Source organism: Gymnoscopelus braueri (assembly GCF_963280865.1).
Source record: "Gymnoscopelus braueri genome assembly, chromosome: 13".
In the NCBI taxonomy this organism is placed as follows: domain Eukaryota; kingdom Metazoa; phylum Chordata; class Actinopteri; order Myctophiformes; family Myctophidae; genus Gymnoscopelus; species Gymnoscopelus braueri.
The window spans coordinates 7,443,900-7,504,847 of NC_137615.1; the positions used below are offsets into that span (position 1 = coordinate 7,443,900).

Here is a 60,948-nt window from a genome sequence, read left to right on the forward strand (position 1 = left end):
TCTCAAAAATAGCAGATCTACAAGCTCATAGCGCGGCACTCGGTGCCGTGCTATGAGCTTGTAGATCTGCTATTTTTGAATAGCCAAAGAAATCTTAAGAATGACACAGAGATGCGTTCCCGGTCTTAAAGGGTTAAGAGTTTAGGCATAAGGGGTAAGGCAATACATATTACACGTGTATATATTTCTTGATTTGGTGAGTAAAGTAAAAAATGGTTGAAAATGACCGGTCTGGAGGCGCTTATGAATAACAGTAATAAAAGCTAAGCCTATTAGTTTAGTAACATGGCAGTCACTTAAACCTGGGGGTTTCAATGAAATATCTTATGACTAATCAGCCTAAACATTAAGACCTTATGATTATTACAGCTGCTTTCAGTCGCCGAACGCTGGGGATTTTCGGCATAAAAACACACGTACGGTTACAGTCCTGCAGTTCCTCAATCAGTTGTGCATACGTATCCTAACTGTACCCTCCGGTAAGTCACGTTGTGTGTGTGTGTGTGTGTGTGTGTGTGTGTGTGTGTGTGTGTGTGTGTGTGTGTGTGGACTTTGTCATGTGGGAGGGATTTCGGCGCCGTCGGGTGGAAACCTCATACATATGTCCAAAACTGTTTACTTTCCACCATTCACATTCAAAAGTAGCAAAACTAGCCGATCTACATGCTCAACACACGTTACGTTTTGAGCTTGTAGATCTGCTATTTTTGTTACTTGTGTGTGACACTGTAGTATGATGGAGTAGGATATTCATTTAAAAAAAAAAAAAAAGTTAAAAAGTTAAACTATGGAGATAACAGGTGTCTGACCGACAACGATTTGCAAGTTGCACCACATGGCTTATTTGCAGTCCTGGCAAGTCCTGAAAGAGTACATTTACTCAAGTACTGTACTCAAGTACAATTTAGAGCAGGGGTCTTCAACGTTTTCAGGCCAAGGACCCCCTAGTTGAGAGAGAGAGATGAGGCAGGGACCCCCTCCTCTATATTGTATGAAATTGTGTTTCAGATTAAACTTTTTTGTTCACTTGGTCTGCTCTTGTTTCCCCTCTTTGCCAAAAATAGCAGATCTATAGCAGATCTCACAACGCCTCGCGCTGCGAGGCGTTGTGAGCTTGTAGATCTGCTATTTTTGGCTCAAGTTCTCCTCAGAAAAGGGGATATTAGGGTTCAAGTGGTTAAGGTAAAAAAAAAAAAAATCATAACAAAGATTTGGCAGACCCCCTGTAGTAACTCTGAGGACCCCCTAGGGGTCCCGGACCCCCTGTTGAAGACCCCTGATTTAGAGCTTTTTTTTTTACTTTACTTGAGTATTATTAAAATGTTTCACTACTTTATATTTCACACATACATCTCAGAGGCACATATTTGACTTTTTACTCCGCTACAATTATTCCACAGCTTTAGTTACTTTGCAGAATTAGATACATTTACAAGCGGTTAAATACATTAACCGCTTGAGCCCTATTTTACACTGTGGCTACTGAAAAATGCCCGATCTACAAGCTCACAACGTGTCACATCGCGAGTACCTTTTAGAGTTCTCAAATTATGCCCGAACCGACGTCTTCGGGCCCAAAATCTATGCATAGATTTTTTTGTTTGTTATCCTTTTAGCCTAAATAAAATGTCTTACTGTAGCCCTGTGCCGTTTACATTTCTGACTAATAAAGTATTCAATCAATCAATCAGAGTTCTCTCTCACGGCAGGATCAACGCGTTTAAAAGTGCACGTGGACAACGATGTGGAAATAACGATGGAAATATGACAAATTCTGTCAATTTCATCCTGCTGTTTTTGTTCAGAAGAATGGCCATGACCATGCAAAAATAACTGATCAGGCGATTATGTAATAATCTTGACGTGTTTGCCTGACAGTGAACCTTGACCTGTGCTGACCTCTCCCCCCCCCCCCCCAGCCTAAGTCCAGTCAGATGTTTAGAGTGAGGTCATGTGACACACAGGACGTTGACTCAGACCAACAGCATGGAAAACCCTCATTCCTTTGAACCAGTGGTTCTCAACCAGTGGTCCGGGGACCCACCAGTGGTCCTTGAGGGGGTACCACCAGGGGGTCCCCAGCAAAAGCAGTTAACATAGCGTCACAATCATTTTAACCACTTAGCTTTGGCTATTCAAAAAATAGCAGATCTACAAGCTCATAGCGCGGCACTATGAGCTTGTAGATCTGCTATTTTTGAAAAATCTTGAAAATGTGTGCAAATCTTTGAATATATTTACATTACATTACATCAATTTTTAACTCAAATCTTTGCTTCTGGGGGGTCCCTGGCACAAAACATTTTCAGGTGGGGGTCCGCGGTCAAATGTATATCAATTTAGGGGTCCTTGGCATGAAAAAGGTTGAAAACCACTGCTTTAAACCATGGATTGAACTGACACTCTGACTTTATCCCATTCAATCAAGGAACGCATACTGTGTCATTTTAGATCTGTTTTGCTATGATCATTTTATACTTTGGGCTATTCAAAAATAGCAGATCTACAAGCTCGTAGCGCGTGCTATGAGCTTTGCATTATGTAATAATTGTGGACAGGCCATACACACACACACACACAGTGTGCGTATATACAGTGCATGTGTGTCCATACATGGTAGATATGAGCCTCTATTAGTCACACAGTGATCATGAGAGAGACGTACAAATCACATGCTAATCAAATGACCTTTATCACGATGTGACGTGTCGAGAACTGAAACATGGAAGTGAAATTGGAAGTGATTGTGTTGGCAGTGTGTGTGTGTGTGTGTGTGGGGGGGTGTGCGTGTGTGTGTGTGTGTGTGTGTCTACTGCGTAGTAGTATAGTAGAATTTAAGAAACAGAAAAATGGTCCTCGCAATGAAATTGTAGTTTTTATGCTTAACCCATTAAGACCTGAGGCGATTCTTTAAAAATGTTTGTTTTCTAAATCCAGTTTCTAAAACAGTTTTTTGAAAGAAAAAACAAAAATCTAAAAAAAAAATGTTTCAAGATTTTTCAAAAATAGCAGATCTACAAGCTCATAGCGCGGCACCCGGTGCCGCGCTATGAGCTTGTAGATCTGCTATTTTTGAATAGCCCAAAGAAATCTAAAGTGACACAGATGCGTTCCAGGTCTTAATGGGTTTTAAAAAAAAACAGATTTTTAAAGATACGTTTACAATTAGAAAAAGATTCAGGTTGGGATTAGGATCAGGATTTAGGCATTTAGAGGTTAGGGTTCAAGGGATTGGAATTAAAGAGTTAAACATGATTTATATTTAGTTGCGTGCCAGTGTCATGCCACCAGAAAATGTGAGCTTATAGATCTGCTATTTTTCGGCTTTAGGATTACGTTTAAAAACACTCAAATATTATAAAGATTGTATTAATAAAAATGAAGTGATTTTTTATTTATGTCCTGTCCTCACATATAGTACTACAAACAGTGTGTGTGTGTGTGTGTGTGTGTGTGTGTGTGTGTGTGTGTGTGTGTGTGTGTGTGTGTGTGTGTGTGTGTGTGTGTGTGTGTGTGTGTGTGTGTGTGTGTGTTCTCACCTGCATGCGGGACAGCCTCCCACCACCACCACAGAGGGCTGTATGATGGTGTAGGTCTGTTGGTGGGGGGTGTAGGGCTGCTGGGATATGGCCTGGGTGGGGTACCCTGGATGTGTGGAAGACAACATAATGAACGAACGTTAGGATACGGTACGGTATTGTAGGGCTGCAACTATCGACAACCTTCAGGTTTTTTCCTGCAGATTATTCTATCGATTACTTGTTCACTTAAAGCTGCGCTATGTGTAACTTTCCTCTTCTGCCCCGGATTTGAACACGATTTCCAGAGCAATTGCTGAATTTTTACCATTGAGCCGGCCTGCTTGCTCAGGGGATAAATTGAATCTTGACCATCAGGTTAACCCTTTAAGACCGGGGGACGCATCTGTGTAACCACTTTATCCATATTTTATACTTTTGGCTATTCAAAAATAGCAGATATACAAGCTCATAGCGCGGCACCGAGTGCCGCGCTATGAGCTTGTAGATCTGCTATTTTTTTTTAAATCGTGGTTTTTTTTGTGCAAATCTTTGAATATATATCTATAAAGCAATTGTTTTTTTACTCAAATCTTTGCTTCTGGGGGTCCCTGGAAAAAAAAAAATTGAGATGGGGGTCCGCAGCCAAATACATATCGTTGTGGGGCTCCTTGACACTGACATTAATATTATAGCAACATAAGTGTTTCAGAAAACTGTTTTAAACTGATTTAGAAGACATTTGTAGAATCCCCAGAAGCAATAACATTTTAGCTAGAAATGCTCGCTTTAAATATATTCAAAGATTTGCACAACATTTTTCACAATTTTTCAAAAATAGCAGATCTACAAGCTCATAGCGCGGCACTCGGTGCCGCGCTATGAGCTTGTATATCTGCTATTTTTGAATAGCCCAACGAAATCTAAAAATGACACACAGATGCGTTCTCAGGTCTTAAAGAGTTAAAATTCATGTCAGATCCTGTGTCTATGGTGAGACATGACCTTTGACACCATCTACAGTAAATGTCGCAAAATACAAACCAACCCAATGGTATGAGTTCCCACGGGTTCCCAACCTTTTCAGGCAAAACAATCATATTTGAACCGGGGACCCCCCACCCTGACAAGCACTTGGAATTGTAGGCATTGCATTTAGTTTGACTCAGTTCCACAGATACATATTGTGAAAATAGCCGATCTACAAGCTCACAACGCCTCGTGTAAGCTTGTAGTTTGGCTATTTTCACAATGTTTGCCTCTTTTCTTAAGTGATATTTGACAATGTGTTCATAAAGAAGGTACTAAAAGTCATTACATTTAAACTTTAGAAATGTGCAGATGCAGTGGTGGAAAAAGTACTCAAATTATTTACTTAAGTAAAAGTATCAATACTGCAATATAAAAATACTCTGTTACAAGTAAAAGTCCAGATTTTTTTTTTTACTTGAGTAAAAGTACAAAAGTATTGGCATCAAAATGTACTTAAAGTACCAAAAGTAAAAGTACTAAATATTTGAAAATAGCAGATCTACAAGCTCACAACGCGTCGCATCGGTGTCATTTCTGTCTACACGCTCTGAGTGTGTTTGACTGTGGATGGTTACAAAATGTGCAAACTGATGACATCAGTGGTCATTTCAAACAAGATTTCAAAATGTAATTTGCATTGATGCAACAACCGTGGCTTCCATTTCAGCATTATGCCAACTTTCCAGGAAGAGAAAGGTTGTAGTTTTAATTAGCTTGGAAATCCCCATCAATGATGTCATTGGTATGCAGGTTTCTGCACTGTCTGTCCACACAGCCCTCTGATGAGACACAGAGTGAGTAGACAGAAATGGTGCCACCTTATAAAACGCAATAATGAGGACCAATTATATGAAGATAAGGTTGAAAATGGGTAAAGTGGCCCTTTTTATGTGATAGTGGAGTTATAAATAGTGGCATTTTAAAAACCAATGATAAAGCCATTGTCCTGGTCAATAACATTACATCAGGCAGTGATCCAGTATGTTTCTCAACGCTAGGTGTAAACCTGAGAATGACACCATGCACTGTCAATGATGACTTGTCATCAAAAGAATACGGTTATGAAATAATGCTTTATGGAGGTTATGTTGAGGTTAAACAGCTTCCTTATTCCACTTCTCTTTGGCTGATCGATTCTGATCGTTCAGTTGATACAAACTTCATAATTTAACACCTGTTGTTTTATGACATTGAGTGAAATCCTGGCACCAGGCAGCCTAAAGCAGTGGTCCTCAAACTTGTTCATGTCAAGGACCCCCAAATTGATAATGTATTTGGCCGCGGACCCCCCATTTGAAAATGTTTTGGTGTCAGGGACCTCCAGAAGAGAAGATTTGTGTTAAAAGAAATGTGTCAATAAAATGTGTCAAAATTATTAACCTTTTTTTAAACACTTTTTTTCCCCTAAAGAATGCTCAAAAATAGCAGATCTACAAGCTCGCACCCCGGCACGAAGTGACGCGCTGTGAGCTTGTATATCTGCTATTTTTAAATAGCCAACATATAGAATATGGATAAAGGGTTTAAAACTGTATTAAAACATTTTGCTGGGGACCCCACTTTAGAGAACCACCGGCCCTAAAAGAACTGGTTCATCTTCAAAATTACACTTTCTTGGGAAAAGCTAAAAGCACAAAAAGCTCAGATGTTATTGTTCCTTCCACAAACAAGCAACAATGAGCTCTTCTTTTTTTTTTTTGCGAGCATGAAGTCCAAGCGGAAGTGGTGTCAACAGCGAGCAGCATTGTGGCTTCATCATGTCTGCTGCCAACATTCTGTCTGATGCAAATGAAACAAACCACAATGTCCCCATCCTGCCCCGTTGTGTCCTCCCCGACTCCTCTATCCTCACTTCAACCGGAAGTACAAGTCTGCTCGGTGCCCACCGTTTTGACCGACCGTGCCAAGTCTCTTATTCCTTCCTGCGCCTAGGAGTGAGGATTAGGAGGGAATGTTTCTCAACCAGTGGGTTGGGACCCATTTGTGGGTCGCGGACACACCATTTTATGGGTAAATAAAGTAAATAAATATCCATTTATTAATTTTTTGTTTCCTATACATTTAGTTTATTATTATTATTATTATTATTATTATTCAAAACATTTTCCAAAAAAATCAAGAAAAACTAAACAAAAAAGCAAAGAATTTATGAATTAGAAACAAATTCAATGTTTTAAAAAAAAGAATCATACAAGAAAATGTTTTTTTAATTAGAAAACAAAATGAAAATAGCTTGTAGATCTGCTATTTTCACTAGCATGGGTCCTGGGGAGAAATTTCTCTTTTGGGTCTTGAGCTAAACGGTTTGGGAACCACTGGGAGGCATCACTGAGGAGCTAGGATTGAGGAAACATATCGTTGCTGCGGGGCAGAAACCTCTTATCTCTATATTTTTTACTTTTTGTGTTGTTTTTCCCGTAAATTAACACCCTACTTGATTATACTATAGCGTCACACAAACGCATCAAAAGTAGCAGATCCGCAATCTTGAAACGCGGCGCGCGTGTTGAGCTTGTAGATCTGCTACTTTTGCAATTTTTTTATTTGAATGCTGGAAAGTAACGTTTTGGACATACGAGGTATATACACCCGACAACCTTAATAAGACGTTCCAAGCTGGACACACATTGCCCCCCTTCGCTGTATTGGTGTTTTCACCGTTTGTTTTTTCGGTAGCCTGAAAAACATCCCTGTCTGTCTACCGAAAAGAAAAAAAAACAGTGAAGACTTTTCACCGTTTGTTTTGGTAGGCACTGACAGGGATGTGTTTGGAGCAAGCAAACGTTGAAAACAAACACAGCAAAGAGGGCAATGTGGTAAACACCAGATCCCCCAAAAAATACTTGATTTTTCTTGCCCTGAACTGGGAACCAAAGTGGGCGTGTCACTATTCTACGTTGGAAGACGCAGATGCGATATAAACAATGGCAAAAGCAAGCCAAAAAAATCATTTAAAAAGAAGGAAAGAAAAATTCAACTGTAACTGCCACTGACTATTGAATTTCTTATTTCCCCTGTAAAATAGACACTTCAACCGGTCATATTCGACACATTGCTAGTGGCCAGGCCTGGAATCGAACCAACTGGGGACTCCTGCTCCCCAGACCGGCCCTGTAACCATTCAGCTATGCCTCCCCCAAATACAATGGTTCTGCTTAAAGGTCCTTACACACCGGGGCGAATTCTTCATGCGAATAAATACGTTTTTTTTTAAAAACCTTATAAAGTCAATGCAAGCGTCCACATCAGTTTCGCGAAGCGAAAAAGCGTCTTTTAATTATTCGGAACGAGTCCGAATTTTGCGTATATTCGCACATTCGCCGGTGTGTAACCGCCTTAAGACTGGAGGAAACGCAAGCCGGTTCTGTGAAAGCACCAAGGTTTCCAAGTATCTAGAACGGAACCAGTTCTAGAACCAAAGTTATTTTGGTGGGAAATAACTTTGGTTCACAGTTACATGAATTAAACACTGAAGGGGTTTATTGGACCGTGCTGATGGACACAGTCAGTGTTGCCAAGTCTGCTTATTATAAGCGACTTTGGGCTTGTTGTTTTCCTGTAAAGTCGCTTTTAAATATTGGAAGTTGTGTTGCGACGCGTTGCAGGCTTGTAGATCTGTGATTTTCGAAAAATCTTGGAAAAAAAATTACAAATCTGGATTTATTTTTAACATTATACAACACAAATATTGTATGGGGTCCAGGTCACTTGTCTGGTACAAAATATTTTCAGATGGTGGTCCATGGCACCAAGACAACATTTAGACAATAAAGTTTGACTGTAGTGTACATGCCCTAGTAGTCGCTTATTTTGGCCTTGTTTTTCATAGACCTTGTTTTTGTTCTCTCACAAAATCTGGCAACACTGGACAGGACCCAGAGCTGCAGACCTGGCGGCTGCGAAATGTCAGCTACAGTTCAAAGAGCTTAAAATAAAAGTTATGTTACAACAGTTACTGCTTTGCACCAGCAGCAGTTTGTTAGGTAATGGACTGACTGACTGCTGGTCAATATCCCATTCCTCGGGGGGATAGTCGCGCTGTGATTGGCTAAAACTTGGTTGTCTGGCAACTGCTGACTGGCAACATAGGCTAACGGGAGACTATTTTCACGATGTTTCGCCCAGGTCAACGTGGTTTTGAGGTTAGGTTTAGGGCAGGCATAGTGTTTGTGAGGTTAGAGTTAAGGTTAGGATTAGGCATAATGTTTGTGAGGTTAGGTTTAAGGCAGGCATAGTTTCTGTGAGTTTAGGGTTAAGGTTAGAATTAGGCATAGTGTTTGTGAGGTTAGGATTAGGCATAGTTTCTGTGAGGTAAGGGTTAAGGTTAGGATTAGGCATAATGTTGGTGAGGTTAGGTTTAAGGCAGGCATAGTTTCTGTGAGTTTAGGGTTAAGGTTAGGATTAGGCATAGTGTTTGTGAGGTTTGGGTTAGGATTAGGCATAGTTTCTGTGAGGTAAGGGTTAAGGTTAGGATTAGGCATAGTGTTTGTGAGGTTAGGGTTAGGATTAGGCATAGTGTTTGTGAGGTTAGGATTAGGCATAGGCATAGTTTATGTGAGGTTAGGATTAGGCATAGTGTTTGTGAGGTTAGGATTAGGCATAGGCATAGTTTATGTGAGGTTAGGGTTAAGGTTAGGATTAGGCATAGTGTTTGTGAGGTTAGGGTTAGGATTAGGCATAGTTTCTGTGAGGTAAGGGTTAAGGTTAGGATTAGGCATAGTGTTTGTGAAGTTAGGATTAGGCATAGGCATAGTTTATGTGAGGTTAGGGTTAAGGTTAGGATTAGGCATAACCAGTGAAAGATGGAATCCCATGGGCTAACTGTATCGCAAACGTGACAGATCATCAACAATGAAAGAAGTAGCCCGTATTAAGACAATATTAAAATGTTGTTGTTTTTTACCTGGTTGGTTTGAGGTATAAATATAGATAGGATAAGGATACATTAACTCAAAACATATGGCTATAAAACAATATTGCTTATTTTTGTTATTAAAAAAATTATTATTTTTACATTACAATAAGCAAAACAATGGTTGGTATGACAACCAAGCAAGTAGCCAATCATAGAGCCTCTGTCCCACTGGTGGGATCCAGCAGAGAGTAGTAGACTACCTTGTCGTGTGTGTGTGTGTCACTGTGTGTGTGTGTGTGTGTGTGTGTGTGTGTGTGTGTGTGTGTGTGTGTGTGTGTGTGTGTGTGTGTGTGTTTACCTGGGCCGGCGGTGGGGTACTGGTAGGGCGGTGGGAGCGGCTGGAAGCCCGCAGCGGGGGGGATGGCTCCGTAGTTGCCCTGCTGGGGTCCCACCAGGGACGCCTGGGGCCCCGGTGGGGGTCCCCCGCCGCCGTAGTCATAGGTCCCGGGGACCGTGTGGTAGGCTGGGGGTCTGTCCTGGAGAAGAGGCTTACTGTCCACCATCATGTCACACTGCTGGCTGCTTCCTGCCTGGACGTGTTGCGTTTTTACACACTTTACCTTGAAAAACTATAAAGAAAGAAAAGGTGTGGGGGGGGGGGGGGGGGATCCCCTCCACCGACAACAACACAGAGGAAATGGATACTTAGTTTGTGGATACTTTGTTTGTCTCTCTCTGGATACTTAGTTTCAAAAGGCCACCCGCCCCGCCGGAGAGCGACCAAAGATCAAAGCAAACACGCTGCGGCGAAATGAAACTTCGTCCCTCTGTTGTTCTGTCTCTGTCTGTCCTCCATGCGACAACTTTTGTCTCCCCTCCTCCTCCTCCTCCTCCTCCTCCTTCACCTCCTTCTCCTCCTCCTCCTCCACCAGACACAACACAACTAAAGGAAGGACTGGTCAATGTTTAATTCATGTCCCTCTCTCTCTCTCTTCTGGTGGATAAAGCTCGTCTTTGTGTCATCCCTTCAGATATGGAAGTGTTTCTGTTCCTTTCGGATACATTGTGTCACAAGAGAGGAATCATGTGATGTTGCTGCTGCTGGAACGCCTCTCCGCGCTGCGCACAGGAAGCAAGACACGGGCGTCTTAAAGGGACAGTACCCTCACCCACCGGGCTTCTTAAAGGGGCAGTACCGTCAAAATAAAAGCAGTGGTTCTGAAAAAAAATGTTGTCAAAGGAATGGATCCACACATATTATTATTAAGCAGGCATGTTTTGTTTTTTTAAGAAAAAGATGACAATCCTGGCTTTTAGAAAATGTTGCAGAATAGCACGGTCACTTATTTTTTTAAAGGCATAGTTTGTAACTTTGGCCTGTGTTCAATAAAATACATGTTTTACCCGGCATCATTTCCCTCTAAACCAGAAGCCAGAGTAGTGTGGTGGTGTTTAGAGCAGAAACATACCAACATAGAAAACATAGACCTTGATGTTTTTGGGTCTACCAAAACACAACAGTGGAAAAAACACCTAATAACAGCAAGAGGGCAATGTGTTTCTGCAGGTAAACAACACCACACTACTCCAGTGGCTGATGACTGCTACTGGTGTAGAGGGAAATTATGGGTAAAAAAATGTATTAATTGTTTTGTTATGTAAACAAAGGGCAAAGTTACATATTATGCCTTTAGGCCTTTAATTAGGCTAATTGTATTTATGCTGTAAACGGTTTTTAGTTTTAAAAGTGTTATGTAATTTCATGTACCAATGCCTGTGGGTTAGGACCCAGACCCAGGACCATGATAGAAATAAGTCTCTGGCTCTGTGTTTTCTTATCCTTTGACGTTTCTTTCTTTCTGAGAAGCATGTTTGTCATGCATCTTTCTTATAAACCATATAGCATCAAATAAATCAAATCAAAAGGCTGTGGACCCTAGCCTGGTAAACCCTCCCTCCGGAAATCTCAATTCCATTTCATTTCAGGAGTGAGTCTGGCCTGATCCGCCTGTCTGCAATATTGGCTGTGCTGGAGTTGGGCGGGAGTAATACCGTTGACTGACAACCCCTTCAGCCAATGATAATTTTTCCCCTTCAGCCAATCAGCAGTTCACCAGTCTTAATGTGACGCGACGGGACTTTTGAGACAGCCATACCCAAAATGGGTTGCCTTTTTCGGGTACAATGGTGTCACTGCCCGCCCCTACCGGTTCTCTAATTATTTATTTTTTAAATAGGCTTTGTCATGATTAATTGACCACATATATGAAGTTAAACAACTAAATTCTATCCAAACGATATCTTATAAGTAAATTCCGTGCCTCAAAATAGAAGTTAGAGAGCTTTTTGAAGTAAAAAAATAGCGGAGAATTGGCCGCACAAGAAAAAGATGGCTGCCGTTCGTGTTTTGGGCTCACTCGAACTCGCCACCTGATTGGCCAACATAAGCTGTCAATCACAGAACAATGAGCGACGACGCTGATAGGCCCGGCCGTTTGGCATACAGAGCCAATATTGCAGAAAGGCGGATCATGCCAGACTCACTCCTGAAATGAAATGGAATTGAGATTTCCGGAGGGAGGGTTTACCAGGCTATGTGGACCCCCCATGTAAAAATATGTGGGACCGCCCCATAAGAGAAGATTTTAGTACAGATTTCTATACTGAAGCTTGCATCCCTTTTCACGCTTAGCCTACCCCCCACGGTGCTAAAATAAAGTTTTATCTTTAATATCTCATCTTATCTTAAAGTGTAACAGGTGAAACCAACCTTCACTTACAGTCTTCAATAATTCATCTGACTGAGACTGGAATCAATTATTGAAACATGCACTTCAGTCTGCGTGTGTGTGTGTGTGTGTGTGTGTGTGTGTGTGTGTGTGTGTGTGTGTGTGTGTGTGTGTGTGTGTGTGTGTGTGTGTGTGTGTGTGTGTGTGTGTGTGTGTGTGTGTGTGTGTGTGTGTGTGTGTGTGTGCGCGCGCATGCGTGTGCGTCTGCCTGCACTGCCTGCGAACCAGCCCCACCGCTCCGCCAATCAGAGCGGCGGATCCACAACCACCTGCCAGAGTCTCGACCAATCAAACTCCTCGGCTGGTTCCATTTCCTGTTGTGTGTGTCGGGACGGAGCAGCGTATCAGCTCTCTGCTTTATTCTAAAGAGAATTAAAAAAAAAACCTCAAGGAATGTTTACAAATGACGATGTTTCACGCGCACGTTCCGGTGCGTCCTAAACGGCCGTTAATTCGTAAGTATAGAGACTCGTTTTAATGGCGTTTATCTTAACTTGTGTGTAAAATGCATTTAGATGGCTTCTATCCGTCCCATATGGACAGGACTAGTAAACAGATTATAGCCGACTTTACTGCTCTGTGTCTGTGGGACAATCCTCACTCAGCTGCGACGCTACGTGTTTAATATAGAGTGTGTAGTGATCATTTAATATCATGTATTGTGTGTTGACATTGGATCCCTCTCTCTCTCTCTGTGTGTGTGTGTGTGTGTGTGTGTGTGTGTGTGTGTGTGTGTGTGTGTGTGTGTGTGTGTGTGTGTGTGTGTGTGTGTGTGTGTGTGTGTGTGTGTGTGTGTGTGTGTGTGTGTGTGTGTGTGTGTGTGTGTGTGTGTGTGTGTGTGTGTGCGTGCGTGCGTGCGTGCGTGCGTGTGTGTGTGCGTGCGTGCGTGCGCATGGTGGCCATGCAGGCTGGAATGGAGATGAAGAGAAGGTATCACCTGATGTCATGATATTCCACTGACTGCCCTACTAGGATCGGATAGCAGCAAATATTCAGGTATAATGTTACTTTGTTGTTATTATATAACGATCATATAATGGCTCCCTGGCCGTGTGCACCTGAATGGACGTGTCAATTAAACAATTAACTCCAGAACTCATCGTGGAACTTTGCAGACCGTGGAAATATGTTGAAACCCGAGTATAGTGCTACAGTATGCTGCTAGAGCTGGCTGCAGCCTGCAGCCACCTTCCAGACTGTCTAGACTCTAGAGTCTCTAGACCATATGCAGTCTAGACGTAAAATATTATATTTAGTCTTCTAAATAGTGTCCATGCATTTGCCTCTCACCGAATTATTCATCATACAACCGAGCCCTACTGTGGGGCAGGACGTAGCCACGGATCACACGACGGTCGTCTGTCACGACCGTCATGGATGAACTTCAATCTGGTCTTTGCATTTTTTCCATTTATGGCCCCACATCTACGTAAACGTTCACATTTCAAATTTAAAGTAATTAACTTATGTCCACAAATGTTACAATTATGTACGGGCCCTTAGAAGTGTCCGTATCTTCCGTATTCTTCAATAAAAATCATTTTTAATTTAATTGGTGGCCATTTGCTTATAGTTATAATGTGTCAGAGTGCAGTACACCTCCCAACCGATAGGGTCACGTAGTTGAAAGTCTATTGGAGAAAATGCAGAGAAAATGGCCACCAATCAGATTAAAATGTTTTTTTATTGAACAATACAGAATATACGGGTACTTATGAGGGCCCGTACACAATTAAAACATCCGTGGCCATGGGGTAAGCACTTTATATTTGAAAAGTTAACATTTTATGTAGATGTATGGGCCGTAAATAGAGAAAGTGCAAACACCAGGTTCAGGGCTAGGACAGGACGGTAATAAATATGGCCGTGTGGATGTGAGACAGCTAGCCTGGGTAGACTTTAGGCCACAGCGGATTAGAAGCAGACTGGATGATCTGTCACTGTCACTAGACTCAGTGGTGTAAAGTAACTAAGTACATACTCAAGTAGTGTACTCAAGCACAATTCTGAGGTATTTTCAAGTTTCCAATTTCAGTACTTTTACTTACTCCACTATATCTCAGAGGCAAATATTATACTTTTTACTCCACTACAATTATTCGAAAACTTTAGTTACTACTTTGTTGATTTGGATTATTATTACAAAACATACATTAGCCAGTTTAGCCCTATATTCCTTTCGGCCATTTGAAAATAGCAGATCTACAAGCGATGTGACGCATTGTGAGCTTGTAGATCTGCTATTTTCAAAATATTTTTAAACATTTGAAAAATTGTGAAATGGGACCTCCTGCATAATGAGTACTTTCTACGTTTGGTACTTTAAGTAGGCCTACATTTTGATGCCAATACTTTTGTACTGTCAATTTTGAATTCCTGACTTTTACTTGTAACCGAGTATTTCTACATTGCAGTATTTATACTACTTAAAGGGGAATTTCGCTCATTTTCAACATTGAACTGTCATGTATATACCTTAGAACTGTTGTGTGGAAATGTGTTTACTTCTACTCCACTACATCTCAGAGGCAAATATTATACTTTTACTCCACTACAATTATTTGACAACTTTAGTTACTAATTACTTTGTAGTTTTTGATTATTATTACAAAACCACTTCAGCCCTATGTACATTTTGGCCATTTGAAAATAGCCGATCTACAAGCTCACAATGCATCGTGATGCGACGCATTGTGAGCTTGTAGATCTGATATTTTCAAAAGAGTTTTTATACATTTTATACATTTGAAAACTTGTGAAATGGATAATGAGTACTTTCTACTTTTGGTACTTTAAGTACATTTTGATACCAATACTTTTGTACTGGTGCTGACTTTTGAATACTGGTACTTTTACTTGTAACAGAGTACTTCTACACTGCAGTATTGATACTTTTATTTAAGTTAAAAAAAAAATACTTTTTTTCCACCACTGATTATTACTGTATGTCTGTCTAGGCGTGCCAGCAGCCGGCATCATGCCCATCACGTTGCTGTGGGCGGTGGATGTGTACGGGCGGGTGTACAGCCTGTCCACCGCCAGCGGGCGCTGGCAGCGCACCGACGACCTGCTGCTGGAGCTGAAGCGCGTGACGGCGGGGAAGGGGCGGAGCTGGGGCGTGGGCTGCGACCACCGCATCTACCTGAACCTGCTGCCCAGCGAGACCCCCATACGCTACCGAGAGGAGACCTACGAGAACCAGGTGAAACTAACACACAGACATCAATCCTAGCACAAAACACCTTTACAATGCAATAATGGTTTAGTTTTTGGGCGGTGAAACCGCCCCTATATGTGAGGTTTGGACATCGACACCCATTGCACCCCCCCAACCCTGTGCTGTGATTGGCCACCATTGTACCCCCCTAACCCTGCACCGTGATTGGCCAATCACAGTCTAGTGAAACATGACACATGTGCATAGCCCTAAAAATAGGACTATGCACTTAAAAAAAAACACATTTATGGGGTTTTTTAAGTTAGGGGTGTACAATGGTTGGTCCACAATATTACTTTTCTTCCATCACTGTGATGACCACTGTGACCACACCGCCCACTTCACACTGGGTGTGATTTTTTGTATTTTAACCGCTTTAATTAAATAATTAGATCTATTTGATTTTTGACTTGAGCGCAGGGCTTGGCAGCTATAGGGGTTAAAGGGATAGTTCACCCAAAAAGAAATATTTTCTTTCTATCGATTAGTCACCCCATGGAGACTTGAATTCATGGATACTTTTTTTTGTTTTTGTCGCATTCCTAAGCCAATAATTTGTTGACTAATCGATAGAAAATAGAGTCATTTTGGGGGTGAACTATCTCTTTAAGCCTTTACTTGACAGTGACAGACACATGGACAGATTATAGACTGGGCTAATGGGGGGGCCAGTGACCCACAATAATCTTTTACAAGCAAGTGAATGTTGTATAGGTTGTAGACTGTAAATCTTATAATATGATAAAATTTCTACCGGCGCTTTCTTGACCCACACATGCCTTACAACTTGAGTAGTGCGTGTTGGAGTCGGGTGGGCACCCTGGACTACCTGTCCTGGACATGGGGTCGTGGTGGTGGTCAAGTCAAGTCAAGTCAAGTCAAGTCAAGTCAAGTCAAGTCAAGTCAAGTCAAATATATTTACAAAGCAGTGGTCTATTTTGAAATAAAATCTTGCGGGGAAATTATAATAAGCAGATCTGGCAACCCTGGTGGTGGGGGGGCCTAAAAGATTAACCCCTGATCCATCCCTGATGTGTGTCCATCCATGTGTTCCCCCGCACGGTGTCCTCGTAGAGATGGAACCCGGTGGAGGGCTTCACAGACGTGCTGCTGCCCACCGACCGCTGGCCGTGGAGCGACGTGACCGGCATGAACGCCCAGCCTCTGTCCAGCTTCAAGCTGCCCTCGATCAGCTGGGAGTGGGAGGGAGACTGGTACGTAGACCACACCTGTGGAGACCCCAGCCAGACAGGGGTAAGAACCGTGTTACACACACACGCACGCACACACACACGCAGACAGACAGACAGACAGACAGACAAACAGACAGACAGACACAGTCATGCACACACACACACACACACACACACACACACACACACACACACACACACACACACACACGCACACACGCACACACGCACACACGCACACACGCACACACACACACACGGCAAAATCTGCACTTCACCCATGTTCAACCGTATCTTCTATATAATAGACCATATTCACACGGCGGCCATGTTGCTATTAAGTCAATGAAGTGCCACCCCGGTTGCCACGGCAACGGGGTGGCACTTTCAATGTTAAATTCCAAAATGGCCGCCGTCTGAATATGGTCCATTGGTCCTCACTAATGCTCCTTATAAGCCAGTGGTTCTCAAAGTGAGAACCCCTGCCTTATAAGATGGCACCATTTCTGTCTACTTGCTCTGTATCTCAGAGGTGGGCTGTGTGTGTGGACAGTTCAGAAACCTGTCTATAGAACACAGAAGTCTGACTCCTACCGCGGTCTATTTCCCCATTCTGAATTCCCATAGACTTGCTTAATAAACAAATGATCCCGGCGGTTTGACTCTTATGGATATGAAGCATCAACTCACGGTGAGAAAACGCTAGCGTTACATCCGCCGAATTAGTTAAGTTTTCACCAGAAATACTGTATCAAATATAAGTGACTGACTATCATAAACGATACAGAACCACCCCCATGACAATATCGCCGGGACAGTTTGTTTATTTCTGGACCACAATTCCTATATGAGACGATTTTAAGATGACCCAATGTTACTCTCCATAGAGAAATTACTTCCACGACCCAGGGGATGAACGAGTGACGTCAGGACTTCTGTACTCTATATACCAGTGACACCCAACAGCAATGGCCAGTGTCAAACATGTCATTGAGACGGACGGTGTCCCTGTGGTGTCAGGGTCTCAGGCGGTGTCAATAGGGGTCCCAGGGGATGGCGGCCGTTCGTTAACCACCAGCTAGTCTCTCCAGACAGACTGTATTATAGGCTCATACAATTTGCTAATGTTTCCGTCCAGTGTTGATTTCGTCGACTAAAACCATGATGAAAAATTTTCATCGACTACGTTAGAAAACTAATACTAAGTATATTGACAATTTCGTCAACAAATGAAAACTAGACTAAAATGTTAGGGAGGGATCTAGTGGAGAAGAGATCCTATAGAACTAAAAGACAAGTCATTTTATGTTTGCTTGCGGTCGGGTGTTGCGCTCTGAATATAGCAGATCTACAAGCTCACAACGCGTCGCGCTGCGACGCGTTGTGAGCTTGTAGATCGGCTATGTTCAGCATGCAACCAAGTGTAAAATCATCCATTAAGACGCCATCAAGGCACCGCCACAATACATTTTAGTGGACTAAATCAACTGTAGATTTAGTCGACTAAAACTAGACTAACTGTAAAACATTTTAGATGACTAAAACTAAATGGAAATTGATTCCAAAGACTATGACTAAAACTGAATCCAAATTTTCTGTCAAAATCAACACTACTTCCGTCAAACGGTCTGTACATCAGAAGTGTTGAAAATGTAAAGAAACTACAGCCTCCACCCTCACTTCCATTTTGTTGCATTTGTCGGGCAGAAACCTCTTATCTCTAATTATTCTCCGTAAATTAACGCCCTACTTGATCATATAACTACAGCATCACACAAGAGTATCAAAAGTATAGCAGATCCACAAGTTCGAAAGCCGGTGCCGGCGCTTGTAGATCTGCTGCTTTTGAACAGTTTTGCACATATGAGGTTTTGCTGTCACATGGTCTCTCTCTCTCTTATGTGGTGGCTCTAATAACACGGTTTCGGTGGTGGTCTGTCTCTCTCTTGACATAAAATGTTATTTAGGTAGCATTAGCATGTTGTTTAGACAGATGCTAGGTTCATTGTTTACATGTTATGCTATAGTTTCAAATGTACAGATTGTTATTTAGCATTGTTTTAGACAGATGCTATAGGTTTGATGTTTTTTTTACCTGGTATCCTAGTTTAGGCACTACATTGTTATCTCTGCACTCTACTTATGTGACTATTTACCTTGTCGTTTATTGACTAGAATTCATGTTAACATATTTTGATCTCACACATTTAAGACGCTGCGGATAAGAGTGTCTACTAAATGCCTAAACTGTGAATTGGTCTCTCTCTCTCTCTCTCTCCAGGGGTGGGAGTACGCGGTGGATTTCCCAGCCAGCTTCTCCCTGGAGAAGACGTGGAAGTCGTGTGTTCGTCGCAGGCGATGGATCCGATACAGGAGATACACGGCACAAGGCACATGGGCCAAGGTCAGGCATATGAGTGAATGTGTGTGTGTGTGTGTGTGTGTGTGTGTGAATGGGTGAATGGTCAGATACTGGAGATGCAGAGCTAGGGCAGTCATGATTTTTTGTTTTAGTTGACGATGAATTCATTGTCATACGAATAATTGCATTTAAGGATTTAATTGTGTATTTGGCGTTGAACATATTCATTAAAATGTATTTTATGTTTGCCTTTTAGCTTTTTTCTTTGGTTTCGTAATCAAAATTTGCACGATCATGATGATTATCTTAAATAATTGCGATTATCGCAAATAATTGTCATTAGATGATAAGTAATAATTGTGACAGGTCTATAATACACAGCACATGGCACACGGGCCAAGGTCAGGCAGGAATCAATGAAAGAGGTTACACAACACATCCTACAGGACAAGGACACGGTGTGATGAGATGCTGTGGCCTTCAATCACTGCTGTGTCTACCTCCCAGTGTCAATTTAACTCTGGGAGAGTAAAAATGGACTTTCATAGTTAAATTAACCACTTAAAAGGTGCTGCGAGTAATATTCTTTTGGGTAAAATAAGCGTTAAATAGCTCTATGTTCTGATAGTAACCATTGTTTTGAGTGTTTGTTCGGTAACAGGGGTCTCCCCGCCTCTCGGTAAAGAGCTGCTTTTGTGAACAGAAAAAGCATTTTCAGGTCAGGATACCCATTTGATCCAATCAGGAGAGACAACTCATACAGGATGCAGGATATACAAGTGAAATCGAAACAAAATACACAAAAAAAAGATATTGAAACTGGAACACTAACATTGAAGCTGATAAAAATACATGTGTGTGTAAATGGGTGCATGTAATGCACATTGTAACACGCGTTGGATAAAAGACGCTATAGAAATGCAGTCCATTCCCTTCTGTTTACTGTGTTGTGTAGGTTGGCTGTATATGAATTAACCCATTACCCCACCCCCACCCACCCAGATCCCCCTGGACCACCCTAAGAAAGCCCCCCTCCCCCTGTGCGACATCAGCTGTGGAGGCTGGGAGATGAGCGACCAGTCTGGAAGATACCCCTACCTGTGGGCTGTGTCCCAGCAAGGACAGGTACACACACACACAGACACACAGACACACACACAGACACAGACACAGGCACACGCACACGCACACGCACACGCACACGCACGCACACACACACACACACACACACACACACACACACACACACACACACACACAGTCAAAGTGGAGTTTAAGGAGGTTTTTGAGTTTTGACCATTAATGTGGAGAACTGGAGATAGTTGTTTTGTCTATCATTGATTAGAATGACAAAGTCAGACGGTAAACAAACATAAATTGGAGTCAGGTGGTTTTGACCGACAGTTTGAGGATCCAATGGAGTACAGACGTTGTTTTCACACAAAGATATACAATATCACTGAACCTAATTGGTAACAACCTAATAGCATTGTGTAAACCCTCCCTGTGGTTACATTATACTCAGACCACTTAGCTTATTCACTGTACTCGTAGTTAGTGGTGAGGTTAGATGTCATACATACATATTTCATGTTGTAGCCATCATGTTTCAAGCTCATGTGTTTTAGCACACAGCTATACGGTGCCATCTGCAGAGTGCTTATCTTTGACCATTATTATTATTATCATTTACCAAATCAAACAACTGCAGTGTAATTTAATGTCCCATAATATGGATGATGACAAGTAGACAACACAGCAGCCTGCAGTCCAGCGTCTGATTCACTTCACGTATTTACCACAGGAGGGCAGCACAACCCCATGTATTTTACCTGAGATAATTATGTGGAACCTGTTCTGCTTCTGTCTACGTACTCTGCTCTGTATGCCTGGCTTTTACAGACCCCATCGACCCCCCCCCCCCCTCCCTCCCAACATTTTTTCATCATATTTGAACTGGGGACCCCACAAAATAATCATATTTGAACTGGGGGGCCCCCAAATTAATCATATTTGAACTGGGGACCCCACAAAATAATCATATTTGAACTGGGGACCCCACAAAATAATCATATTTGAACTGGGGACCCCACCCTGACAAGCACTTGGAATTGTAGGAGTTAAGTTTGACTCGATAGTCGGTTCCACAGATAAATTGCAGATCTACAAGCTCACGTGTGTAGATCAGCTATTTTCACATGTTTTGCTTCTTTCTTATATTATTTGTCAATTTGGCCAATGTTTGACCAGTATTTATACTAGTTTGTTGATTACTTTTGATGCAGTAATGGTCTTTTTTAATTCATTTTCTTAATGTATTAAAGAATTACCCACAGGTTGAGAACTACTGGTTTACTGCTATCTATCTATCTATCTATCTATCTATCTATCTATCTATCTATCTATCTATATATCTATCTATCTATCTATCTATCTATCTATCTGTCTGTCTGTAGGTGTATTTTAGGGAGGGCATCCACCCGCGGGTTCCAGAGGGGAGCAGCTGGGAGGAGGTGGAGGTACCCAGGGAGGTGGGCCAGATCTCCGCCGGACCCGGGGACCTGATGTGGGCTCTGCTGTGGGACGGCAACATGCTGGTCCGCACCGGACTCAGCCTGGACAGTCCTACAGGTAAAACCCTGGACAGTCCTACAGGTAAAACCCTGTTCAGCCCTACAGGTAAAAACCCTGTTCAGTCCTACAGGTAAAACCCTGTTCAGTCCTACAGGTAAAACCCTGTTCAGTCCTACAGGTAAAAACCTGTTCAGTCCTACAGGTAAAACCCTGTTCAGTCCTACAGGTAAAACCCTGTTCAGTCCTACAGGTAAAAACCTGTTCAGTCCTACAGGTAAAACCCTGTTCAGTCCTACAGGTAAAACCCTGTCTATACACCATGCAGACCACTGGTTCTCGATGCCGGGTCCGGGGACCAATCACATTGGTCCAATGTGATTGTGACATAACTTAACCCATTAAAGGAATAGTTCACCCAAAAAAAAATGACTTATTTTCTATCAATTACACACCGCATGAAGCATTGAATTCATGGATTCGTTTTTGTTTTCGTCGCATTCCTAAGCCAATAATTTGATTAGCGGCGGAAAACTGCTAATGTATCCGGTGCATACACATTTTCACGACTTTGTTCTTCTGTGTCATCATCAGGTACATCGTGGGCCGAGGTGTCTTCTCCAGTGAAGGAAGTGGAGGCGCTGCATGTGTCCGTGGGGGTCAGTGTGGTCTGGGTCGTCACCAAGGACTTCAAGGTGAGTCGGAGCCAGTGGTGTAAAGTAACTAAGTACATTTACTTAAGTACTGTACTTAAGTACAATTTTGACTGGAGTATTTCCAAATTTCAATACTTTTACTTCTACTCCACTACATCTCAGAGGCAAATATTGTACTTTTACTCCACTACAATTATTTGAAAACTTTAGTTACTAGTTACTTTGCAGATATACATTATTACACTATAAAACATACATTTACCACTTTAGCCCTATTTCATACCTAGGCTATTTGAAAATAGCCGATCTAAAAGCTCACAACGCGTCGCGATGCTGCATCATCATTATGGCCAAAAATGATCCATATTGAGATCCCGATGATTATTTATCATGATTATTCATTGAGTTTTCGTGACAGAGACCATAACGCTGCTTTCCACATTCATGTTGTACTACTTTTACATTCCCCCGAATGTACACAGTTTTGAATCAAAAAATATAATTGCTTCTCCTTTATTTTCACGTACTGTAAATCCTGTGCATCTCAGAATGAATATCAAAACTTAACACCAAATTAAATCAACATAGCAATGCTTTCATTTTCCCTGCTCACAAATATTGTATATAAAATACAAGCTTAATCAAGTAAGACCGGGGACGCATCTGTGTCATTTTAGATTTATTTGGCTATTCAATAATAGCAGATATACTTGTAGATCTGCTATTTTTGAAAAATTGTGAAAAATCTTTGAACACATATTTTTTAATGCAAACATTTGTAAAATATTTTGGGACCTCCCCAGAAGCAAAGATTTGAGTTACAAATGTTCCCTTTTCAAAATATATATATTAAAAGATTTGCTGTTCAAAAAAACATCTAAATTAGCAGATCTACAAGCTCATAGAGCTGCTATTTTTGAATAGCCAAATACATCTAAAATGACAGAGATGCGTTCCTGGTCTTAATGGGTTAATTAATTTTGGAAAATAATTTGGTAGGTGCAGCCATGAGTGATAGTTTGGGCTGACACTGCGTGCGTGCGTGCGTGTGTGTGTCTGTACGTGTGCGTGTGTGTGTGTGTGTGTGTGTGTGTGTGTGTGTGTGCGTGTACTCACCGTGTGTGTCCAGGTGTGGTTCAGGCGTGGTGTGAACTCTCACAACCCGTGTGGCTCCGGGTGGATCAGCATCGGAGGGGAGATGATGATGGTTGACGTAGGACTCAACGACCAGGTAGAAACCAGGACTGGAGCATCATGGGAAATGCAGTTCACAGTGTATGCAGTTTAATAGACGCATATATCCAGAGTGACTTACAAGTGTGAGACCAGAATAAGCGGAGTAAACATGAACTCTAGTCGATAAACAATGGTAAACAATCACATACTGTAAGAAGAGGCGAGGCAAGGCAATTTTATTTGTACGGCACATTTCAACAGCAAGGCAATTCAATGTGCTTTACACAGAACATCAAGCAAAGGAAACACAATTGTACAATGACATTAGAGAACAAATGTAGTTTACAATTAGGGATACCAGGTAAACAATGAACCTAGCATCTGTCTAAGCAACATGCTATCTAAATAACATTCTGTACATTTGAAACTATAGGATACCGGGTACAAAATGAGCCTATAGCATGTGACTAAACAATAACATGCTATTGAATTGACATTCTGTGCATTTGTGGTCAAGACAAAAAATTATCTAAATATCGTGAACAAATAACCAAATCGAAAGAGGTTTAAGGGATAGTGAATTCAAGTCTCCATGGGGTGACTAATCGATAGGAAAAAAAATCATTTTGGGGGGTGAACTATCACTTTAAATTGACATCCCCTCGTGCATGAAGCCAGTGTGTTTGTGATGGCTCGAAACAGGCAGCTTCCCGGGGAATTACTGTGCATACAATGGAAGTCTATTAGACACGTCCCGCCTTAGCTCTCTACCAGGCTTTTCTGCTCTGAGATCAGAAAAGGCTGCATATGGGAACGAGGCTATCACTTCAGGTCAGGCCGGGGCTGCTCAGGGCTGCATCAGGTCAGGGCCGGGGTTAGGTGAGGTGGGGTGGATAGTGGGCCGGGGTTAGGTGAGGTGGGGTGGATAGTGGGCCGGGGTTAGGTGAGGTGGAGTGGATAGTGGGCCGGGGTTAGGTGAGGTGGGGTGGATAGTGGGCCGGGGTTAGGTGAGGTGGAGTGGATAGTGGGCCGGGGTTAGGTGAGGTGGAGTGGATAGTGGGCCGGGGTTAGGTGAGGTGGGGTGGATAGTGGGCCGGGGTTAGGTGAGGTGGGGTGGATAGTGGGCCGGGGTTAGGTGAGGTGGGGTGGATAGTGGGCCGGGGTTAGGTGAGGTGGGGTGGATAGTGGGCCGGGGTTAGGTGAGGTGGGGTGGATAGTGGGCCGGGGTTAGGTGAGGTGGGGTGGATAGTGGGCCGGGGTTAGGTGAGGTGGGGTGGAAAGTCTTGGCTCCAATCCCCGGTGCTGACTGTGTCTCAAACAGTGTGGACTTTTGCATGCATTGCAAAACCCTCCGATCCCACCCCCCATAGATACCCTCCCCCCTCCTCCTTGCCCCCCCCCCTCGAGCTTCCTTGTAACGTGAGCAGAGCTGAGCGTTCCTGCCTTATAATAAACCCCATGCAGAGTGTACACTGAGTGCCCCGCTACGAGCTTGTAGATCTGCTATTTTTGAAAATTCTTGAACATTTTTGCAAAAATGTAATACTTTTTTTATATTTTTATATTTATATCTACAAGCTCATACCGCGGCAATGAGCTTGTATATCTGCTATTTTTGAATAGCCAAAGACATCTAAAATGACAGAGATGCGTCCCCGGATTGAATGGGTTAATACCCCCTAAACATCGGCCCCTAACAACTATCGTTGTTAGGGGCCACCCAACAGTATAGGGTGATTTCACGTTATACTGTATATGGGACATGAAAATGGGACTTACTTTGTAATAATTTTAATTTAATATCTGCAAAATCAGTCAATTTCCAATTTGTACCTTACATACCTGTGTTCTGTCTGTCTGTCTGTCTGTCTGTGTGTTAGGTGTGGGGTGTAGGTGAGGACCGTGGGCTGTACTTCAGAATGGGCGTGACCACATTAGAACCCAGTGGGAGTGGCTGGATCCCTGTCTCCGCCCACTGGGTTTACAGGCTGCAGGAGATCGCTCCGCCCAGGTGAGTCATCACAACTCTAGTTGAACCCTAGTAGAAATCATTGTTTAAAAATAAAAAAAAAGATTATAACAATAAAAACAGTCATAGACGTTGGTTAGAAATTGATGATCCAAAATAGTCGCCTTATTGACTTACCGGTACATTACTTACGTGTGTGTGTGTGTGTGTGTGTGTGTGTGTGTGTGTGTGTGTGTGTGTGTGTGTGTGTGTGTGTGTGTGTGTGTGTGTGTGTGTGTGTGTGTGTGTGTGTGTGTGTGTGTGTGTGTATGTGTGCGTTACAGGGATGACAGTGAGTTCGGCGGCGGGCTCACAGAAGCCTTCCAAGGCTCGGTTCTGAGCTGCACCGACTCAGACTCCACCGATCTGGGCCCTCCCGACTCACCAAACAACTCCACATCGCCCCCCGCTGTCCTGGAGGCCCCCTCCTCCCCGGACCCCTCCGTTGTCCTGCTAGGGGCCACACCCACCACCACCACCACCACCGGTACCCCCCTCCCCCCCACCACCACCCCCCCCTCACGTGGCCTCGCCCCCCCCTTCATCCGTCCAATCGGAACCCCCCAAAACGTTCATCCCCACCAGCGACAGCTTCATCACCAGCCTGGTGTCCGACCGCGAGAAGACCTCGTCGTCGGCGAGCCTCCCTCGGGATGCCCCGCCCGCCCCGGATGATGCCCCTCTCCTCCAGGGGGAGGAGATAGATCTAGGTTACAATTCATTTTTTTTTAAATGTATTCATTTTTAAATATCCGCAATATGCAGTGGTGGAAAGTAACTAGGTACATGTACTCAAGTACTGTACTTCTACTCCACTACATCTCAGAGGCAAATATTGTACTTCTACTCCACTACATCTCAGAGGCAAATATTGTACTTCTACTCCACTACAATTATTTGAAACTTTAGTTACTAGTTACTTTGCAGATATAAATGATTACATTATACAACATACATTAACAACTTCAGCCCTATTTTATGCCTAGGCTATTTGAAAATAGCCGATCTACAAGCTCACAACGAGTCGCATCGCGACGCGTTGTGAGCTTGTAGATCTGCTATTTTCAAACATTTTAGTACTTTTACTTTTGGTACTTTAAGTACATTTTGATACCAACACTTTTGTACTTTTACTTAAGTAAAATTTTGAATTCCGGACGTTTACTTGTAACAGAGTACTTCTACATCGCAGTATTGATACTTTTACTTAACCCATTGAGACCTGAAGCCGATTCTACATGTCTCCTAAATCTCAACAGTATTCTGAAAAACCTATGTTTCTATATCAGTGGTGCTCAATCTTTTTCATGTCAAGGACCCCCAAAATGATATGTATTTGGCCGCGGACCCCCATCAAAATATCTTGTTCCAGGGACCCCCAGAAGCAAAGATTTGAGTTAAAAATGTTCGCTTTAAAAATATATATATTCAAAGATTTGCACACATTTTCACGATTTTTCAAAAATAGCAGATATACAAGCTCATAGCGTGGCACAGTGCCGCGCTATGAGCTTGTATATCTGCTATTTTTGAATAGCCAAAGTGTAAAATAATGCTTTTTAGCTCAAATCTAAAAATGACACAGTTCCAGGTATTAATGGGTTAAGTAAAACATTCGATCCTAATAAATGAATTTCAATTATCATCTAGACACCGCCCCCCTGCTCCCGGTGGGGCTGCTGCCTTCTTCTACGGAGGAGGAGGAGGAGGAGGAGGAGGAGGCGGGGGCGGGGGCCGGACCGGACGTCCCGTGGAGCACCGTGGATCTGGAGGGGGCGGAGGCGGCCAGGATGAGCGCCCGGCAGGCGGCGCAGCGCGGCGGCGGTGATGACATCAGAGGCGGCGGCGGCGGCGGCGCGGCGGCCCTGCTCCCCTCCTCTCATCCTGGCGTGGGAGAGGAGGACGCGCCCGTGTGGGCCTGGATCTCTGGAGGAAGCTGTGACATAGACGCCAACTCACAGATCAGCTGGCTCAGTCCCTCAGGTAGGCCTACCGTATATATATATATCAGGGTTAGGGCCGTCAAACGAATATTTGATATTCGAATATTATTCGAATATTGGGAAAATATGTATATTCGAATATGAAAATTAATATTCGAATATAAAACAAATTAACCCATTAAGACCTAAGGCTGCGTCTAAAAAAATCTAAATCCTAACAATTTTTCGGAAAAAAATATAAAAAAATAATGTTCACGATTTTTCAAAAATAGCATATATACAAGCTCGTAGCGCGGCACTCGGTGCCGCGCTATGAGCTTGTATATCTGCTATTTTTGAATAGCCAAAGACATCTAAAGTGACACAGATGCGTTCCAGGTATCAATGGGTTAAAATTAAAAATAAATGTTTATTTGACAGGGACAATACAAAAAACAATGTATCAAGTTATAAAAACAAACAAAAAATATGTTTTATTGGATCCGAGCACTCGCTACGTTTTTTTGTACTGTTTCTGTCAACACAAAAAAATTGAAAAAAAAAAATGTTTTTGAAAGAAAGAAATTATATATATTTTTTATAATAATAATAATGATATTCGAATATATTCGAATATCTGCCAATTTTTAAGACCAATATTCGAATATCATTTCTGAGGAAAGTTGACAGCCCTAATCAGGGGTGATGCAACTTTGATGATGGAGAGAGGGCCCTTATATTTCCACACTCACCCCAGAGGGGCCACATTTGCACATACTGTCGGGCCGTTCTGTCACACAAAAGTAGCAAAAGTAGCCGATCTACAAGCTTGTAGATCTGCTATTTTTGCTATTTTTGAATTGGAATTCAGATTTCTTTTTTTGCTCTTTTTCAATTGGAATCCTGAAAAATAATTTTTTTATTAAATTTCAAATGCATTTAGTTATACTTATTTTAACGTTATGAACTTAAATACAAATACATTGGACATAAAAAAGACAATAGCATTTTAATACTAGTCATTAGTCAAAGCCCAACAACACTTAACTCATTCAGTGCCAATGAAATAAAAAATTTATTGCGAACTGTGCCAGCAATTGTTCAAATTTCTTATACCTTTTTCAAGTAGTCACAGAATATTTATCTCCAGTATAATCGATCCCCTGATGGGTGCTAATCACTGAGGGTTGCACTGTGTGGTTTCACAAATGTCAATGAGGTCATTGGACCTTGTTGACATTAATTGTCTGCATTTTGAAAATAACATAATGACATTGAAAAAAAAAAAAGTGCTCAGGAGCCGAGATACAGCCTTTTTCAGTAATAAGTTAAACAAGAAGTAAATGGAGCAGCAAATCTTCAAATGATGATATCTTGGGTTCTGAATGTTTCTTATGAAAAAAAAAAAAAAAAAAAAAAAAAAAATCTATCGATTAGTCACCACATGGAGATTTTTTGGGTTGTGTTGTATTCCTAAGCCAATAATTTGATGACCAGCGGACCGGTAGGCAGCGGTTCCGTTAGGAGACACAAAGGAGACTCTTTGTGTCTCCTACCGGAACCGCTGCCGGTCATCAAATGATCGGCTTAGGAATGCAACATACACCCCTCATTTTTGGGGTGTACTATCCCTTTAACCCATTTACTCCGGGAAATAATCTGTGTAATTTGTTTTCTATTCAAAAATTGCAGATCTACAAGCTCGAGTGCGGCGCTACGAGCTTGTAGATCTGCTATTTTTGAAAAATCTTGAAAATTTATGTGCAAATATTTGAATATATATATATTTTTTTTAAAGCAAACATTTGTAACTCAAGTCTTTGCTTTTGGGGTATTCTACAAATGTCTTCTAAATCAGTTTAAAACAGTTTTCTGAAACACTTATGTTGCTATAATATCAGTGGTTCTCAAACTTTTTCATGTCAAGGACCCCCCAAAATGATATGTATTTGGCTGCGGACCCCCCATCTCAAAATGTTTTGTTCCACGGACCCCCCAGAAGCAAAGATTTGAGTAAAAAAAAAATTGCTTTAAAAAAAAAAGATATTCAAAGATTTGCGAGATTTTTCAGATCTACAAGCTCATAGTGCGGCACTCGGTGTGGGACGCATGTGATTGGTCTATCTCTCTGTCCGTCAGGTCACATGACCAGTTCCTTGTCACTGACTCCAGTTCAGTGGAGCCAGCAGCAGCAGCAGCAGCAGGAGGTGAACAGGGACCAGGAGGAGATCACAAATAAACCGCTGGAGAGGAGCAGTGTAAGTCTGTCTGTCTGTCTGTCTGTCTGTCTGTCTGTCTGTCTGTCTGTCTGTCTGTCTGTCTGTCTGTCTGTCTGTCTGTCTGTCTGTCTGTCTGTCGGTCGGATCATTTACATTCACAATTATGGCCCGATGAAAATGTCACATGGTTTCCAACTGGAAAATGAGTGTGAACACACTGTTGTCAGCAAGCGACAGGATCGTGTGATGGAAGTATAAATTAAAGGAAAAAAAAACGTTTTACCTTTGTTTTTTCGTAACTTAACGCCCTACTTGATCACTCTACAGCGTCACTCAAAAGCATCAGATCCGCAAACTCGCGAAACGACTCCTTTTTAGCTTGTAGATCTGCCACTTTTATACTTTTGAATTTGAATCCTGAAAAGTAACAGTTTTGGACATAATGAGGTTAATTTACCTTTTTGTCGTACTTCGAAACATCAATATTTCATCACATTTAGAGGCCCTCAGTTGTGGAGCTCTCTTGATGCATCACTCAAGTCTTCACTATCCTTCCCAATATTTAAGAAACATTTAAAACAATATCTCATTTCTTCCTTACCGTAGTCCATTTATTTAGTAATCTTTACAAAATAGATGTCTTTTTCAGTTTTTGTGTTTTTATTTCTTTATTGGCACCACTGCTCCCCTTGGAAACTTGTATTATTTGGTATTGTTCTTATTGAACTTTTAATCCTGTTGTTTAATGACTTCTCCCATGAAGGAAAGGATTCCAAATAAGCCAGCCGGCTTCTTCCTTTCCTTGCACAGCAATTTGTCATTTATTATGTATTGTTTTTATATTTGTTATAATAATGTGCTAATAAACTAAACTAAACTAAACTAAGGTTTCCACCCGACAGCAACAATCTCCTTTTCCCCATTTCCTCCTCCTCCTCTCTCTCAGTCTAACCTGCTCCTCCTCTGTGTGTGTGTGTGTGTGTGTGTGTGTCTCCCCTGCAGTCTGTGTGGGTCCGCCAGGGGGCGCTACGCTGGTGGCGGGACTGGAGCCCCCGGCGCTGGGTGGACGTGGGCGTGGCCCTGGAGCAGTCCACCAGCTGCGAGGGGAGGAAGGACAGCATCCTCTTCATCTACTACACCCAGTACGACGAAAAGAAGGTAGGTTCATCTACCACGGGGGTCTTCAACGTTTTCAGGACAAGGACCCCCTGGCTGAGAGAGAGAGATGAAGCAGGGACCCCTTCTATATTGTGTAAAATTGTGTTTCAGATTAAACTTTTTTTGTTTACTTGGTCTGCTCTTTTTTCCCTCTACACATATACCTCTTTGCCAAAAATAGCCGATCTACAAGCTCACAACGCCTCGCGCTGCGAGGCGTTGTGAGCTTGTAGATCGGCTATTTTTTGGCTAAAGTTCTCCTCAGAAAAAGGGATGCTAGGGTTCAAGTGGTTAAGGTAAAAAAATAAATAATCATATCACACAAAGATTTGGCGGACCCCCTGTATTAACTCTGAGGACCCCCTAGGGGTCCCGGACCCCCTGTTGAAGACCCCTGATCTACTACACCCAATACGACGGAAAGAAAGAAGGTTCCTTGACTTACATCACAGGGGACTACTGGGACAACGTTCTTTATGCATTATTTGATGTCGACACCCACGGATGGTTAAAGCCCAAGATTTCTGGGTTTGTTCCTGCAACGAGGGCCGGCCACTCAGCCTGTGTCTTGTGAATCCTCCCCACCTAATCCTAATAATGGTTAAATGGAAAAATTACTAATTTAACCAAAGAGTAAGAAAATAAAAGGCAGTCTACAAATCAACTACAATTCCCAGGCTTAGAAATAACCTAACGACTCCCATTACACACGCGGTCTCCCCCTCCCCCCTCTCCACATAATCAGCATCACATCGTATTGCATGTTACAAACCGGGGCCTCCTGCTCTCTAACCATTGAACTATGGCCCCCTGACTGATGTCATCAACATGATGTCAGTACTTTGAAGGCCTCTGTATAAAGGTAGTAGCGTGCAACCATGTTCTTTTACGGATCAAGACTTTGAGACATCCAACTTTGTTGCCCCTTCTCTTTGCATGTGGAATGTTGAGGTGGATCGTGCGTCTGAAAGGAGGACCAAAAGGTCTCCCTGCTTCCTCCACGGTGGGACACAAAGTTTACTTCATCGGCGGGGAGGACCGTTACGAGGATGACCGTGATCAGATTGTCGTGAACGTATTCAACACAGTGTCTTTGACCTGGCTGAAGTTGCCCCCAGTGACAGCTGTAAGAGGGGAACGTCCCACTGAGGTTCCCTCCATCCGCCAGTTCCACACAGCTGTGCTGATAGAAGGTGCCATATACATCTTTGGGGGCTGCTGGAATGGAGAGTACTACAGCAAACTTTATGCATTTGATGTCGACACCCACAGATGGTTTAAGCCCCAGGTTTCTGGGACTGTTCCAGAGGCGAGGTGCCACCACTCAGCCTGTGTCTTGGGGAAGGTCATGTACATCTATGGAGGAACCAACCGGACAGTGCACTGTAATGAAATGTACACGTTGGACATCAACGCAATGGTCTGGTCTTTAATTAACGCCGGAGGCACTCTAACACCGGCCTCGTTCTATCACTCTGCCACTGTCATCGGGACAAATATGTTTGTATTTGGGGGCTGGGGGAAACAGGGCTGGTACAACAACATCAGAGTGTTTGATACCGAGACCAACTGCTGGCTGAGCACGCCTTCTGCACCGCTCCTTCTAGAAGGACGCGGGCGCCATTTAGCCTTTGCCTACGATGGAGAGCTGTACATACCTAGTGGCCACTACCTGAAACAGATGGTCAATGATGTGTGGAAATTCAATCCAGAGGCCTCCTCCTGGAAGAAGGTTGAGGCCAAGGGGAAAAGCTTGTATTCAATGAAGTACGAGATGTGCTGTTGCATGGTGGGAGATCGTGTCATCCTCCTTGGAGGAGCCGAACCACCCGCCAGTGATCTGTACATCTTAGACTTGAGTCCGAATCTGAAGACGTTATGCAAGCTAGCGGTTAATCAGTACGGTCTGGAGCAGTCTGAACTCACACATGACGTCAGGTGGGAACTGGCAGCCATGACTATCAACAGTCGGTAGCGCCATAGACATATAAAGGTAGACGCCTCCTCCGGCTCTGAGGCGTCTGTATCTCGGGCGCACACCAGCTTCCACTAAGCTTCAAACCTCCCAAAACAAACTGATTTGACTACTTCTCGGACTGGGGCCCATGACCCACCTCTCTCCCACTCACTTTGCCAGCCTAGGCTGGCTCAGGGTGGAAGACCGGGTTAAACAACAAAAAATGGGACTGGTCTTCAAAATTGTAAACGCAGATTTGCCCGAAATGCCCCCTATACCCGCTTATCTGTCTAAATACCTCCAAAAAGTTAGTGACACCCACAGTCACGAAACTAGAGGGAGCGTAAACAACAATCTGGTACCACCCACCCATAAAACAAACATATTCTCCTTCTACAGCACGGCCACCAAGGTATGGAATAGTCTAACCCCATCCCTCAAAAAATGCAGTTTGCTGGGCTCATTTAAAACAGCACTAAAAACTCATCTTTCTGGAGGCCATAAGAGGAGGTAGTACCAGTTTCCCGGTAGACAGACGACCCCCCCCCCCCCTCCCCTTTTTTCTTGTATATATATATATATTTTTCCCACGCTTTTTTTTGTACATAGTGGTATTTTTTCTCTGTATTTTATGTTGATTTGAACTGTTTGGTTGCTACTATATATGTCTAAGTCCGCAAGGACTTTTTTGGTCGGACCTTTTAGTCAAAAGTATTATAAATGTAACTGTGATGTTTTACATTATTTTGCCTAATAAAATTTTCAATCAATCAATCAATCAAAACTTCTCTAAAATGGTGGTCGCGATACAGGTCGCTCCAACGAACTGCAGAGGCCAATGAGGTATCTAGGTTTCTATATCTATGGGTAGCGCTGTTGCCTCACAGCAAGAAAGTCCTGGGTTCGATTCCCGCCGGGGACGAAAGGGCCTTTCTGTGTGGAGTTTGCATGTTCTCGTGTCCCCTAGGGTAGGTACCCCTCACAAAAAACATGCAGTGATCCTGCTCTCTATACTGCCTTCCCCTGGTCAGCCGGGGCGCCTGATGGAGGGGAAAGGAACTGGTTGGAATAACGTGTTACGCGATACTGTATGTCCTACCGGGGAAACTCCCCCCTGTCGGGTGATGAGAAGCGGCCTGCTCACTCATGCATTGAAGGAAGCATGAGCTCAGTTCAGGGCTCTCCCCAGGCTGGCAGAGGGAGCGCAGCTGATTTTCACCCACTGATTACAGTGGGTGAAAAAATGGTTTTTTTTTTTTATAATGAGTGCATAGCTCATAAATTGACGGAGTCGGAGTGTGACACGCTTCAGTGACGACAGTGATTGGCTGTAGTTTTCCAACGACACTTCCTGGTTCCGCCGCAGAACAAATGTTCTCCCATCACAGATTGTATTAGATATCATTAAATATAAAGGATAAAGAGCCACCTCCCTGACAGAGTGCCGGCCCCATACATTTTTTCCTCTTTAATTTTGGAACGCAGTTCTTATTATATATATATATATATATATATATATATATATATATATATATATATTTTAATGTAAACGTCATGACCCAGGGGGCGTGGTTTTGACGTCAGACCTCATATACGTGAATATTTAGGATGTTGGCATCATATGCAGGTTGTGTGTACATGTTCAGGGGTTGACAGTAAGGTCTCAGAGGCACTTGCCCATCGGGCAAGGTCATGTTCTACTTGCCCAAAGGTCATGCCCACTTGACCAACAAGTAAATTGTGATAGTTAAAATTGGAATTACCGTTCATTTTAACACTTTTTCTTTTCTTTTTTTTACTTTACTTGCTAATTCTGGGGCTGTGAGATATGAACATAACTCAATATTTATGCAAAATGTCTCAATACCTATACAATATGACTTATTAAAAAATGTCCACAGACATCTTGTGTTGAGTTTATAGCGAACTAAAGACAGAAATCCCCACTCAAACGAACCTGCCCGTCGGGCAACCTGAAAGCAAACTCCACCTGCCCGAACGTTTTATTTACTTGCCACGGGCAGTCGGGCAACCGTTAGTGTCAACCCCTGCATGTTATTTGAACATCAGCATCAAGGTACAATGTTCCTTAAGGTGCTGTTCCACGTCCAGTCTACACTATGTACTGTATGGTTCTATGTATCTAACTATGTGTCCTGTGATAGAAATGTCTGAATGGTGTAGAACAGTGTTGATTTCGTCGACTAAAACGATGACGAAAAATTTTAGTCGAATACCTTTTTTCACTGACGAAAACTAAACAAAAACTAAATAAAAACTAAGCTATGATGACTAAAACTAAGACTCTCTCTCTCTCTCAGTACCTCCACGTCTTCATAAACGAGGTGACAGCGTTGGTCCCGGTGCTCAGGGACTGCCACTATGCCTTTGCTGTGTACACCACCAACAGGACCAAGCAGAGGTGGCCTCTGGTGCTGGCCGCTCCCACTGAGAAGGACATGAATGACTGGGTACCATTTATATACAATAATTCATAAATGACTGGGCACCATTTATATACAATAATTAATACATGACTGGGTACCATTTATATACATTAATTCATAAATGACTGGGCACCATTTATATACAATAATTCATAAATGACTGGGCACCATTTATATACAATAATTAATACATGACTGGGCACCATTTATATACAATAATTCATACATGACTGGGTACCATTTATATACAATAATTAATACATGACTGGGTACCATTTATATACAATAATTCATAAATGACTACCATTTATATACAATAATTAATACATGACTGGTTACCATTTATATACAATAATTAATACATGACTGGTTACCATTTATATACAATAATTCATAAATGACTGGGTACCATTTATATACAATAATTCATAAATGACTACCATTTATATACAATAATTAATACATGACTGGTTACCATTTATATACAATAATTCATAAATGACTGGGTACCATTTATATTCAATAATTAATACATGACTGGGTACCATTTATATACAATAATTAATACATGACTGGGTACCATTTATATACAATAATTAATACATGACTGGTTACCATTTATATACAATAATTCATAAATGACTGGGTACCATTTATATTCAATAATTAATACATGACTGGGTACCATTTATATACAATAATTCATAAATGACTGGGTACCATTTATATACAATAATTCATAAATGACTACCATTTATATACAATAATTAATACATGACTGGTTACCATTTATATACAATAATTCATAAATGACTGGGTACCATTTATATACAATAATTAATACATGACTGGGTACCATTTATATACAATAATTAATACATGACTGGGTACCATTTATATACAATAATTAATACATGACTGGGTATCTTTTATACAGTAATTAATAAAAGACTGGGTATCGTTTAAGTACGGTACTTGAGTAAATGTACTTACTTTACACCACTGGTTCCGTCCTCTAGGTGTCGCTGTTGTGCGAGTGTTGCTGCGAGAGCAGCGTAATATCCGTTGTCCTCGTTCCGTCCTCTAGGTGTCGCTGTTGTGCGAGTGTTGCTGCGAGAGCAGCATAATATCCGTTGTCCTCGTTCCGTCCTCTAGGTGTCGCTGTTGTGCGAGTGTTGCTGCGAGAGCAGGGGGATCCGGGGGCCGCCCTCCACCCAGGCCCTGTGGGCCACCACCTCTAAAGGAGACATCATGGTCCACGAGCCCTCCTACTCGCTGGAGAGCCCCACCAACACCCTGCACTGTGACCTCATGTGAGACCCACATACCTACTAGTGCTGTATACAGTAGATCAGTGCTTCCCAAAGTGGGGTCCTTGGGGGGAGGGGGGAGGGGGGAGGGGGCTCCAAACTCATAATTGTAGTGGAGTAAAAGTGCAATATCTGCCTCTGAGATGTAGTGGAGACACAGTGGTGGAAAAAGTACTCAAATTCTTTACTTTAGTAAAAGTACCAATACTGCAATATAAAACTACTCTGTTACAAGTAAAAGTCCAGAATTCAAAATTTACTTGAGTAAAAGTACAAAAGTATTGGCATCAAAATGTACTTAAAGTACCAAAAGTAAAAGTACTAAATATTTGAAAATAGCAGATCTACAAGCTCACAACGCGTCGCGATGCGACGCGTTGTGAGCTTGTAGATCGGCTATTTTCAAATAGCCTAGGTATAAAATAGGGTTAAACTGATTAAGGTATGTTTCATTATATCATAATTTATATCTGAAAAGTAACTAGTAACTAAAGTTTTCAAATAAATGTAGTGGAGTAAAAGTACAATATTTGCCTCTGAAATGTAGTGGAGTAGAAGTAAAAGTATTGGAAATTGGAAATACTCAAGTAAAGTACAAATACCTCAACATTTTACTTAAGTACAGTACTTAAGTAAATGTACTTAGTTACTTTCCACCACTGAGTGGAGTAGAAGTAAAAGTATAGACAATTGGAAATACTCCAGTAAAGTAAAAGCGCCTCAAAATTGTACTTAAGTACAGTACTTGAGTAAATGTACTCAAGTCACTTTACACCACCGCAAATCACTAACCACTTAATCGCTCTAACGTGCAAGAACTATTCAGCCTACTGTTGAAAATGTCGGCAATGTTAAGTCGGTCATGTTTGTGTTGCTAATATGCTAACTCTGTTGTTACTATATATGTTTCTGGTGGTCTTGTGCTAAATGTGTGCTAAGTGGCTAACGCTGGGTGCTTTCCGCTCTGTGGCGTTGTGTTGTGTTGTGTTGTGTTGTGGTGCTATGCTGCAGGTTCTGGCGCCAGGTCCCGGGCCACCTGCGCTGGGTAGAGTCCAACAGTCTGGGGCTGGCGTGGGGCATCGGGTGGGACGGCACGGCATGGGTCTACAGCGGGCACAGCGGGCAGCAGCCCACCCCGGGTAAACACATACCCCCCCTCCCCCGTAGACACGTACCCCCCCTTGACTTAGTCTGTATCTCTCCATATTCCAGTGGTTCTCAAACCTTTTCATGTGAAGAACCCCCAAATTGACACGTATTAGCCCGCAGACCCCCATTTGAAAATATATTATGCCAAGGACCCCCATAAGAGAAGATTTTTACAGCTCTAGCAGTGATTTTCAACCATTTTAATTTCAAGGACCTCCAGTTTGACATGCATTAGGTTACAGACCCCCATTTAATTTCAATCTCTGGGACCCCAATTTATGTTCAAGGTTAATTTAACTCTGAGAGTGTACAAATGGAACGAAATGGACCTGTTAGGGTCCATTTGGTTATTTGTACACTCTCCGAGTTACAGACCCATAAGGGTCCATTTGGTTCCTAACTATCATTTAGCTGGGGACCCCCTGGAACTCCCTCAAGGACCCCCTGGGGTCCCCGGACCCCACTTTGAGAACCACTGCCCTAATATCTCCAGTCATCTCATCTAGTCTCTGCATCTTCAGGGCCTTTTACTTATGGTCGATGCATAATTCCTTTAATAACTAATTGTTTAATATGTTTTCTCAGTAAGGTAGGTCTGTGTCTCTTAAATAATTTTCTCTCTATATATTTAAGTGCATTGAATACTATTAAGCGCTTAAGGGCTTAAAGGGATATTTCACTTTAAAAAAAAATTTGGGTCATTTTATCGTCTACTCAGGCTTTTGGGAGCACCCCGGACAGTTTTTAAGTTGCTTGATTCAGTATTTAGATATCCATTTTTATCAGACACGCCCCCTTCCTATACAAACCCATTGTAACTTCAAACTCTATTTTAACCATGATATTATTTTAATCGGAAACACCCGTCCTTCTAATACGTGAGGAGACTGTGTTTTTTCAATTACTTTTTTCATTCACTTAAATAAATGAAAAAAGAATATCGAAAGAACACGGCCCCCTCATGCATTAGGAGGGCAGGGTGAGTCACCAGAACCAAGGATGGGTGTTTTTGATGAATCTAACATGTTAAAAATGGAGTTTGAACTTATAATGGGTTTGTATAGGAAGTGTCTGATAAAATTAATATCAAATATCTGAATACCGAATCAAGAAAATTAAAAACTGTCTGGGGGTCTCACAAAAGCCTGAGTAGACGATAAAATGACCCATTTTTTTTGGTCAATTTCCTTGCTTGTTGCTTGCTTGTGTTGTGTAATTGCTTGAGCATGCGGTTCAATACGTTACCGTCTGCTGCGCTTCTACACATGGGCCAGTGGTGGAAAAAGTACTCAAATGTTTTACTTAAGTAAAAGTATCAATACCGCAATGTAGAAGTACTCTGTTACAAGTAAAAGTCTGGAATTCAAAATGTACTTGAGTAAAAGTACAAAAGTATTGGTATCAAAATGTACTTAAAGTACCAAAAGTAAAAGTACTAAAATGTTTGAAAATAGCAGATCTACAAGGTCACAACGCGTCGCGATGCGACGCGCTGTGAGCTTGTAGATCGGCTATTTTCAAATAGCCTATGTATAAAATATGGCTGAAGTGGTTAGTATATGTTTTATAATATAATAATTTATATCTGCAAAGTAACTAGTAACTAAAGCTATCAAATAATTGTAGTGGAGTAAAAGTACAATATTTGCCTCCGAGATGTAGTGGAGTAGAAGTAAAAGTATAGACAATTGGAAATACTCCAGTAAAGTAGTACTTAAGTACAGTACTTGAGTACATGTACTTAGTTACTTTCCACCACTGCACATGGCTACACGCTCACAGCGTTTAGTGTTGTCCTCGTTTGGTGTTTGTTTCAGGAGATGCACTGCAGACACAGACGGACGTGAGGAGTGTTCAAATATTCGAGAACCAGAGATGGAACCCCATGACTGGATATACAGACAAGTATAAGAGCGCTTCACTTGACCCGTTCAATCCGGGAACGCATTGAACGTCATTTTAGATTTCTCTGGCTTTTCAAAAATAGCAGATACACAAGCTCATAGCGCGGCACTTGGTGCCACGCAATGAGCTATGCAGTATATATATTTTTAAAGCGAACATTTGTAACTCAAATCTTTGCTTCTGGGAGGTCCCTGGATTGCCCGGCCAAATACATTATCATTTTGGGAGGTCCTTGACATGAAAAATGTTTAAGAACCACTCATATAGCAACATAAGTTGCCCCAACTAACCTGTAAAAAACTCAAACTAACACTAAAACTAAAAAAACTCAACTAAAACTAACCCTTCACAAAAAATAAACTAAACAGAAATTGGAAACAAAAAGTGAAAACTAAGTAAAAATAAAAACTAGTGAAAAATGCAAAATTACAACACTCCCCAGGTGCAACCAACCTTAAGCTGGGGCTAAGACAGGTGAGTATTGGGCAGGGTTATTAATAATGACCCAGATTAACGATATATAATAATAATAACAATAACAATAACAATAATAATAATAATATAATTAGACCTATTTGCTCCCACAAAGGAAAGTTTTCATCTTCACCCAGCTGATTGCTGCCCCAGCAGTCAGACTTGAGCGCAGGGGCAGTTGGGGGTTAAGTCCCTTTGCTCAGGGACACCTCGACACATTGCCGGGGCGGGGATCAACCCTGGAACCTTCCGTTTCCCAGGCGGCCTGCCTCTTTACCCATTCAGCTAATTGTGCACGATTGTCATCTGGACTGTTATTGTTAAACCACGCCCAAATACTTATTGCTGTCTCAATAATGTGAACACAAATAAACACAAAGGGTCTCTTATAGCGATTAACCAACCTGTGGGCCATGAAACCTCACTCAAAACCCACTCTTCAGGATAGCTTCTCCCAGCTAAGGTCTAGTTAAGATGTCTCCCTAACCCATGCTTAACCTTTTATCATTTTAATTTCTTTCTTTCTTATTAAAGTTGGTCCTTCCTTTTCTTTATGTAAAGCGATTTTGGGTACTTAGATAAGTGCTATATAAATCTGATCTATTATTATGAGGATATTTCAAGTGGGCCCCCAAATAATTGGAAAGACAAAGATTTTATTGATAATAATTACATTAATATCACAAAAGTAATGTACAGTAAGGGACAGGGCTATTGACGGGGCCAGGGACTGGGGCCTCTTGCATTGACCCATACCTGAAGACGTTAATATCCGTCTCAATACATCGCTTTTAGCATTCTTCTTCCACTTCTTCCTCAACCTCTTCCTCTTCCTCTTCTTCATCTTCGTATCCATCTCCTCCTCCTCCTCCTCCTCCTCCTCCTCCTCCTCCTCCTCCTCCTCCTCCTAGTCCAGCTGCTGCTTCTCTGAGTCTGTCTTCCATGCGCCGATAAAGCATTCTGTCCCCAATGCCTAGCGGTCTAGGCATTGGGGCCGGCTCCGGGATCAATGGGGAGTTGATCCCTTCCCTAGCTGCCGCTCTCTGCAGCACAAAGCCGCTTCGCTCGTTTTCATGCTCACGTTCTCTTAGCGTCGTCGCGTAATCCAGCTGCTCGTTCTTCTGTTTCCAGTAATCCCTCGCACGTTGTTCTGCCATCTGAGTGAAGGAGTCGTCGTCGCAGAGGCTCGTGCCGGCCCGTTGCTGTGCCTGCGTCCTCAGCTCCCTGAGCTCTTTGAGTGACCTCATCAGCGTCGGCTTCTTGACGTCTATCTCGGCGATCTCGTTGACACACGCCAGCACGGCAAACATCTCTTCTTCTTCCCCCTTCAGGCTTCTCCTTCGGTCTTGGTCCCGCTGTTCGGCTGCCATTTTGTCAAAGATTACGTTCCTCTTCCGTTCATCTTGCTCCCGCTGTGTGGCTGCTGTTTTGTCAGGGACTACGTCCCTCTTTCGTTCTTCTTCAGAGACTATGTCCCTCTTTCGTTCTTCTTGCTCCTGCTGTACGGCTGCTATTTTGTCAGAGACTATGTCCCTCTTTTGGTCTTGTTGCTCCCGCAGTGCGGCTACTATTTTGTCCGAGACTATGTCCTTCTTTCGTTCTTGTTGCTCCCGGAGTGCAGCTACTATTTTGTCAGAGAATATCTCCCCCTTTTGTTCTTCTTGCTCCTGCTGTGCGGCTACTATTTTGTCAGAGAATATCTCCCTCTTTCGTTCTTCTTGCTCCCGCAGTGCAGCTACTATTTTGTCGGAGAATATCTCCCCCTTTCGTTCTTGCTCGCGCTGTGTGGCTGCTTTTTTGTCAGAGACGGAGACTATGTCCCTCTTTCGTCCTTGTTGCTCGCGCAGTGCGGCTGCTATTTTATCAGAGACTATGTCCTTGCTTCGGCCTTCTTGCTCGTGCTGTACGGCTGCTGGTTTATCAGAGACTATGTCCCTCTTTCGTCCTTGTTGCTCGCGCAGTGCGGCTCCTATTTTGTCAGAGAATATCTCCCCCTTTCGTTCTTGCTCGCGCTGTGCGGCTGCTTTTTTGTCAGAGACGGAGACTATGTCCCTCCTTCGTTCTTCTTGCTCGCGCAGTGCGGCTGCTTTTTTGTCAGAGACGGAGACTATGTCCCTCTTTCGTTCTTCTTGCTCGCGCTGTGCGGCTGCTTTTTTGTCAGCGACGGAGACTATGTCCCTCTTTCGTTCTTCTTGCTCGCGCAGTGCGGCTGCTATTTTGTCAGAGAATATCTCCCTCGGTCCGTGCGACTCTCTGCCGTTCTCTTCGCCACCCCATGACAGCGTCTTTTCTCGGTGTGAATTGATGGCACGTATCCGTTGCTGCGCTAGATGCTGCTGTTGCTCTCGTATATTCCTCTGCTGTATTCTTTGCTTCAGTTCAGCCTGTGCTTCCCTCCCCTTCATACCTTATAAGTCAACAGGTAAAGCACCGGGTAATGCTCGGACGAGGGCGGTTTGGCCGAAATTTCTTGTATCAGTAACCTTCAATAATCGCCTGTGAGTCCTTCGGTTCTTGAACCGGCCCAAACTCGAGCTATGAATAATATGCGTACGAATATCTCTCTGCGTAGGCTTGGAATGAAGTATACCTGTTAATCATGTATACTGAATAACACTATCTTGTCAAACGGCATCCTTTATATGGGATGGCTAATCCCTTGATGATGTCATCAACACAACGTCAGCAGTTGTTGATAACGTCTGGCATCCCCATAATAACCCCATATTTTAGTTGATTGTGTGGTCTGGTGTTGAAATGTGATCCTAGGATTTATTCGGTATAAAAGGTACCGTCCAATGAGAGTCGGAGGTGGGGGTGGGTCTAACGACAAGCCAATCAGTGAATATCTCCAAAAACAAGCTTGTGCTGTGACGTCCGATGCGATTGGTTTAGGGAAATTCGAATCCCCTCCCCCTTGTCATCGCCTTACACTGCAGCCAATGTCAGACTGAAGCTCCACGCAGCTTCAGTCTGATAACCAGGCTAGAGATACGCGAGACACACTCACACCCATTCCCTGCATTCCTCAAGAACCTCCATATATGGGCATTAAATGGGGGCACAGACAGGCTGACACACAGACAGTCAGAAGGCTGTCAGTCATGGGGTGCAGCCATCAGGACACGAGAAAGCTGTGGGGGGGGAATCGTTTGTACGACAGAAGGTGCAGCTGTTAGTGTGTGTAGGCGCCCCCTAGGGGTTTTGGAGGTGCATTCTATACAGTGTTTGTTCAGAAACGGAGGTCTCCCCCGTCTCGTTCAGCCCTTTAGTAAACGGACAATACATTTTCAGTTGGGGATACCAAATGTACCCAATCAGGGAGAAGAACTCGTACAGGATACATGCAGGATAAACAAGTGAAATTTGAAGTGATGGAAGGAACAAACAAAAAAATGTGCAGACGATATTTGAATTGGAAAACGATGAAATGGAAGCTGGCCATTGGGTAGCCTACTCTCTCCTGAGTGGATGAAATTGGTGACCTACCTGAAGAAAAAAAAACAATTGGTTTACTACAGAGCTGGTGAGACAGGGACACCCCTGTTACTGAACAAACTATTCTATCCTGCAATTATTACTATCAGAATAATAGAGCTTTAGCTTTTTTTCTTTACATTCAGTTTGACTTGGTTTCACAGATACATTTTGTGAAAATAGCCGATCTACAGGCGTTGTGAGCTTGTATATCGGCTACTTTCACAACGCTCGCCTTTTTATTTTACGTAATATTTGAACAATTTGGTAATAAAAAGGTCTTAACCCATTAAGACCTGGAACGCATCTGCGTCACTTTAGATTTCTTTGGCTATTCAAAAATAGCAGATATACAAGCTCATAGCGCGGCACCGAGTGCCGCGCTGTGAGCTTGTAGATCTGCTATTTTTTGAAAAATCTTGAAAAAAAATAAGTTTTCGATTTTTTTCGAAAAACTGTTAGGATTTAGATTTTTTTTAAAGAATCGCCTCAGGTCTTATAAGTCATTAAATTGTAACTTTAGAAATGTGCAGATACCCTATTTACACTTATGCTGTTTGTTTACTGTTGAGTGAGAAAACAATGTTGCACATTAAGCTAATCATCCGGGGACCCGTACAAAATCATTTGGGTCCCGACCCCCCAGTTTTTCGAATCCACTGGACTATAGAGCATCGCAGTTCCCGCCCACTTCCTGGTTTTTCGTGGTGCCGGAAGGAACAACTCAATGCATTTTTCCCATTGACATTTCCAAAAATATTTATATCTATTAATTTAAGCCTCGAATCAAGCCATCATGACATGATATGAATCATGACCATAAAACGTTTGATTCTGTGATTTTTTTTTTTGGAAAACGGCAAAACAAAGGGTATTTATTAAATATAGTATATCATATAATTAAATATAAAATAAAAAAAAATCACAGAAAAAAACGTTTTATGGTCATGATTCATGTCATGTCATGATGGCTTGATTCGAGGCTTAAATTAATAGATATAAATATTTTTGGAAATGTCAATGGGAAAAATGCATTGAGTTGTTCCTTCCGGCACCACGAAAAACCAGGAAGTGGGTGGGAACTTCGATGCTCTATAGGCTTCAAGGGGCCAGTTGCACCACCTCACACTAAGTTCAAACTTAGCCTAGTTATAGCTTAAATGGCTTTTAAAAAAGCCATTTAACCCATTTAGCCAGGAAAGTATCTCTGTCATTTTTAGATTTCTTTGGCTATTCAAAAATAGCAGATATACAAGCTCATAGCGCGGCACTCGGTGCCGCGCTATGAGCTTGTAGATCTGCTATTTCTGGGCGGTGTAGCCGCCCCTATAAGTGGGGTTGGGACACCTCATTAGCTGTATTGTGATTGGCTCATTAGTACACCCCTAGCTGTACTGTGATTGGCTGACTATTGGCTGACTCTATTCAGCACTGTGATTGGCTAGCGAGACACATGATGACATTAATAACCTATAAATAGGATTATGCACTTTTAAAAAAAAATCATTTTTTTTTTAAAGTGAGCTTCCATCACTATGATGACCACTGTGATGACCACACCGCCCACTTCACACTGGGTGTGATTTTTTGTTTTTTAATGTGAAAATGTGTGCAAATCTTTAAATATATATATTTGTAAAAAAATATATATGTTCAAAGATTTGCACACATTTTCACGATTTTTCAAAAAATAGCAGATCTACAAGCTCATAGCGCGGCACTCGGTGCCGCGCTATGAGCTTGTATGTCTGCTATTTTTTGAATAGCCAGAGAAATCTAAAATGACAGAGATGTGTCCCCGGATTGAATGTGTTTAAGCTATAACTAGGCTAAGTTATAGCTAACTTAGCCTAGTTATAGCTACTCTGATCTTGCACTCTGTGAGTCTCTCAGGATGAGAGTGTCTGCTAAAACGCCTGAATTGTCAAATTGAACAGTCTGCTGTAGATGAAGCACTTTTTTACAGCCAATGACAGCAGTCAGCTGAGCAGAGGCTGATGAGAGTGGGAGGTATGACTGCAAAACCGCGGATAGTGGTGGAAAAAAATTGACTCAGTTTGGTTTTCTTTCTTTATTATTATTATTTTTTTTTAACTTCATTTCACTTTAACCCATTGAAGGGATAGTTCATCCAAAAAAAATATGTTTTTCTATCTATCAGTCACCCCATGGAGACTTGAATTCATGGATATTTTTTTTGTTTTTTTTTCGCATTCCTAAATCCTAAGTCAATAATTTGATGACCAGCGGACCGGTAGGCAGCGGTTCCGGTAGGAGACACAAAGAGTCTCCTTTGTGTCTCCTACCCGGGACCCCCAGAAGAGAAGATTTGTGTATTTTTTTTCCAAAATTAGCAGATGTACAAGCTCTCTTGCGCTCTCTCTCTCTCTCTCCCTCCCAGGGGTCTCCCCACCGACCGCCCCATGTGGAGCGATGAGAGTGGCTTCAAAGAGTGTACGAAAAGCAACACACACACTCCCTCCCCTCTGTGGGCCTGGGTAGGCACACACACACACACACACACACACACACACACACACACACACACACACACACACACACACACACACACACACACACACACACACACACACACACACACACACACACACACACACACAGGCGTTCATTTAAGAAAAAAACACAAAAAGTTAGAATATGGAGATAAGAGGTTTCTGCCCGACAACATCGATACACATTGTGATCCGTCATTTGACTGTAGTATGCTCCCGTGTCCTGCAGGTGTCAGAGTGGAGCATAGACTGCAAATTGCCCGGTGGCACAGACAGCGAGGGCTGGCAGTATGCAGCTGACTTCCCCGTGTACGTACTGCAACTCTTCTCTTTTTAGTATAAATAAGTTGTAAACATTCTACTCTATTATAGTTTGTGTAACAATTCTATTTTATTAACCCTTTTAGACCGACATCTGTGACACTTTTAGATTTATTTGGCTAAAATAGCAGATCTACAAGCTCATGAGCTTGTAGATCCGCTATTTCTTTTTAATCTTGAAAATTTGTGCAAATTTTTGAATATTTATATTTTTTCAAACAAACATTTTTAACTCAAATCATTGCTTCTGGGGCAAAAAAAAAATCCTATCAGTATGTTGCTACTATATCAGTGGTGCTCCAACTTTTCCATGTCAAGGACCCCCAAAATGATATGTATTTGGCCGCGGACCCCCATCGCAAAATACGTTGTTCCAGGGACCCCCATGCAGAAGCACAGATTGGAGTACATTTTTTTCGCTTTAAATATTTATATTCAAAGATTTGCACAAAACTTCCACGAAAATTGCAGATCTACAAGCTCATAGCACTCGATATATTTGTATTAAAGATATTGTATTATTTTTGGTTAAAATGTTAAAGCTCTATATATTCTGATCGCTATAGACCAGGGGTCTTCAACCTTTTCAGGCCAGGGACCCCCAAACTGATGGGGAGATGGAGCAGGGACCCCCTACCTCGTAGGGTAGGGGGGGCTACCACATATATTGTATATTTATGTATACAATTGTGTTTTATATTGCCTTCTCCTATACGCACCTGCCCCAGTAGGTGTGAAAAATAAAACATTCTCTACAAAATATGTATAAACATACCATGTTATTGTGTATTGTGCCTCCATTTATCTGTTTGCTATGGATTCATGTTATGTTTAAAGACGATTTGACATTTTGGGGGAAAAAATGTAATTTTTTTTCCATTTTTTTTTCAAACAAAAATATTGTTTAATCAAACAACAATTTTGCGGACCCCCTGCAGTACCTCCGCGGACCCCCTAGGGGTCGCGGACCCCCTGTTGAAGACCTCTGCTATAGACTGTTTGTTCAGTAACAGGGGTCAGACCCCCCAAACACTCTATAGCAGTGATTACTATCAAAATATAGAGCTATTTAGCACTTATTCTAACAAAAATATATCACTTACCTTAAACCTCATGAACCCTATTCTGGGGGTCAAACATTCGGCAAAAAATAGCCCATCTACAAGCTCACGCTACGCGCTGTGAGCTTGTAGATCAGCAATTTTTGGGGCGAAGACATTTTGTGTAGAGGGGAGAAAAGGAGGGGGGCCTAGTATAGACCTCTGGGGGACCCCGGGGCGACAGAGACCCATGTGAGACTTTAATGGGTCTGGTCTGGTGTGTTTTTTTTTTTCCGTAGGACTTTCCACGGCCACAAGACCATGAAGGACTTTGTCAGACGCAGGAGATGGGCTAGGTATGTGCACGTCAATGTACACACACACACACACACACACACACACACACACACACACACACACACACACACACACACACACACACACACACACACACACACACACACACACACACACACACAGGGTTTGAGTTTTTAGACATAAAATTTGCACAAGAGATTATTCAAAAATAGCAGATCTACAAGCTCATAGCGTGGGAGTGCCACGCTATGAGCTTGTAGATCTGCTATTTTTTAATAGCCCCCCAAAAAAATCTAAAATGACACGTGCGACGCGTTCCCGGTTTGAATGGGTTAAAACATGTGACTGACGTCGCCGTTGTTGTACCTCTGTTTACAGGAAGTGCAAGATCACTGTGATTGGTCCGTGGCAGCATGTCCCGCCCATCCGTCTGAGTGACATCTCTGTGATGCCGTGTCTGGCCCAGAGCCGGGCGGAGCACGTCCCCGTCTGGGCGCTCAGCGACAAGGGGGACGTGCTGTGTCGACTGGGGGTCCAACCCCAACACCCTGCGGTGAGGAAACGATGTCATCTCTGTCTGTCAACCACCTGGTCATCTCACTTTATGTCATCTCTGTCTGTCAACCACCTGGTCATCTCACTTTATGTCATCTCTGTCTGTCAACCACCTGGTCATCTCACCTTATGTCATCTCTGTCTGTCAACCACCTGGTCATCTCACTTTATGTCATCTTTGTCTGTCAACCACCTGGTCATCTCACTTTATGTCATCTCTGTATGTCAACCACCTGGTCATCTCACTTTATGTCATCTCTGTCTGTCAACCACCTGGTCATCTCACCTTATGTCATCTCTGTCTGTCAACCACCTGGTCATCTCACTTTATGTCATCTCTGTCTGTCAACCACCTGGTCATCTCACTTTATGTCATCTCTGTCTGTCAACCACCTGGCCATCTCACTTTATGTCATCTCTGTCTGTCAACCACCTGGCCATCTCACTTTATGTCATCTCTGTCTGTCAACCACCTGGCCATCTCACTTTATGTCATCTCTGTCTGTCAACCACCTGGTCATCTCACTTTATGTCATCTCTGTCTGTCAACCACCTGGCCATCTCACTTTATGTCATCTCTGTCTGTCAACCACCTGGTCATCTCACTTTGTCATCTCTGTCTGTCAACCACCTGGTCATCTCACTTTATGTCATCTCTGTATGTCAACCACCTGGTCATCTCACTTTATGTCATCTCTGTATGTCAACCACCTGGTCATCTCACTTTATGTCATCTCTGTCTGTCAACCACCTGGTCATCTCACCTTATGTCATCTCTGTATGTCAACCACCTGGTCATCTCACCTTATGTCATCTCTGTATGTCAACCACCTGGTCATCTCACTTTATGTCATCTCTGTCTGTCAACCACCTGGTCATCTCACCTTATGTCATCTCTGTCTGGTCATCTCACTTTATGTCATCTCTGTTTGTCAACCACCTGGTCATCTCACTTTATGTCATCTCTGTTTGTCAACCACCTGGTCATCTCACTTTATGTCATCTCTGTTTGTCAACCACCTGGCCATCTCACCTTATGCAGAATTTGTTCTCTTTTTTGCCAGACCCAAGGGGTCGGGCTTACATGAGGCTTTGTACCTGTTTCGTCCATACATGGGCATGGTCACTTTGTCCTCCGGCCCCAGCCAAAAAAAGTCTGTCCCCCTTTCGTCCATACATGGGCATAGACACAGGCTGACACGTCATGTGAAGTCCGGTGACGTAGTGCTCTGATCTTATAAAGTACTTATTCTGGGTCTGGCAGAACCAGGTCTCCTGGTCTTGTTTAGTTTACTGTCGTACTGTACTGCTTCGCGGCCCTCACATCTAGGCCCGATCCGAGGTTGGTCCAGACAGCACTGGCCTAGTCACTCTGCACACACGTCATGCAAAGTCCGGCCCCTCTGGCCTCTCCTCTCCTCTCATCCCCTCTCCTCCCTCCCCGCTTTGCTTTGCGGCCCTAACCTCTAGTCCCAACCTCCCAACCTCGGTCATGTGATAAAGAGGTCAGACTTCCTGTATCTGGTTGCTATGGCAACCTGCCAGATCAGGCTGAGGGTCTGATGGCAAATCAGAGAATCAATCAAGCCAAGAGTCTGATCACTGATCGAGGTGGGGTAAGATGCCTAAATCATAGCCATAGCTCTGATCAGCAGTCTGTGGCGGGTCTTGGAGGCAAATGGAGTGATCCTGTGCTTGCGAATCCCGGACGAACTTTCGGAGCTTTTATCAATTATAGTAGTAAGATGTGTATTTTGTTAGTTACAAAATAATACGTAATATCACTTACCCCACCTTTAATGTTGGTGTGTGTGTGTGTGTGTGTGTGTGTGTGTGTGTGTGTGTGTGTGCGTGTGTGTGTGTGTGATGTCACAGGGTACCTCCTGGCTCCACGTGGGCACAGACCAGCCCTTCAAGTCCATCTCCATCGGCGGTGCCAACCAGGTGTGGGCCATCGCCCGGGACGGAGCCGTGTTCTACAGAGGGTCCGTGTCCCCCCAAAACCCTGCAGGTACGCACTGTATCTGTCCCCCCAAAAAACCTGCAGGTTAGTATCTGTCCCCTCAAAACCCTGCAGGTAGGCCTACGTACTGTATCTGTCCCCAAAACCATACAGGTTAGTATCTGTCCCCCCAAAACCATACAGGTTAGTATCTGTCCCCCCAAAACCATACAGGTTAGTATCTGTCCCCCCCAAAACCATACAGGTTAGTATCTGTCCCCCCAAAACCATACAGGTTAGTATCTGTCCCCCCAAAGCCATACAGGTTAGTATCTGTCCCCCCAAAAACCATACAGGTTAGTATCTGTCCCCCCAAAGCCATAAAGGTTAGTATCTGTCCCCCCAAAAACCATACAGGTTAGTATCTGTCCCCCCAAAACCATACAGGTTAGTATCTGTCCCCCCAAAACCATACAGGTTAGTATCTGTCCCCCCAAAACTATACACGTCAGTATCTGTCCCCCCAAAAACCATACAGGTTAGTATCTGTCCCCCCAAAACTATACACGTCAGTATCTGTCCCCCCAAAAACCATACAGGTTAGTATCTGTCCCCCCAAAGCCATACAGGTTAGTATCTGTCCCCCCAAAACCATACAGGTTAGTATCTGTCCCCCCAAAACCATACAGGTTAGTATCTGTCCCCCCAAAGCCATACAGGTTAGTATCTGTCCCCCCAAAACCATACAGGTTAGTATCTGTCCCCCCAAAACCATACAGGTTAGTATCTGTCCCCCCAAAGCCATACAGGTTAGTATCTGTCCCCCCAAAACCATACAAGTTATTATCTGTCCCCCCAAAACCATACAGGTTAGTATCTGTCCCCCCAAAACCATACAGGTTAGTATCTGTCCCCCCAAAACCATACAGGTTAGTATCTGTCCCCCCAAAACTATACACGTCAGTATCTGTCCCCCCAAAAACCATACAATTCAATTCAATTCAATTCAAAGGGCTTTATTGGCATGAGAAAACATACGTTTACATTGCCAAAGCAGAAAGCATAATACAACAATACAGCAATACAATCAAAACAAAAAATATGTACATTTGAAAGTCAGAATCTTCGATAGGTCAATTTCTATGTACCAAGATCACTGGGTGCAGGTATAGTGCCGGAATATACACAATGATTAGTCTTTAGGGTGGTTGTGTTCCGTTTGATATCCTTTTCCTATCACAGCAACTCACAAATCTTGCTGCTGTGTTTGCACATTGTTGTACTTCGCCCAGCAGGTATGGGAGTTTTTTGTCATTGGTCATGTTTTCAAAATCTCCGTGTGTGGTTGTAATCTGTGGGAAGTATGTGTCTCTGATGTCTTGGTACAATGGACAGACGGTTAGGAAGTGTAGCTCGGTTTCCACTTCATTTTGTGTGCAGTGGGTGCATAGTCTGTCTTCTCTCGGGATACAGGTCTGCCTGTGACGACCTTTCTCGATCGCAAGACTGTGCTCACTGAGTCTGTACCTAGTTAAGATTTTTCTTTGTTTTGGGTCAGTCACGGTGCTCAGGTATTCTGCCACTGCGTATTCTCTGTTTAGGGCCAGATAGCATTCTAGTTTACTCTGCTTTTGTGTTGCTTCTTTCCAGTGTGTCAGGTAGTTTTCCTTTTGCTGTTTTATAATTTGGTTTAGTCCAATGGGTTTTCTATCTCGTGGCTCTGTTTGTGTCCGGAGTTCCAGGGCCAGCTGGCTGAGGGGGCATCTCTCTAGGGTTTCGCTGTGTGTGAGTGCCTTGTTATGGAGTGCATCTAGGTCACTTTCTTTTAGGTGGTTGTAGAACTTAAGTGCTCTCTTTTTTATTTTGATAATTAGTGGGTATCGTCCTAATTCTGCCCTGCATGCATTATTTGGTGTTTTTCGCTGGGTACGGAGAATGGATTTGCAGAATTCTGTGTGTAGGGTCTCGGTTTGGTGTTTATCCCATTTTTCAAGGTCATGGTTTGCTAGTGGTCCCCAGATCTCACAACCATAGAGGGAAATTGGTTCTATCACAGAGTCCAGTATTTTAAGCCAGGTTTTAATTGGGATGTCTATTTTGATGTTTCTTTTGATAGCATAGAATGCCCTTCTTGCCTTGTCTCTCAGGTCCTTTACAGCTTGGTTGTAGTTCCCTGTGCTGCTGATGTTTAGGCCAAGGTAGGTATAGTTTTTTGTTTGTTCTAGTGGGATTGTATTTAGGAAAAATTGATGGTTTTGGCGGCTGGATCTTTTTTGAAATATCATGATTTTAGTCTTAGTTAGGTTCACTGTCAGGGCCCATGTCTGGGAGAATTTGTGTAGGAGATCAAGTTGCTGCTGTAGTCCTTCCTTGGTTGGAGACAGCAGCAGCAGGTCATCTGCAAAAAGTAAGCATTTGATTTCTGTGTTTGCCAAGGGGATGCCTGGAGCTGTGGACTGTTCTAACGTTTTTGCTAATTCGTTGATATATATGTTGAAGAGTGTTGGACTCAGGCTGCATCCCTGTCTAACTCCTCGGCTTTGGGGGAAAAAGTCTGTGTGCTTTTCGCCTATTTTAACTGCACATTTGTTGTTAGTGTACATTGATTTTATGATGTCATAGGTTTTCCCCCCAATGCCACTCTCCAACAGTTTGTACATCAGACCCTCATGCCAAATTGAATCGAATGCTTTTTTGAAGTCGACAAAGCAGGAGAATAATTTGCTTTTGTTTTTGTTTAATTGGTTGTCAATTAGGGTGTTTAGAGTGTAAATGTGGTCTGTTGTGCGATATTTTGGTAGAAAGCCAATTTGTGATTTGCTCAGGACATTGCTTTCTGTGAGGAAGTTTAGAATTCTGTGGTTGAGGATCATGCAGAGGATCTTTCCGAGGTTGCTGTTTACACAGATCCCGCGGTAGTTATTTGGGTCATATTTGTCTCCACTTTTGTGGAGTGGCGTTATCAGCCCTTGATTCCATGTGCTGGGAAAGATCCCAGAGCTGAGCACGATATTTAGGAGTTTTAGTATGGCTATTTGGAATTTGAGGTCGGTGAATTTTATCATTTCATTTAGAATACCGTCTGCCCCGCAGGCCTTCTTGGTTTTAAGTGTTTTTATTTTGTCTTGTAGTTCTTTTAGGTTGATTTGGGAATCTAGTGGATTATGGTAGTCTTTTATGGCTGACTCTAGGTTTTGTAGTTTATCTTTTATTTGTTTTTGCTCTTTGTTCTTCTCGATTGGGCCAAAGAGGCTAGAAAAATGGTTCACCCATATATCTCCATTTTGGATGGGTAGTTCGTCCTGTTTTAGCTTATTAAGTCTGTTCCAGTTTTCCCAGAAGCTGTTTGTCTGTATGGAATCCTCGATATCTTGCAGTTGGTTTCTAACATGTTGATCTCTTTTTTCTCTTACTGTTTTCTTGTATTGTTTCAGTGTTTCCCCATATTGGAGACGTGTGTTGTGGTTGTCTGGGTCTCTGTGTTTTTGGTTTGATAGTTTCCTTAATTTTTTCCTGAGATTATTGCAGTCGTTATCGTACCATTTGTCATTCTCAACATTTTTTCTGGCTTTCCTGTTTGATACTTTTAGGTTTGCTAGTGAGGCTGTTAGTTCAAATATATGATTGAGGCCTTCTACTGCCCTGTTTACACTTTCACTGTTTTTTTCAAAGGTTTTTTCTAGGAACTGATCCAGTTGTGATTGGACTTGTTTTTGCCTAATAGCATTTTGGAAAGCTTCTGCGCTGTGTTCATTCCATTTGTAACGTTTTCTTATAGTATGTAGTTTGTTTGGCGTTTGTTCTTTGTGTCTGTGTGTTGATCTGTTTAGATAGGCTGTGGTTCTGTTGTGGTCTGACAGGGGTGTTTGCGGGCTGACTGTGAAAGCTCTGAGCGATGCCAGGTTTATGTCCGTGATAAAGTAATCTACCGTGCTGTTTCCCAGGGATGAGCTGTATGTATATCTACCGAAGGAGTCCCCTCGGAGTCTACCGTTAACGATGTACAGACCCAGTGAGCGACAGAGCTGTAGCAGTTGTGACCCATGTTTGTTTGTTGTTTTGTCGTGATTGTATCTCGGGGGACATGTTGGGGAGCTGACCATACAGGTTAGTATCTGTCCCCCCAAAGCCATACAGGTCAGTATGTCTGTATGCTCTACAAGCCAATGGTGGTGAATGGCAGTCAGATTGATTTGAAATACTTCCCATTGTTATTAGACCGCTCCTTGTTTGTGTTTGTTTAACCCATTTAGACCTGAGGCCGATTCTAAAAACACCTTCTAAATCTTTTCTGAAAAACTTCAAATATCTATTAAAAATTTACAAAAAACGTATGTTGCTATATACTGCACATAGTAACGGGAACCCCAGAAGGGGTTCCCGTCCTGAAAGGTATAGTTACAAAAAGGGGTTCCCGCCCAAAATGGGTTAAGAGGTGAAGTGGTGTGTATGTTTATTAAAGTGGGCCGTTTCTTCAGTCGCTGTTGTTAGTCATGGCTGCCAGTTCCCACCTGATGTCATGTGTGAGTCCAGACTGCTCCAGACCGTACTGGATAACTGCCAGCTTGCATAAGGTCTTCAGACTAGGACTTAAGTCTAAGATATGCAGGCCAATGGGAGATACCCCTCCCACCTTTGCGTTGCTTCCTCCAAGGAGGATGACACGATCTCCCACCATGCAACAGCACAAACTAATACTATACGTTGGACACAGGCCTTTTCCCTTGGGCTCAACTTTCTTCCAGAAGGTCTCTGGATTGAATTTCCACACATCATTGACGTTTTGGTTCCAGTTGGAGCTACCAAAAATGTACAGCTCTCCATTGTAGGCAAAGACTGAAGACCACCGGCGTCCTTCTGGAATAAACTGAGTAGAAGGCGTGCTCAGCCAGCAGTTGGTCTCTGTGTCAAACACTCTGATGTTATTGTCGAGCTGTTCCTGGTCCCCTCTGCCCCCAAATACAAACATCTTTGTCCCCATGATGGTGGTAGAGTGACGGCATGAAGGAGATGGCAGAGTTCCTCTGGCGTTAATTAAAGACCAGACCATCGTGTTGGTGTCCAATGCGTAGATGTCATTAAGGTGCGCTGTCAGCCTGGTGGATCCTCCATAGATGTACATGACCTTCCCAAAGACACAGGCTGAGTGGTGGCACCTCGCCTCTGGAACAGACCCAGAGACCTGGGGCTTGAACCATCTGTGGGTGTCGACATCAAAGGCATAGAGCAGGTTGCAGTATCCCGTTGTATACTTCCTCCTTCCCCAGAAGTAGACGATGTCTTCTATGAGCACAGAGGAACCCCAGCACGTGGAGGGACCCTCAAGGTGATATTCTCCCTCTCCCAGTTGTCACTGGGGGCGACTTCATCCAGCGTAAGGACACTGTGTTGAATACATGAACCTCATGATATATGTCTCTAAAACAGTAGAGCTTCTGTCCGACTGTCACAGCAGTTTCACATGCTCTTGCTTTCAGACGCACGGTCCAGCGAATCATTTCCCACAAAAGCACAACAACCGACTAAAAGTTATCAGTCAAATCCTTGACGAGTGCTATTGTGCACACTACCACTCATATACTGTACATAGGTTCAGCTGCACAAACGTACAGAAAGTTTGGCCAATCGGCAAAGCCGAGGTGTTGGGTTTTCCAATCGAGAAACCCGATAACTGTGGATCTCCCGAATATTATGGAAAATAAATCACTAGGGACAGGCTCTGTGAATTCCTCACACCACACAGCAGATAGTGTGTTCAGCCGTGTTGGCAGCTATTCTCCAGGTGGAGGTTTCAGTCAGGCTACAGGCGTTTACACGTTGATGAATGGGGGTTTATTTATTTTACTATTCATTTTAAAGGACATGGTCGTGATGTCATCGTTGCGATGTTGCGTGATGATGTCATTACGTGTAACCTAGCGTGTCATTATAGGTGGACATTTTCAAAAGGTAAAGTCTTCAAAAATGTTTTTAAAATTTTCTAAAATGAACTAAACAAAACAAAAAGAACTAGAAAGGTGTGCTGCTCGCATTTAGAGTAGGATAACAATGAATGTAGTGCAGTGCTGGAGCTTATGTGCTGCTCTGTTGTCCTCCATGATGTGTTGTGTTGTATTGTAGGTGAATGCTGGTACCACATCCCCTCTCCGGCCAAGCAGACGCTCAGACAGCTCTCTGTGGGAAGGACCTCCGTGTTCGCTGTGGATGAGAACGGTGAGTATTAAAACTCTTGTTCATGTTGGGAGCTAGCCGTACAGTGATTAGGCCTGTCGCAATTATTTGAGATAATCGCGACTCTTTTTGCGATTGTTAATCGTTTCCTTGTTGAACATTTTCACACATTTTCCATTAAAAAAGCAGAAATAGCTGATCTACAAGCTTACATGTATAAAATTATTAAAGATGTCAATAATGTCTTTGTATATTTCAGTTATTTCTCATATCTGCTCTGTGCAATTTTTGATTTTGAAGCGTAAAAAGCTTATTATGTTCCAATGTTAAATGCCAAACACACAATTAAATTGTTAATGGCAATTATTTGAGGGACAATTAATTGTCAACTTAAATGTGTAATTGTGACTCAGCCCTAGCAGTGATTCTCAACCTTTTTAATGTCAAGGACCCCCAGTTTGATATGCATTAGGCCATGGGCACGGACCCCCATTTGATACTTAAACAAATAAATAGTTGGCACTCCAATCTACACTGTAAAATCCTCAGTGTTTATCTAACTCTGATAGTGTGCCCGTAAGGGTCCATTTGCACACTCTCAAAGTTACAGACCTGTAAGGGTCAGAATCAACGTTAGTGTCACATCACAGGTTTACAGGTGTAAAACATTGGGTGAAATTAGCTTGGTTCCCAACTATCATCAATTTAGTTGTTGAGAACCGCTGTGTTAGGGGTTAACTTGAACACTATAGCGTCCCTATTCTGGGGTGAACATTCAACGAAAATAGCAGATCTACAAGCTCACAACACGGCACGTTGTGCGCTTGTAGACCGGCTATTATCGGACTGGCGACTGGGGAAGTATAAATTGTTTAAGCGGTTGAGTGTCTTGCTCAAAGGACACTTCGACACTAATCCAGTGGGGAGCTGGGGATCGAACCGGTCGATCCCCAGCGATTCCCATCCGGCCCGCTGTACCTCCTGAGCCACTGCAGCCTCCGACCGCCCCACTGCACACACAATGTACCTCTGGAGCATTGTGGAGCATGTTTCTGCACAGTCTTTAATGAAGTGCACATACCTCTCCCTCTCTGTCTCCCCCTGTAGGCAACCTGTGGTACAGGCAGGGTCTGACCCCCAGCTACCCCCAGGGTTCAGCGTGGGAGCTGATCTCCAACAACGTCACCAAGGTCTCCGTGGGAGCCCTGGACCAGGTCTGTTGTCTCGTCACCAAAAAAAGCTCACAACACGTCTACATTAGCCTGGGAACCAGACGAATCTGCGAGTGCAAAAAAAAAAGTTGCACTCTGCGATTTGGGTCTGGCACCGCTCCATAGAGAATCCATTTCCTGCTCCAGAAGACGCGGGTGACCAATCAGGGCCCAGTATTCGAATATGGGAGACTGTAATTGGTAGTTGGTTGTATAGGTCTAACCAATTGCGTCGAGGGCCATTGTTTTGATCCCGCCCCTTGGGGAAAAAAAACGTCCTCGTGGAAGCACCAGACTCATATCCACTCAGTGATCTAGTCTGGCTACGCGAGGCTACGTCTAAATAGACAACAAGTTAAAATAGGGTTAATGTATGTTTTGTAATAATAATTCAAATCTACAAAGTAACGAGTAACTAAAGTTTTCAAATAAGAGTAAAAGTACAATATTTTGCAATACAATATTTGCCTCTGAGATGTAGTGGAGTAGAAAATTGTACAGTACTTGAGTAAATGTACTTAGTTACATTCCACCACTGGTTGCAGGTATTCTGATTGGCTCGGTGCCGTCATGTGTTGCAGGTATGGATCATAGCCGACAGCGTCCCGGGTTACCCCTCTGAGACGCCAGGAGCTGTCTGTCACAGGCTGGGGGTGGGGCCTATGCAACCCAAGGGCCAATCCTGGGACTACGGCCTCGGGGTGAGTGTGACATCATCACAGCTCTTTCACATGAAGCAATGGTTCTCAAGTATCAACCTTTTCTGGATCAGGGTCTACACGTGAAAAGCTCAAAAGCATTTGCGGCCCACCCATCTGACCACTTAACTCATGACTGACTTTTTTTTCCAAAGGCCCAGACTGCCAAAGACGACTTTTTCGTTTTCAGTTGTTTTCCACCAGGTGGCGCTGTTCTCGAACACACGAGTGACCATTGTCATCCTCAAGTCACACAGATCCAGGAGATCACGTGATCGAAAGATCTCCACTACCATTATCTCTTTAACTGCCAGAGTAAACAGTGTAATAGTGTCACCCCACTGCCAGCCAAAACGAGCGATTTTACTGTACCTTTGAAAAATCATGGACTATTATGCGTGACCGCCGTCCTCACGTAGATCGCCTCATTACACATACAAACGCGCAAAATTCCGCTCGCGGTAATCCGTCGCATAGCTGTGGCCAGTTGAATGTGGCTTGTTTTTGCCTTAAAGCAAGAGGAACGGAGATATAGCCATTTTCCCACAGGAAATAAACAGGAAGTAAACAAGCCGTTTCCGTTTACAATGACGTCAGATCTGGGTCTGTCGTCATCTGGCAGTGAAAGCATCATTCATAAGGTAGCGAACAGCGCCATCTGGTGGAAAACACGCGCGCCTTGGCAGAATCTGACGAGAAATCTCGTCAGTGGCAGGCAAAGAGTTAACTTCCTGCTTAGCGTATTTGGGGAAACGGCTGTATCTTTTTTTTATTATTTTTTCCCTGCATTTTTGACGAGGCATGCTATATTCAACGGCCTGTAACAAGTGAACGGGGGGTCGTGATGACTTTTTTCCCCTCGCGGAAGCACAGTGAAACCCTCCGTGTTTAGCAACCGTCGGGGGATCGATCATATTGGATTATAAATATTCTGTGACTAGTTGAAAAGTTAAGGAAAACCAAAACGCTGTCAGTGGGCGATTCATTTATGTATTTAATCTGGCAGTGAGTTAAACGGCATAGTATTGGGTGAAACAGATTAGTAGTACCTGCTGATGTAATCACGCATTACTTTTAAGTTTGACACATTCTGACCACAGATATGATCTAAAAGTGTAAAACACCATTTTTGTTGTTTTGGGGGTTTTCAGCTGGTCTTGAAGATCATTTTAATGGGTATATTTTATAAATACAGTATATTATCTGGGAGCTTTGAATTCTGACTGTTCACCCATTATTGACAATGAACCTACTGATTATTACGTATTTGTTTGTTTGTTTCCACAGGGTGGGTGGGAGCACATCAGCGTGAGGGGGAACTCCATAGACCGCCCTCCGTTCCCACTTCCTGTCTCCGCCCCCGCCGCCAGTCCCCGCCCCCCCAGGCCGACCGAGGCACAAGCGAACGGGAACGCCGTGGGTGTTGTGTGACCCCGCCCAGGGGGGGGGGGGGGGGGCGTGGCTTTGGCGTCAGGTGGGGTTGGGGGCGTGGCTTTGACGCCCACGCATGCCCAACCCAACTTCCTCGCAGCCCTCCTCGTGCCTGGCTCCACACTGTCTACACCACTGGTTCTCAACGTGTGGTCCCCGGGGACCCCCAGGCTGTCCTTGGGGGGGGGGGGGGGTCCCAGGCGGTCCCCAGCTAAATGACTGATAGTTATTAGGAACCAAATGGACCCTTATAGGCCTGTAACTCAGAGAGTGTACACATGGATTTTACGGTTTTGATTGAGGTCCAACAGATTTTTTTAAAAATGGTAGCAAATGGGGGTCTATGGACTAATGCATATCGTTGCTGTCGGGCAGAAACCTCTTATCTCCGTATTCTAACTTTTTCAGTTTTTTTCCCCCCGTAAATTAAAGCCCTACTGGATCATACTACAGCGTCACACAAAAGCTGCAAGCAAAGCGACGCGTTTCGAGCTTGTAGATCTGCTACTTTTGCTACTTTTAAATTTGAATCTTGAAAAGTAACAGTTTTGGACATACTATGAGGTTTCCACCCGACAGAGACGATATCAAACCTGGGGGTCCTTGAAATAAAATTTAAAAAGGGTTGAGAATCATTGGTCTATATCTCCTCAGACCAGACCCTCCCCAACCTTCATGTCATTCTGTTTTGGCAGATTCGTGCTCCATAGATGGATGAATGTTACAGTTGTGTTTGTCCCCCCCCCCCCCCCCCCCCCCCATAAAACATGCAGCAATGATTTGATTTGATTTACTTAAAAACAGGGCTAACGGGAACATTGTAGCCTGCAGATGACGTTTGGTGCGATTTGGTAAAAAAAAAAAAAAAGATTGAAGCACATTTGCTCTCATCGGGTGATCCATGAGATGGATTGATTGATTGGTTAATTGATTGATTGATGTTTTTATTGACAAAAATGCATACATACATGACCATATATTATTTGTACATATCTAAAACACAGATCTAGCAAATAGATTTTATAATATCAAGATCATCTTTAGAGGAGGCGGATAATTCATTATATTCATTATACTGAGGTGTCGGCTCACTGAAAATAGTCGATCTACAAGCTCACAGTGCGTTGTGATGCGACACGTTGTGAGTAGAGATGACCAGTTTCTCCTTCCCGATACCGATAACTTGCATATCAGTCGATACCGAGTACCGTCCCGATACCAGTGCGTCATTTAAAAATAATCTAGGACAGTGGTGGGGTCAAAGTAGGGTCCAGGTAGTGTTGATTTCGTCGACTAAAACGAAAAATGTTGGTCGACTACCTTTTTTCACTGACGAAAACTAAATAAAAACTA

The 60,948-nt window shown here is 43.0% G+C and overlaps 1 protein-coding gene and 1 pseudogene across 2 annotated transcripts in view; one reads left to right on the top strand and one right to left on the bottom strand.

Annotated features, from left to right (window-relative positions):
- Nucleotides 1–10,488, bottom strand: part of bri3 (brain protein I3) — an 18,844-nt gene extending 8,356 nt beyond the window's left edge. Inside the window, exons 1-2 of the mRNA XM_080446166.1 lie at nt 9,764–10,488; nt 3,540–3,645 (exon numbers count right to left, since the gene is read on the bottom strand). Of these exons, the coding sequence (XP_080302292.1) occupies nt 3,540–3,645; nt 9,764–9,971 (314 nt within the window). The 5' untranslated portion in view covers nt 9,972–10,488. The remainder of the gene's footprint in view (nt 1–3,539; nt 3,646–9,763) is intronic.
- A 2,658-nt stretch (nt 10,489–13,146) lies between these two features.
- LOC308099375 (tectonin beta-propeller repeat-containing protein 1-like) lies at nt 13,147–59,595 on the top strand (annotated as a pseudogene). The gene is made up of 27 exons (XR_013935142.1): nt 13,147–13,190; nt 15,152–15,396; nt 16,486–16,665; nt 18,886–19,008; nt 19,969–20,091; nt 21,423–21,597; nt 22,132–22,232; nt 23,323–23,424; nt 25,250–25,380; nt 25,662–25,873; nt 25,915–26,087; nt 27,028–27,360; nt 29,439–29,557; nt 30,521–30,676; nt 34,955–35,104; nt 36,236–36,393; nt 37,402–37,529; nt 39,357–39,444; nt 45,797–45,893; nt 46,138–46,217; nt 47,569–47,625; nt 47,966–48,140; nt 50,018–50,153; nt 56,205–56,297; nt 57,363–57,469; nt 58,048–58,167; nt 59,452–59,595. The product of XR_013935142.1 is annotated as a tectonin beta-propeller repeat-containing protein 1-like (transcript).
- Nucleotides 59,596–60,948: the final 1,353 nt, after the last annotated feature.